The sequence below is a fragment of the Plectropomus leopardus genome, chromosome 17 (assembly GCF_008729295.1).
Source record: "Plectropomus leopardus isolate mb chromosome 17, YSFRI_Pleo_2.0, whole genome shotgun sequence".
In the NCBI taxonomy this organism is placed as follows: Eukaryota; Metazoa; Chordata; class Actinopteri; order Perciformes; family Serranidae; genus Plectropomus; species Plectropomus leopardus.
In genome coordinates, this window is record NC_056479.1 from 21,947,379 (window position 1) to 22,019,467 (window position 72,089).

Below are 72,089 nucleotides of genomic sequence, written 5' to 3' on the forward strand. Positions count from 1 at the left end.
TTGCATGTTTCACTACTATGAGCTTAAAGGAAAAGTGAACCCCCAAAAATCAAAATACATATGTTTCCTCTTACTTGGGGTACTATTAATTAGTCTTAGATCGTTTTGGTGTGAGTTGCAGAGTGTTGGAAATATCAGCTGTAAAGATGTCTGCCTTCTCTCCAATATAATGGAACTAGATCGCACCCAAAAGCTATGTTTCCTTCCAGAAACCAAGATCCAGTTCCTGTTGTAAATAGTTTAATGTAGGAACTATTACTAATATAACACTCTGCAACTCACTCCAAAACATTCTAGACTGATAAATAGAGCTACAGAAAAGAGGAAGAATACATTTTTTGATTTTTTTCAATAGAGCACTTTTGCTGGGCAAGGAAAGGCTTTTTGAAAGATAATGCTTGTTAAACAAGTTTAATGACTCACCAAAGTCCATCTTTATCAAGGACGTGCTTTAATACATGTTGTAAAGGCAGGCATTTAACTCAGTTATATATCTGGAATGTCTGGTAGGAAAAACTAGAGAGCATGCAGCATTTCAAGGCACCAGAACAATGGATCGCATTTTCTGTGGCACTTTTCAGCTAAACACTGCAAACTGCAAAGCAAATAACAGTCAGATAACATGAGCTTTGGGACTACTTCATGTTTGGTTTGCTTTCAGTCAGCAGCTCTGTCAAGTGTGCAGGAAGGACATGCAGTTACAAAATGTACATTGTTTCTGTTTGCACATCTGACCATTATGACTTGTATGTTCTTTATGCATCTTTTTGTGTGTATTTGCTTGTATCTGCACCGGTCAACATGCTAAATTCTTGCATAAGACAAAATATGTAAGGCACTACTGCTACATGGTATTTAGGAACATAAAACGCTGGGGCTATGCTGGACAAATTGAAAAAGAAAAACTGCATTTCCTGGGAGGTTTATTTGATCTCAATGCTTGTGATGCGGGCCTCGCCATCGAAGCTGATGTGAGAGTACTTCTCTGCACCCATGCGGTTGGGGAAGTGGATTGTAGAACCATCTGATAAATTCAGTATGAACTCTGCAGGGGTGAATTCAATGACGATCTAGATGGTAGGATGTGTGTGAAAGACAGAGAAAAAGAGGAAGCATAATTTCATTAATATAAGCTCAAGCATGCTGTACCATATCATTATAAGCACCTAAAAATAGTCTATCTGATGAAAAATTCATGTAGCTGTCACAGATCTCTGTAAGTCCACAAATTTGTGCTCAAATGATTTAAGTTCTCAGAGGCACAGTGATGCAAGTTTTCCAACAGAGGTCACTCACAGGCAGAAAGAGGCATGGGACATACCTTGAACTCCTCTCCCAGGTGGAAAGGGAAGACTCCCTCACGCTGCTCCTCACACCAGTTCCCTCCCTGGTAGGAGTTGCAGACCACCGTATTCTCGTCTCCATGGGCGTTAAAACGAGGGTTGAAATGCATGGTAATTTCCTCCTCGCTGGGGCCAATATTCACTGCAAAACTGTGTTGCAACAGCAGATTTGTTACATTTTAATACCAGTGCTTCGATTTAAAATGGACAAGGGGACACAAAGTGCACAAAATATTGAGACAACCTTGGCAGTTATGTAGCTGCTCTTTTCATCAGCTAACCATTAGTTTCATCACCCCCACATTACTGAGGGGAAGTTAATAGGTAGTCACTGTCTGTAAGTGATTATAGATTCCACCTCCATCCTCGTGTGTTTATAAAAAGTGGCCCTCGTGTTGAGTTTGGTCAATGCATCCCACTGGGAAAACTAAATAACTACAGAAAACAAAAGAGCCAAACACAGAAAATCATAGGTGAAAATGTGGGGGGGGGGGGGTTCCAGGGGACATGTCCCCCTCAATATTTAGAGCATGTGCACATATACACCCCCTCACTAAAGACTGTTTATAGTCTGCAATATATGTCACAAACGCCGCCCCACAATACTGTTGGATGGGTCACATCAAATACATTTTTCCCCAAGAGAGATTCTGTCATTTTAGGTAATTCTGCGTCTGTGGCCCTCGTTACCACAGTAAATATTGAGTTAATGTGCTAACTGGCTAACTAGGGTCATGGCGGTCTTCCTGTTTCCTTTTTTGAAAGCCTGTTACAGGCGACCACTGTCTGCTGCTGGTATGGAGGGGTAGCTCCTCTCATGCAGGTGCAGAACATAAGTGCTTGTTGGCCATCAGTTTGGTGTGTTCCTGCTTAACTTTTTGGTCAAGACACGGCGACGTGAGGCAATACAGCAGGGGGCTTTCATCCCTGCTAGTCCTCTGATGTCAGTTTGGTGTGTTACTACTTTAACGGTGTGTGTCCACTATATGTGACCAGATATTTACTTCCATTTGTTTAATTTTGTGTATTAGGAGCAACTGATTCACTGATCACACCAAGAAAGCCAATCAACCTGCAGCCACAAGTGACCAGCGGGGCAAGGCGGACGTGAGTTTGTGTGAATTGGTTGAGTACAGTGAGGCTGTACCATATGGCTCCAAATGACATCTTTGCCTGCGTATGATGGCAGCTGCTGTATTCGGGATATTTTGGATTTATGTGTGTACAGTGGAAATAAGTGGATATGTGTCGTCCATCCTTATATACAGTCCCTTCGATATAAAAACATGACTGTATAGAACATTTATTTTAATTAATTTAAAGACATTTCTGCCCTAACTAAATGTAGAAAATGCAAAAAAAATGATGTGTAAAAATTCCCCAGAATGCAGGAAATTAAGAGTTTGATGCTCAAAGTTTCATATATGTCCCCCCAGTATTGAAACAACACCTACACCCTTGTAGAAAAACATGTTTAATTAGCCTAAGTCACCCTCTCTTACACCTGTAATTAGTACCTACTTTGTAGCATCAGGCTTGGCGACTCCAACAATGGTCATGTGCTGCCCGACCTTGAAGGACATGTTCTTAATGATCATACCCTGTGCAGAAAAACAGAGGTGGGATACAGTGCGTTGTTGTGTGGAAATACAATGAGATTTTACTAGATGCAATTATTATTGCAGCACCAGACAAGAAACAGCACCATGAGCAGCCTCAGAGAACTCCCCAATCCTTACTTCATCCTTTAAAATTACCCAACATGTGTTTTCAATTATACTCCCATCGGCCGACTGGTCAAAGATTCCAGCTCTTTCCTGTCCTATCATTGCCAAGGCCCTTTTTTCTCTAAGCAGATTTTGGCAGAGGCTAAAAATGTTGAATAACGACAAGGGATGACTGTTGAACTGAGTAATATTTTCCTAAGTGCAATACTGGATGTCAAGTACAAGATGGAGAAAAAAAGGCTGAGCGCGGCAATCCTCAGTTCAGTTGCTACTGTACATGTGGCAAGGGAATACTGAGCTGTGCCACGATTAGGAAATTATTCTTGAGCAATCTATTATATGGCTGTGAAACACAGTTGCCGTTGTTTTACATCCTGTCAGTTTGTCAAATGATGTATCTAGGGAACTGTTAACTATCGCCAACGACAACAAGTACAAACATAGCAGCCTTTTGAGGGTTTACAATTTTTCACCATATAGTTAAACATGTGGCCCAAAGTAGAAATTTATGAGACATTGGAAACACGTGATTCTGGGCAGCCTGAAACACAAGCTGTCAGCATTTTGCAATTATGTGTCTTCTGGTCAGAAATAAAGTGACACGTCAACAGAAAATTATCAGACACAAATTAAGCTTTTATTGTCTTTTTTAGATGATCTTTTTTATCCTTTGCACTTTTTTTTAATTTAATGTATTATTATCCGTCCTGCTTTGTGGCATCTACTCTGTACTGGGACAAACCATTTATGATGATTAACAGATCCCTGTGTGTATGTGGTTCTTTGAGCTACTCATCTGGGCATACAGTCTTTGGGGTGTTGATGGGATTAGGGCAGATTGAATCAGATTTTATAGCTTGTCTTGGGTTTCCTTTGACGTCACTCAGACCTTTTGATTAGCCCATCCCACAACTCATTGTTTTATGCAGACCTTGATGTAATAGTATAAAATCTTGTTATAAATGCTGATCTTCATATAGAGGTCTACACCCTTGTTTTTAGCTTCTGTCTCCACTGCACAGTGCCTAAAACTCATCTTAACCAGCAACAGAATTGGACCTGAAAGATACAAAAATACTTAAGATTTTTATTTGACAACAAATTGCATTTTATCTGTGGTTTTCAGAGGTTGAGCTGTGCCAACTTTTCAAGGGATAGTAGCGAGAATTTTTATGTGTGAGTTTTAATGCACTGCAGCTGTTAGACAGAATCCTCGCTAATCTTAATGTTGGATAAAGTGAGGAGCGTTGAAGTGGAGGAAAAAGTGGGACTGATTAAAGACCCCAGTGGGAACGGGGTCCTTGAGAAGCCTGGAATGAAAAATGTAGTTTTATTTGCTTTTTTTTTTTTTTTTTAAAGTAATTAGGGCCATAGCTTAATTAAATTGGTTGATTAAATCAGCTGAAAGACTGAACTTTCTATTAAAAAATAGTGGAAGCTCTCTGAGGTTCCTCTCACCCCTTAAAGGCACAAAATGGTCTAATTTTTTCTAATACTTTCTTTGAAAATAGATACGTCTGTTTCAAATGCTGTAAACGTCACTGCAATCATATTTCCATGCATCCTTTAGGTTAGCAAAGACAGAGTCAATAGTTGGCACTAAAGGGCGGGAGTCAAATGATTCAGTAGAAATAATGTACCTTTTCAGGGGCAGCATTGTAAATGGTAATGGTCTTTGAGGTCTTAAAATACATGTTGTGAATTTTTTCACAATATTATCAATTTGTTCCATTCAGCTATTTTAAAAATGTCTTATCATCCCCTATGGTTGTATTTCACTTGAACTATACAACACTGCCCTCAAAATCTCCGGTGGTCCCACTCTGTTTCACCCATATCCATAAGCTGTGTCTGTATACGTATCTAACGCAGAGTGTAAATGAGCCCTTGGTCCACCCCTGCACTAGGATTTATCTCTAAATGAAGCTAAAGCTGAGCAAGTGCTTAATCTGTTGGAGCACCAACGTAAACTGGCATGTCTTTCCCCAAGACAGGGAAGTCAGGGTTCCTTGAAAAAAAAAAGGGAAAGAAAAGAAAGGGTGGGACCCACAGAGACTCCTTATGCCCAGGGCCCAGATTTTGTTGCTACACCCCTGCACACAGTCAACAAAAGGCCAGACTTCCTCACCAAAAATAACTAAAGGCAATTTATTCAGCTGATAAAGTTCAGGGTCATAATGATTAACATGGCCCGGCAGACAAACTTGCACAGGAATTGGAGTGGAATGGCAGAGTTTCCCCGATGACTTCTAGTAAATTTGTACGCCTGATGGTCTCTATAAATAGTCCTTAGACTGAAATAAATGCATATAGTGCCATGTTGCTGGTGGTTTGTTGATTCTGGCAGAACTTGGTAGGATACATCTGGAGTCCAATCCCACCCAAATTTGAAATGAAAGGGAGGGTAATGGGATAGAATGACAGGGGTATGACATTCTTTCCATGTTAGAGTCCAAATGTAAATTGTGCAAATAACTCATGGCACTGGGGCTTGAGCTTTGTGGGGCTGGGCTGATCTGGCAGTCACTCTGCATCTCTGCCATACACCACTGTCTGAAGGAATCTGGCTACTGTACTGTCTAAGAGATGCCAATTTCATTACACTTCTCACTGACAGAGTGACAAAATCCGGCTACCAACTGATCACAAATACATGAAGAAACTATTTTAATGAATTACTCCACTATAAACAACTGTCATTTTGCTGGAATTTCTACATTTCAATACAAAATTGATCCTTTACAATGTAGGTGACATTCAATGCTAAAAATACATGAAAAAGGCCTCCACAATGTACCACAGCTGACTTGTTCACTCCAAGAGGTAAACTTAAGAATTACATTCAGCATCTGTTCCAGCCTCCACATCATGACATTATTTCATTTTATCCTTTAATGTGATTTAAACCCGCTACCCCCACTTCGTTGTGCCCTTTCCAAACACAAGTTTACAACTGTAGCCAACAGAAAGCTAGAATGATACAGGGCCTTCATTGTAATCTACTCCGTTTATGAGTCCAAAGAGACCAGAATGCAATGCTGCCAGCATTTAGCTCTGGATATTGAGACTGAGAATGAATGAAATGAACAAATGTTAACAACCGTTTCTGTTCCAATTTAATAAAGCTTCTGCAGGAAGAATGTAATAACCTAAACAGCCGAGTTATTTTTTATGCATCTGCTGCAGCTGAGAAAACTTTTATTGATTAATGTGCATGCAGGCTTGCTCTGTGGTGAATATTTTAACCATAAAAGGCAATCTGAGAAACCCAGACCTCTTACAAGCAAAAGACAGTTACATTTTTGAGCTGGTTTAGTTAAACTCTGCTGTTCAGACTCATCAGAATTTCGAAGAGTGAGCTGACACTCAACCAGCTGTCAGTGCCAATTTTAAAATGTAACCTGACACTACTCGTCCACCTGCGTCACAAAATACATTAAGTAAAAGCAATACAGGAGCACAATATTGTTGGAAAAATGGTACTTACTTTCATCATCTTTGCAGATGTAGTCAGTCAAGTCCAGCCGAAAAGAAGTGGGAGTGTTGCAGGGCCTCGCCTCGCTGCACCCTGCCAGGATATATTCAATGTGGGAGGTTCCTGCAGCCTGAGTGACATTTTGAGCAACGAATACAATCAGGCCACCAGAAAAAACTAACCAATGAAGTCAAAGTGTTGTTACAGACTGTCAATAACTAATTTAATGCTTAACAAGTGGTCGCAGACATTAGTGAAGTGAGGATAATTAGTGATTTGTTGACATGAGGCTGTTACATTGTAACCTGCTGGTGTGGAGTCTGTCTGTGACAGGGGACACTGGCCTGAGTCGCAGACAAAAATAGAAATGTTTTTGTTGCCAGGGAGACAACTAAATATTTGGCACAGCCAATAGCCTTAATGCGCACTTACTGTATATAGCTTACAGTGAGATCAAGTGGCAGTATTTGAGATCAGTCTGTCTGCCGAGTAAGTGAACTGCAGTTAGGGCGAAAAGAGGGCAAAGTGAAATGTTGAAACTGAGTCAAATGCTCAGATTCTCTGACTCACAGCCAGCGATAGGCAAGACTTTCATCGGCTGACACACAGCTGACAGCTGCTGTGACTCAATGAGTATATAAGCCTCACTCTACAGTGTAATACAACTTAATGCAATTTAGATTAAAATCACGAGAAGCAACTGTCACGGATTATATATATTCTTTCTTTTTCTATACTATTATCTCATTAGTGTGGTGGGGTGATACTGACCTGAGGAAGTTCCTGGGTTAGATTTCTCTTGGGATGCAACCAGTCTTGGTTAATAATGTCCTTTATATTTTAATGTGTGCATGGTTCTGCATACATGGCCCTTTTTTGAAGATGAATAATTGAACCATTCACCTTTTATTAGAAAAATACAATGTGTTTACTGTAGATTTTTGACTTAAGTGCAGAGGAAAAAAATTGGGGAGCTTTTAGAGAGTTGTATGGTGGTAGTTTGATAGAGAAAGACTATGAATGTACCCTAAGCCTCAAAGGTTTACAGTAAAAAAAAAAGAAGAGAAAAAAGATACCTCTCTCTCTCTTGCCACTTTTGACTGCCTGTTCAAGGCAGGAATAGCATGCCTTTATGCTGCTTACATGTGTATAAAAGGTTTAAAAGATATATTGCCGAATAGAGAGATAGAGTTGTCTAGCTGTTAAGCTAGCAACCGAGGAAATAACAGAGCAAGTCTGAGGACAGCTGGCAGGATGGAACCGTGGACAAGATAGGTGTGACGTTTTGACGATATGTTATGTATTAAGCAGTTAGTGGTTGTTAGCGGCTAAGTCAAAAAAGAATAACAGCATCTGTTAATGTCTGCAAATAGGGAAAACAATGAGGTTTGGGAACGTCTAACCCTCCGAGCAGAAGACGAGATCATCTACCATAAAAGAGGGATGGCAAATGATTGTTATGCCATGTTATTGTTTAGACAGAGCTGCCAACATGTATTTGATATCTCACACTAAAGGCGGACGCTGTTGTGTTAAATGTAATGCCTCTCTTGTTTCCGTGAATCTGACATGTTATCTAAAATCACACACTGGAGTGGCATGATGCTACTGTTGTTTGGTGCTGTGTAAAATGGGAAGGCAGCATAAAGAACAGCCTTATAGTGCCATCTCTGTGTAAAAATGGTTAATCTGTGTACCCTAACCCACAGGGGTTTGTTGTTTGTTGTAAAAAAAAAAGGGGTCTCTCTCTCTCTCTCTCGCTCTCTCTCTCTCACACACACAAATCCCTGTACTTCTACCTTTGAGAGGACCCTTACTGACATGATGCACTCCCTAAGCTCCTTACCCTCACCTCAACCATCACAACTAAATGCCTGACCCTTACCCTAATCCTAACCTAAGCCTAATCCTAACCTGAACCTTAAAACCAAGTCTTAGCCCTTAAACATTCCTTTGAAGAAATAAGAAGTACACCAAAGTAAACCAAAATGTCCTCACTCTGCTGGTAAAAAGCATATTTGGTCCTCACTATAGTGCAAGTACATAAACACATACACAGATTACACAAGTGTGTTTGGTTGCAGTTGCCTTTGGTTGACCTGTATCTGCTGATTACTGAAAACACGTCTGCTTTTATATCACAGAAAAACAAGCACACACTCACAATTATACTCCAGTTTGCAAATCTGTGAAACTCAGTTCAGCTGTTCTTTCTGAACGTTCGCTGACAAACAGTGTGCGGTTGTTTATAACTGGCCGAGGAATTGGCGGTGTCCACACCACAGCTTCAGCTACACCACAACAAACACACAGATGTGGTTCTCAGCACAATACCCATCAGAAACAGTAGCCCAGCATCTTAATTTAATGGTTGAACTATGAAGGTACGCAATGTATCTGGGAAGATTTATTAAATGAGTTGTCACCAGGAGATGTAGTTGTTGCATCAGAAGTTCATGTGGCACAGAGATCTTATGCTTCTTTTGCCCCAAGACCAAGTCTTAAGACAGTCAGCAGATCTGATCACACAAAGATATCTCACATGAACAGAAGAAGAATACACACAAAGCATCTGCTTTGATGCCATAGGCGGAGATGATTCTTAATTTGAGTGTTTTTATGCAACATGAGTGTTAACTGCCCCCCCCAGTGGTCAAAGTGAGGAGCTGCAGCACCACATGAATTTGAGGCCTGTCTGATGGCTGATATTAACACTTAACAGCATTTTAAGTCCTTAGGCTGGTGGGAAGGCAATGAAAACCTTAAGATACCCTGTATCTGGATGTTTTTCATATTCTCCTCAGGTCTCCTACGTATGAAATGTATTCTTGTATAAAAAACATTTTACTGCAGAAGTGGTTAACCCTTTGAAACCTGAGCTAACTGGCTTGTGAGCTTTGTAAAGAGGGGAATGAGCAACCCAACAAGAAATGGCCTAAAATTAAGCAAGAAACTGATTACTTGTTACAAATCCCATTTACACGAGAAATGCAAAACAAAGCCACACTGAAGGTGAGATGATACACTTGAACCATATATTTCATATGAGCTCAGCTCTAACTGATCCCAAATTTGGTGGGAGAGATTAATGCACTGAGTAGATACAGTAAATACTGAAGTAAAATAGGCAGAAATTTTAATTGGGACATTCTATAAAGTAAGTACTTTTAGTTTCTATACTTTAAATACATTTTGATGCTCATACATTTGTACTTTTATCTCAATAAAATGTTCTGTGTGGGACTTTTACTAGAGTATTTCCACACACTGGTAATGCTCTTTTTAATTTAGTAAAAGATCTGTGTTCTTCCTCTGCCATTACGACTGGTCGATCAACAATGCCATCCCTATAGCCGTGTTGCAAAAAAAAACAAAAAACAAACAGATTCTTTTACAGTAGCACTTCCACATCTCAGTGAAATACCTGACAAGCCCGTATCTCCAGCCGCCATCCCCCGATCTGCTCTTTCCACACTCCTGCATGTTTACTCTGGAGGGTCATTGTTGATTGTTGTCAGAGAGATGGCCTCATTACTCACAAGGAAGTCCAGACCTTCAAAAACAAGAGACAGCTGCTATTACACAGTGACGTGTGTCAGGTTTTTACTTTTTTACTGTTATATGTAACCCCATGGTGCTGTCTGTTGAGGATATTCTTCATATCTCTCAGATGAAATGATACATGACTGTATTTATTTTTTTATTCTGTCTTCATTTATGGTTAACAAAAAGTCTAAAGAGTGATTTATTCAGCTCAACAGTGAGCAGTACTCTGCTGTATCCAGTTAACAGGTCCTGGTCCTTAATAAAGCCTAAATATTTAGGTCAAAAGTGGGATTTTCAGACAGCATTGCTCACCCCACCTTATTCAGTATGAAGGCTTTTTTTAAAAATGCTCTTTTTATTACGGGTTTCAAATTTAATTAAAACATTTAAGTCAGTTTTTGTAGTATGACCTTTAGATAGAACAAATGTATTTTCCTTTTGTGGACGTGTGGTTTAGATTTTGTTAGCCACCCATAACAGTGGACTATGGCTACTATTAAGGAAACTATTAAATGGTGCATGCTGTGGCTTTTTAAATATTTTGCTATTAGATATGTTTTGCAGGGGTGTCCGTGGAAAATCTGGTTATAATGGTGCTGATAATATTACAGTATATGTTTAAAGTACATTTTGATTTACACTGATGGTGTTACTGAAGCTGATCCTGGTTTAATATCATTGTGGCAAAAGATGTCACATGAATAATACCTAGTTACATAAATCAAGGTTTAACACAAAGTTTATCAGAAGTGGACTCAAGCTGATGAAACTGACAGAAGCCAAAGGTGAAAAAGAGACTACCACAACTGATGCAACCATGTGCAATCTGTCATGAGCAATGTAACACCATCATAATGTGTAATTTGACCCTTCCAAAAACAAACCTGATTGCTGTTGCTCATACAGATTTACATCATTGTTTAATTCGAACTTAATTTAATTAATAACAACAGGCATGCAACTTATGCATGCGATTTTAATGTAAAAAAACCCAAAACAAAACAAACTAAACTAAACAAGATTATTTGTTTTAGTAATCAATTATGTCAAGCTATATTTAACTAATAAAAGGCCAGGAGAGTTATTATTTCACATATTAAGTTTTTTTTCAGGGACAGGAAAAATATATTTAGGACTGCGTTATAATATAGAAAACTTTTGTGTTATAACTACACCAAAAGACTGTTAAGCTTATTCCTTTTTCTATTATTAGCATTTAATTTGATTGAATTTCTATTATTATTTTCAATTCAATTATTATTTTGTATTATTTATTATTACTATTTTATCAACAGTGGTACAGAAGTATTACACCCGGATTTCACCATTGCACAAACCAGTTCTGCAGCTCTGTGAGGGATGGCCCAGCTTGTAATCATATGAACAACCCCCTCACTGGTATTGGTCCGCTGCTAACATATTCACATTGACTTTCTACCATTGGTGAATAGGAGGTAAAAGGGCAGGTACACACACTCACCCACGCCTTTCTTATTAATATTTAAATTTGTGGTGGCATTTTTATTTTTAAATGGCTTGCATGTAAACAGAGAGAATATAAATAAGCAGCGCGTTACGGTAATGTTCATGAAGGAGAGGGGATATAGTTAGACTTAACGTATCTGTATTGTATCTAACGGACGTTACCGTGCAGAGCTTGCGGTGCACTGACTGGCGTGTATGCGTGTTTGGTTGCCAGCCGTCTTCACAACAATTGAGACAGCTTGAAATTTATCACTGTAAAACTGGCGTAAAAATGGCCTCATTAGCAGCAGCGCATGAGCCAGGTATAAACTCCATACCACTGGCGGATGCTTTAGTCCCCGCGAGTATATTTGCTCCGGACCGGGGAGGATGCGGAGAGGACGCCGGGGATGAGTGCTTCGATGACGGGGACATGCTCAATGGCGAGCCCGAGGACCGAGGGGTTGACTTCACCAATAAGGTAGGCCGTTGCTGTAATGGCGCTGCTAAGCTAGCTGGGAATGAATGAAACTAAAGTGCGTTATGCATGTACTATAACTATGTAATTACCAAAGATTATACGCAACTCCATACTGTTACTACAGACAAAGTTACTAAAAAATATACCAGACTGACTTTCTTGTCTCAGTGTTTTGCTGGCGTTAAATAAATTAGCTAGCTGTGGCTAACGCTAGCCCCGGCTGATGCCCGAGCGCGTCGCAAACATTACCTGCTTTATCAGTCGAAGCATATTGCACCATATGCTACCACGACATGTCTCTATCTAACCGCGTCTAGCGATACTGCTACTGTTTGAAGCAACAGAGCAACATGAAAAACTGTGTTGTCAAACTAACCACAACATTGGCTTGACATGGTGCGTTAACCCCAAAACAAACACACACAGGCTGATGAAATGCAGCGCTAATGGTTCCCCAAAAAATGTATATTAGCAATAATGAAATAAAAAAAGAATCAGGTTGCCGTCTTGTTTGAATAATTAAAAAGTTATTAGATATATAGACCTGTCAAATTACTTTTACAATGACTTACAGCTGTATTTGAGCGACAGCAATCAGGTTTGTGTCTGAAAGGGTCAAATTACACATTATAATATTATTCCCATAAACAGATGGGAATTGCACATGGTTGCATCGGGGAGGCAGTACCTTATTCACCTTTGGCTCCTGACAATTTTATGGGTTTGTGTTCACCCTCGATGAACTTGTTTGTAGTAAACTTTTAATTAACTTTTGTAGATTCAATTTATGTCACAAGGTTGGCAACTAGGGGTGGGAATCACCACAGGCCCCATTATCACCATTCTTAAATTATGATACAATCTAGTAGTATACAGGGTATGTAGTAATATATGTATTATTATATACACATACTACATTATATACTATATAGTATAAGCAAATATATATACTTGCAATATATGTATTATTGCAATCACATGTACTCGATTTATTAACCTTTTCGACTGCTGATTGTGTTCCCATAGAAAAAGGTTATCATCTGTTGTATCTAATAAGATAAAGTATTTAGTCTGTTCATCAGACTTTAGTCATTTTTATTGTAGCGAATTGTATGTAGTGGTCTAAAAAAAAATTGATTTTATTATTCTAGTAGACTACTGGAAGTTTTATTTATATAGTTTAATTTTAATTTGTATCTGTAATATTAATAATTTATGACCCCCCCCCCAAAAAAAAACAATACTTTGCATCTGTGTATCAATATGATATTGTCATGCAAAAATATCCCACTATGCTGTATCAATTTTTTCCCCACCACTAGATGCAACAGTATGAGACTTGCGGTGTAATGGTTTTACATTATCATTATTATTTACAATGACCTTTAAAGGAATGAAAACAAAAGGGTTTTTTTAGTTACAGAAACATGTTTTTTCTGTAATTAAATCTTGAAACCATTTTTTGAATGAAGGTATATGTAAAAAGTTTGCCTTTTGATAAATAACCAAAATAAAGGTGAGATTGTCTATCCAGTTGCATTTTTTTTTAAATACCGTAGACAAGCAAATGAATACAGTATGATAACTGTCAATTTTCATACCACCATATATGTAGCAACACTTTTGGAAAAATGATACCAAACCATGATAAGCTTCAGTAACACCATCAGTTTATAAATCTAAATGAAAATCTATTGAAAAACCTGAGGCCAAGACCATTTTTCAATGCTTTCTATTGGTGGCCAGAGACGAAATTGTGCAGTGCTCATTTCTGTCTGTATTCGACTGTGATGTGATTTGCATGCATGCAGCCACATCCCTACTTAAAAAAACTGGACTTTGCACTTCATGCTGCATCACCTTTTACTACAAACGCAGATTCACACCTCTCTGTACCAGAGGAGGGGAATGCACAAGTTGCTATTTATTGCAAAGGCATTAATAAGTTATATACCTGCTTAGATCTCCCGCCTTTTATTCGTTCATACCAGCAACTACTGCACTGAAACAGATTCTTTTAAACGTCCCCAGGGTGCACTCAGAGCTTGGTAAAATCATTTTCTCTTATTGTGCACCTTGCATGTGGAATGAGCTCCAAAAGGTACTTACTTCATTGAATGCTTTGAAAGGCCTTTTAAAAACTGCCCTGAAGGAAACAAGTTGCTGCTTTACAGTCTATGGTGATGATTGTGCTGCTGACGTGACTAGAACTACCTGATCATGTATCTCAATGGGATTTTTTTTCTGGCTAAATAAAGTATAAATGATATAAATAATGCAATGTAAACCTAGCTTAAAACGCCCTCACAGCTTTACTAGATAAAGTGGTGTGAGCAATGCAGATGGTTGTATTTTAGTTGAGTTAATCTTTGTCAGTCAATAGTGCTGGTGCACGTGTAACCTTGGGAGGTGTCATGGGAAAAGACAGCTGCGTTTGTGTATGAGCAGCTTTTAAACTTGCCATTCCCTCAAGCTTCACCTTCTACTGTGGTTTACATTTTTAATATAAGCATTGTCTGAACTGAGGAAAAATGTACTGAAGCGTTGCTTACTTTGAAGTCCAGTCACTGTCTACCACAAAAGCAACCACACCTTGGGCAACTGCTACCAACTTCTGAACAGTTAATGACTGTCACTGATCTCATTTTAGCTCATTGGATAAAAGATTTGCTTTGATTATATATTTATCGTAGAACAACCGTACAGCCAGGATCATAACTATAATATACAATTTCTCTTTGTTTTCTTTCCCCTGCATACACATAACCCATAGCTGGCACTTGTTAGTCCCAATGGAGAGCAGTATGACTCGTTACTTCGCCAGCTGCGGGACAGGATGGAGGAGGGATGTGGCGAGACCATCTATGTGGTTGGGATGGGCTCAGGTGAGAAAAACAAAAACACCTTTTCCCCCATTTTTCAGTCAATTTGTGACGAAGCCAGTGATTAAACCTGGAAAAATCAGAAGGTCTTCTTGGTAGCATGTGTTCTTACCTCTTGATCTTCCTCCTCCTCTCCTCGGCTGTAGATGGTGGTGACTGGGGTCTGGATGAGAAGGACATGGAGGCCTCAGTAGCCACGGTGCGCTCCATGTGTGAGCAAGTGGATGCTGACCTTATTACGCTGCGGGAGCGCAATGAGGCTGCCGGTTTGGTACGCGACTATCTGATACGCCGACGTGTTGGCGAGCTGGACTTCCTGGAGGTCAGGTGAGTGGTCAAAGATCAGAATAAAAATGTCACGGTTACAAGACAGTAATAGATTACACTCAGAGTTCCTACGACTATGATGATAGTTCTGCCTACCTTTTACAGGTTTGTTGATGTTTTATAATCATCTGTCCCTCCAGGGTTGCAGTCGTGGGTAACGTGGATGCTGGTAAGAGTACTCTGCTGGGAGTGTTAACGCACGGAGAGCTGGACAATGGCAGGGGCTTTGCCCGCCAAAAGCTCTTCAGACACAAACACGAGATGGAGAGTGGCAGGACCAGCAGTGTGGGCAACGATATCCTGGGGTTTGACCAGGAGGGACAGGTGAGGGGTAGAGAGGAGGCAGAGCAGAGATGCTTCTTAAAGACAGGGTTCTCCTAAAAGTCTGTGAATTTGAGGTAGAAAAAAAAGTCTAGTTCTCATAAAAGTTCTCAGTGTTATGACAATAATTAATCTTGATTAGTGCTGGGTCCTTAAATGGAATTGGGCCGGAAAAGTCATTCAAAAGTCCTTGAATTTGATGTTTAATAAGGCGTGGGAACCCTGGAAAGAAAAGGTGTTACAGCAGTAGAATTAGGGATGTCCTGATCGAAAGGAACGGTATCGGGGCCGATCAAAGCCGTTTTTAACTGATTGAGTTGGTGATCAGCACGAGGCCTGCTGGATCATTTGTTTACGTCCTCTGTCACACAGATGTCATAAACAAAAAGCACGATTTGTGGCAGATATTCAGGTTTCATTGAAATGCTGCTACTGATTTTCTCCATGTTCAGCTTAAGCTGCTACACCCTGTAGTGACTACACCCTGAAGAATCGGGATCGGGGGCAAGAAACTTGATCAGGACATCCCTAATTATAATTATAGTTTATGATTAAATTTGTGCCACAAACATTCTGATTAATATGTTGACAAAAACTACAGAAGCGAGGTAGGTTTACCTGTATAAGAGGTTATGGAGCAAAGGTCATGGGTGTGCAGAGGGGCATCCAGAAAAAAAGAGACGTAGATAAAGGGTGATCCCTTTACACCAGCAAATGTAGCATGTGATAGCACCATAAGTACATTTGGAGCTTTTGGAAACTGCAGCTTGCCTGTTGACCTTATTGTTAAGCAGCACATGGAGTTAGAGACTGTATGGGTGATGTGGATATAACTCAGTCCCTGTCTGTTTGCCTCTAGGTGGTGAACAAACCAGACAGTCATGGAGGAAGCCTGGACTGGACCAAAATCTGTGAGAAGTCCTCCAAGGTCATCACCTTCATAGACCTGGCTGGACATGAGAAATACCTCAAGACCACTGTGTTTGGGATGACTGGACACCTGCCTGACTTCTGCATGCTCATGGTCAGAAGAGTCCTAAAGTGTCCACAATGCGAAATAAATTATTTTTTCCCCATGTCTCTGATATTACAATATATAAAAATACACCACATATTTCTTCTCTCTCTGTCTCGACAGGTGGGCAGTAATGCAGGTATCGTAGGGATGACCAAAGAGCACCTGGGCCTGGCCTTAGCCCTGAATGTGCCTGTGTTTGTAGTGGTTACCAAGATAGACATGTGTCCATCCAACATCCTGCAAGGTCAGTCTGCTAGGGTCTCTCTACTAATTTTCTGTCTTACATCTGAAAATACAATTTAGAAGCCCAGACACACCAAACCAACATCAAAGAACAAGTGGCAACAAAGGTTGACTGTTGCATTGCTTCACATCACCTGTGTCTTTCCCTGCTCCTGTTTTTCTCAAATACTGAGCTGAACTGCTAATCAGAAGGATTTTGTGATTCAACATGCTGAAAAAAGCCAACAAAGGTCATCAGGGGTCGACCATTGCCAAAAACTAGAGCGACAGATTGAAACAGACTCTGACTGATGGCCGACTATTGCCTTGGTGTGTCAGGGCCCTCACAATTGGAGGAGCAAAGTATGTGTCAATATTTTTGTGGTCTTGCTTTGCTTCTAACAGAGACATTAAAGCTGCTCCAGAGGTTACTGAAGTCCCCCGGCTGTAGGAAGATCCCTGTCCTGGTACAGAACAAGGACGACGTCATAGTCACGGCTTCAAACTTCAGTTCAGAGAGGTACTGAGTCTGTCTCAGCCAGATTCAGAGTGAGAGAGAAAATGCTCCTTTTCTTACCTGTGTGTGTGGTATCCCCTCCAGGATGTGTCCCATCTTTCAGATCTCCAATGTGACTGGAGAGAACATGGACCTGCTCAAGATGTTTCTCAACCTGCTCTCCTCCAGGACCTCGTACAGAGACGACCAGCCCGCCGAGTTCCAGATAGACGACACCTATTCTGTGCCGGTACAGTGACGAATCACTAAATGCATTTTACTGTGAATTATTTATGTGAGAAATAACACGTTACAGGTACAAACCTTATACATACAGAACAGCACCTAAGTGCTATCTAAACCACTGGTTGTGTTCTTTTTCCGTCTCAGGGAGTGGGGACAGTAGTATCAGGAACTACTTTACGTGGACTCATACGTCTAAATGATACAATGCTGCTTGGGCCGGACCCCTTAGGCAGCTTTATCCCCATTGCCGTCAAATCAATCCACCGCAAGAGAATGCCTGTGAAGGAGGTCAGAGGTGGCCAGACTGCCTCATTTGCGCTCAAAAAGGTAGGAAGGGAAAATCTCCCACAGCAGGATCAAGGGGCAAAGATAGATACTGCATTTTTTTGGTAATCAATTAACCTTTGAAACCTGAGCAAACTGGCTTGATTTCTGTCAAATACATGGGAAGAAAGTGATTAGCAACGTAACAAGAAACGGCCCAAACACTTGCAAGAAATTAGTAAAAAAAATATCTGAAAATAAGAAAAAAAAGGAATTACTTTCTCTTGTCACTTTTTATTTATTTATTATCCAGGTGTTAAAGGGTTAACTGACAGCTGGCTCAAACTATGTACAATATGTTTTTGAGGAAGGTTCTGTATCAGTCAGTATGATCACGTTTGGTTATTTCCCTCGTTTCTTATTTCACTCCACTGATCTAATAAATCTCACGCTGAGAAATGATCTAGAGAAATGATGGTACAACAATGTTGAAAAATGAACATTTCTTTTTTTCCTCGGTCTTCTTTGCCTCTCCTATCACACAACTATTCTTTGAACAGATCAAGCGATCATCCATCAGGAAAGGCATGGTGATGGTTTCCCCAAGGTTGTGCCCACAGGCCACTTGGGAGTTTGAGGCTGAGATCCTGGTGCTGCATCATCCCACTACGATATCCCCCAGATACCAGGCCATGGGTGGGTAACAGTGACTCAAAGGTTTTAAGGAGTTGGAACAAACATGAATGCTCTTTGGGTTTCTGCAGCAGTTTGAGTGAAGATTTGTAGCCAACTTTTCAAATAACATTTAATACTTGTTTTCTGAAAGAGTGGGACACAGTGACCACAGACAAATAATGCTCCCACACTACATCTGCGTACTTCAGTGACTCACTGTTGCCTTTGAAATACACATAAACTAATTTTTCCCTTGTTTCTCTTTTTTTTGTTATCTCTATCCAATCACCTCTCTGTCCTCACTCACCACTCAGTCCACTGTGGCAGCATAAGGCAGACAGCCACCATCTTGTCTATGAACAGAGACTGCTTACGGACAGGGGACAAGGCTTCGGTCCACTTTCGCTTCATCAAAACCCCGGAGTACCTGCACTGCGACCAGAGGCTGGTGTTCAGGGAGGGACGCACCAAGGCCGTGGGCACCATCACTAAGGTAACGCAGCCTTCTGGAAGATCAAGGACATATTTTTACACAGGGATGTGACTAACATGATGAGTGATTGGGACACAGTACTGACCAAAAAGAGTTCAAAGATATTACCTGTGCCAAAATCTAAATCCCTGATTATGAAATGGAATAACAATTCACACAGGTTAGGGCAGAAAATAGCGCTTTCCCACAATAATTCATCATGTTCCATAAGATCTCAAATTGCACTGACTTCTTAACCTTGATATTTTCAGAAGGAATTTAAGAGAACGAAAAAGACAGAAAAACAATGTTTACTCATGTAAGAGAAGAAAGTTTGTAGACGGAAAAATAATTGCAATACAGGATTTAAATAACAGGCTTGGCAATACATATCAGGCTTAGATCTCTAGAATTTGCTGTCCTAATGAGCTATTTTAATCATTAGTAGCCAGTTTTTTTTAATCCTGTTGAAATTTAAACATTTGACTTATGTTATTTTCAGCTGTTGCAATCCACCAATAATATGCCATCAAATTCCAAACCTCCACAAATCAAAATGCAGTCTACAAAGAAGGCACCACTGCGAAAAGAGGACAGCACCACAGCAGCCGGTGATGACGCAGCAACGATAGCACAGTCAGCAGGCCCCAACACAACACAGCCGGTGAGACAAGTCAACAAACCATGTTTTACGAAATTCTATTTAGTGTGTCAATGATCTTCCTTTGATTTCCTCTCTGTCCTGTCACTGGTCATGTTTCCATAGACTTTTATTTTTGCATTTTCAAGTATTGCATTAAAAGAGTTGTATGGAAACAGCAAAATGTGACAAAATGTTCTTAATTGGACACAAAGGGTTTTTACACTCATTGAGGTGATTTTTGCTTTTGTGGAAAAAGAGTTAATGTGATAAATGGGTTATGGGACGCCTTTGTTGAATAGTTTTTGTAGCAAACACTGAACTTACACGACTGATCAGCTGTTTATTACAAGTTTTGCCTATACTTACCCAGATAATAAATAAAAACATGGACGCTCTGTAATCTGAAGACAGCAAAACACTTTCTAATGTACAAAATGTCAACGGCAGGGCATTGCAGCTCCACCCCTTCCACTTTTACCTTTCACAATAAAAGTCTAATTTAAATGTACTCAGGCCACCTCACTGAAGAAACTACTGGTGACAAAGGCTGACTGTTGTGTCACCTAACATTGCCTGTCTCAGCCAAAAAGTTTCACCTGAACACATTGCAGCACCACGATAACCTCTCCATACCAGAGGGCGGCAATCTGTATGAGTCATTTAAAATGGGAAACTGGAGGACTGACAGGCCAGATTCAAGATGCTAGTTAGCACATTAATAACAAAACCCTAATTTAAAAGAACATACTTGCAGAGTGCTAGCAAAAAATAACCGTAGAGCTCCATGGCTAAACACATAATTTTACCTAATTAAACAAGTTTGTTATGATCTCATGCTCTCTTGACTTAAGCTTACTTTTCTCACTTCTGTTTCTCTTCTTGTGCACTGAGCTGACCTTCCAATCAAAATAATTTCTAGAAAAATGCTTGCTGCTCTTTTCTAACTTGTAAACTGCTCTGTGTCCTCCTCCCTTTTCCTTTCTGCTTTTTCTTATCCACCACTCAATACATCCTGCTTTGATTTTATCTCATTTCATCCTAAACTTTTGTCATGCCACATCACTCCTTCACACTCTCTTCCCCCCTCCTTTTGCTTGCCTGGCTGGCCTCTTAAGGGAGAGGGAGAGGAAGACCTTCAGATAAAGGAGGGCAACAAAGAGAACAAGGTAAAATGGGTCAGTTCAAAAAAACCAAGAACAATGGAGAGCCTAAAAAGGGGAGACAGTTGAGTTCATAGCCTGGCGATCTTGATAAATTTTGAGTAAATAATGCATTCTGGTCGTGGAGGCGCCTTATCAAGTGTTTTCTTTTATCTCTCCCTCGCAGCCAAAGTCTGGAGGAGGACGGAGAAGGGGTGGCCAGAGGCACAAAGCAAAAGGCCAGAACAGCAACACCAACTCCACAGCAGCTCCCTCCTCATCAGGAGTCGGAGGCTGCTGAACTGCCCTCCTGCCCCTTGTAAACCTCCCTCTCTGCTATCACTCCACCAAGTGTCTTCATTCCACAAACCATGAAGGATATTTGGAGCAGGACACTCTCCTCAGTCTTATTACTCCTTGCCTTTCTACACGAGGTCCTATGGTTTTTATTTTTAAAGGGAACACAAAGGGTGTCCCAAACCAAACGGCATACACCCTTGATGCATTTTAACGTCAGCTGCCTTTACTATTTTGAATGGTTTGGGTGATGGAAATCAGTGTTGTTTTTGAGGTTAGCCTCACTCAGGATGATTTATTTAATTGAATCCATATTTTATGTGTCTATATAATCTACAATTCTGGCTCAATGTCAGTGGCAGGGAGGGAGGTGAAACCGAAAACAAGGGTCTGGTACCAATATGAGCAGCTATACGTGAAACTCCCCCATGCATTCCCTGTGTATTTGCAATGAAAAACAGTTCATGTACTATTTATACTGCGTTATGTAAATTAGCTGTTAGTTGTGCTCTGATTGGACTGACGCCGTTGTACAAAATGTATGCAAATCATAAATGAATGTAGCAGAAGGCACATTGTGATCTCAAACTCTACATATATTGCAAATATAAGCTTTTGCGTTTTCTTTTTTTTTTAATAATTGTCAGTTATTTATTTGGCATACATGCACAAGGTTTACTCTTGGATGTTCTTAGATTGTTCAACCTACTCTCACCTGCACTCTTAGAATCAGTAGTATCTATCATGCTTCCACTGCCATGTTATAAACCTTAGACAAATAGTGTTAGTACAAACAAATACAGCACATAATCTTGTCACTCCAATAGTTGCTCATGATTATAAGACATGCAGTACTTGCAGTGCTACTTGTAACTCTAGTACCCCATGCGTTATGGCCTGTTGCTGTTGACATGTTGTGACATTTAAAACACACTTTGCCGCTGAAAAACTGACCATTAATAAACAGGCTTTACTGAACTTTTCAACCGTGTGTCTTTTTCTATATGTGCATTTTTCTTAAATTACATATTAAACATCTTAAAGAAATACTTCACCCGCAAAATGACTGTCTGTCTATTAATTATTTACAGAATGTTGCCTTGAATTTGTAAAGAGAACTGTTTTGTTCGCATGTCTCCACAGTATGAGGAGAATCCAAAAAAGACTCCTTCTAGAATTGACGTAAACAGGGACACACCAAAACTATATCAAAACGTGTTCACAAAGTTTCACACTTTTCATTTGTCCTTCACAAATGCATTTGTGCATTTTTGCTGAAACATTACAAATCTAACCCCATGTGTACAAACAGTCTCATGCACAGAAAGTAGTGTAGTAATGTTTGTACAGATGTGTTTTAAATCTAAAGTTTTTGCAAAAATGCATGTATTCAGAAATTACTGAGGATACGACTGGATAAATGATACTGGATTATACTGCACCAGTTGTGTGAGAGTCTGTAAATGGATGTTTTGATTTAGTTTTGTTGCTAATAAAGACAATTTCCTTTTACATCAATTCATGGACAATTTTAGCCTTTTTTGGATTCTCTGTTCATAGTAAAGGCACGCAAGAAAAAAAACTCCAAAAGGTTTCACTGCAAATTCCACTTCACAGAAATAAAATTGTCAATTTGTGGGTGAAGTATTCTTAATACTATGCATTTCATTTGTTAAGACGGGGCAGGAAAACTGATGGATTTGGGAGATGTTTATAGTGTTCTTTTTCTCCAATATTCTTTAACTCATTCAAGCTTAGGAGTGTTGTGTAATCTCATCAGTTCCACGTTACAGATAGAGAGGGGCAACTATTGGCTGGATGGAGAGTAGATAGCACAATATTCTTGTGTATTTTGATTGTAATTTTTGTGACACTGGATACAATATGATTTACACAGGCAACAATATCTACAATCATGTAAACCAGGTTGATTGCATTCACTGCACATGGGGAAGTTACAGTTAACAATGTAAGTCCAAAAAGATTCATTCTCATCTGAAATTACAGGACAATTTCAAGTGTAACACCTGCAAGATCGTATTAGCTTGGATAAATAACCAATACAACAGAATCTTTGTTTTCAGCGAAGTATCCAAAAACTATATATAAAAAAAGGTATATATTTTGTAATGCGCGGGAAAATGTTTCACAATTTAAATTAGCATATCAACCTTCTCAAATCATCCCTTGCAGTCTACCATTATCAAGAATGGCCAACAGTTTGAATAAATAAACAGACAATTTCCTGTTTTCTCTGCTCGTGCAGCTTTAAGTCAGAACTAAGTCCTATGCTGAATGGCTTCAACTTGCCAGGGCACATTTAGTCACAAGCAAAAGATGTGATTATATACAAAACATTACAAATATGTAACATATATTTACTATAGATTGTAACACAAAAGTATTTATCTGCTTCATTTACATTATGTCATACAAGCGCAGACTGTTCACTACCACTGTTAAGGTAGCACACATAGCCTTAAGTCTTGTATAACAAATTGAAAAGGCTTTACTTGGCATGTGCAACATCAGTTTTTGATGAAATATTTTGTGGAATTCATGATATTGAGGTAAGTGGCATTCCTCTCCAAAAATAATTTCTAACTTTACAGCTCCATGTTTAGGAATGTTTGTTTTGGTCTTCATATTTGGGAATCTACAGGGTAATGTGGCATTTCAGTCCGCGTTAAAAGACCCAGTGTTTGTTGTTGTTTTACAGACACACACAGATGATGGAAGAGAATGGACTGTACGTCTCACTCTTGCACAAAAACACGCACTCACTTAGCTATAAAAAGCTAAACGGCCAGTGCAGTAAGTATTTAATAAATACTTACTGTTAGGACACACTGAGTGCTCCATTCCCATGGGTACAGATTATTCTGTACTACACTGTTTTATACTAGGGTGTATTTAGTTTTCACCATGTAGTGCAACCTCCTACACTGGACCAATTAACATTAAGTATGCACCTTAATGCACACATGCTTCAGCACATACAAACTGGTCGACTTTTGTCAAATGTTGAAATGTGACGTGACAGAGAGTCTGTGAAGTACTCACTCGCTGTAGCAGACAACGATGTCTAATTTATAATCGACAGTCTGTAAGAAACAGGTAAAGAGACATTAAATATACACAGATACGGGACAGGGGAGGATTCAGCCGTGTTTTGCTGTGTGTCTAGCCATCAATGTCCCAGCTGAAGAGGTGATGTTTCACCAACATGTCCTGCACTCCCTCCTTTAGTGGCCTCTGCTCCTTTTCCTGGAAAAGAAAAAGAAAAGAAAATGTGGAAAGCTTTTTATTAAAGATTATTTTTTTTTGGCTTTTGCCTTATATAGTAGGACAAGTTAAGTATGAAAGGGGAGAGAGACAGGGGATGACACACAGCAAACACGCCGGTTCTACCAGGTGAGCTACTGGGTTGCCCTAAAATGTGGAAAGCTTTTTTATTGAAACATAAAATCAACATAGCTTTCAACCGAAAGATAAAATCAACATGCACCAAAGTTGGCAGTTGAGTTATATTAAAAGTTGTGACAAAACATCAAACAGCAGTTTTAAAGAATGCACTTTGAGCCTGCTGACATCGGTGACTGAGATCTGTCCGGAGGTGAGCTACAGTTTGAAATGATAAATAAAGATCAATCATTTTAGATTGAGACTCCAGAGCAGTGAAAACTACTGAGTGGGCACGGGCAACTTCAGCAAGGTGATGCCATGACAAACTGTTTAAATCTTACCTTACACTTTATTTAGATCAAATAACAAGGTAGATACATTTTGGTGACTAGAATGAGTTGATTTGTGTGGTAGGGCAGCACAGCAGATTAGTAAGCTACCAACTACTGACTATACTGAAGCACCTACAGTCTCATATGTGACATGTTACCTAGAGGTCCCAACTAAAGAGGTGATGCTGAACCAGCACATCCATAACTTCTGCTTTCAGAATAGCGGATTTCTGAAACAGCATAAAGCCATAAAATTTTTTAAAGGTAAGACGTGCTGACGTCTGCTCCACATGGGGACGCTGTGTAATTTCCTCTACTCACCTCTTTCTTGTCAGGTAGCTCACAATCTTGGGAGAGGCTGAAGGCAAACTTTGATAGGACCCTGCAGAGACAACAACAGTTGAGCGGGCATTATTTATTGGTCAAATCAAAATTAAATAAAGCCTTTTATCATTTACAATATATCTCATGGCAAATCCAGAGAGTGTTTTTCTGGGATCAAGGTGCAAGATTAAAAAAAAAAAAAAAAAAATCACTTTAAGAACTCATTCAAGTATCCAGTATACTTCTCCAAGTCCTAGTCACATTATCTAGCCATACTGATACACACATTCCTTTTCTTTAATTTTGGTTTCAAGCACCACTTTTTAGACATTTACTGATATTTTCAACTACTGGATTATGTTTGGTAAAATAGTTGAGAAACAGTGCACCCAATGTTGACAGCCAACTACAAGAATTCAGTACCAAGTTTGTCGGTAGCTCGTTCTTTATGGCAGTTCCTGGTTTGTTTGCTCAATGTTTCAACGGTCAACCACTTTGAAACACTCTGAGATCTTAGTGTTATCTCAATCTGAAACTGAATGTAAACAGACTGTAGTTTGAAGTTTTTCTCACCTGAGCTCACACTTGATTTGTACCCATCCAGGACTGCGAAGGAAAGACCACGGATGATACCATTTTTCGACAGCAGCCATGCTGGAACACAACACCTCCAACCACAGGTGCAGCACCTGCTCACTGGTGGGGTAGACACAGAGTTAACAACCAAACAGCCTGATGGTGTGCGTGTTGACTCAGAATTTGTGAATTAGTATATTTTTAAGGGTGTGTGTGTGTGTGTGTGTGTGTGTGTGTGTGTGTGTGTGTGTGTGTGTGTGTGTGTGTGAAAACTCACTTCAGGCCGACACAGACAAGAGACCTAAACTTGACATCCATCTGAGCATGTGCGGTGTCGTGGCTCATGTTGACTGACTGCACTGCCTGGGAAAATCAGACAGAGGGCACTCATGCACTTCCTGCTAACATTTATAGACACAGAGGAGGACTCACCACACAAACACTACTTGTATTGTTGAAAGCTAGGATAAACATTTGACTGCTTATCCTCTTACTGCAGGTTAAGCCACATAAAAACATACAATTTTTTTCTTTAAAAAAAAAACCAAAACACAAATGAGTGCCTACTTACTCTGTACAGCAGCTCCTCAGGTGTTAGTACTTTTCCATCCTCATCTAACCTGGTAAATATCAGAGGAGGACAATTTTTTACTTTATAATGCTGCAGGCGGACACATTAAAAGTGGATTCCTCATTCCACTGCCAAAACACATTTCAGTTCTTGTTGACAGTCGACATCTCATTTGCTTCTGATCCCATGTTTGTTTTTTGAACCAGATGTGTTACTATCCAAACCTCTTAACACCTTCTTGCAAATGAAAATGCATCCAGGACCTTTGGATGATCCAGTCCTCAAAACACTCAGATGTGAATATAATCACAAAAAACAAACCAAAAAACATAATTACCTGTAGGTTTTACACAGCACCAGTCTGGAGTAGACAGAGTTGAAGTCCCTCTCTACCTCTCTACTGGCCGCCTGAAAGAAAACAAGGAGATAAAGATTGATGGAGTCCTAGGGGTGAATTTGACACATCTTTGTGCAATAAGGTGCCATTTAAAAACAGCTCTCTTACCTCCTCTATGAATAACCACGGATGACAAGGCCCTCCCAGTATAGATGGCTTCTTGAGACCGTGCTGAAAGATGGCCTTTAGGGCCGGACACAGTGTGCCCCTGGCCAGGTCTGTCACTGCCTCTGTCACAGAGTCATCACCTGCTAATGAGTACTGGGGACAGACACAAACGCATAACACTGTTGAGGACACTATGAATTAATAATCAGTTTACTGAAAGGGGAATGGAAAGATAAAACTGACAAATATCACATGGATTACACATTTTGAGGAGCGTCTGCGAAAATCAAGGTCAGCATAGACACTTTTTCCTTACTAACGGGATAATTAGCTGCTTTAATACCTCTTTGCTTCTTTCATCAAGAATCTCCACAAACTTCGCTGGAAACCAACCTGTTACATAGAAGCACAAAGAATGTGTGTCAAATGAGTTATGACAGACACAGAATGACAGTAATAAGTTATGGAGATTACAACAATGGGTGTAAATAAGAAAAAAATAAACCTCTAAGGCCATTGAGCTCTCCAACCCAACAGTGTTCATCTTTCTGTGAGACGATCTGAAAGAGATTTGACTTGGAGATGAGACTTGGAGGTGAGGGGGTACGCACAGTGAATGTGTGTGGTCAGAAACAAGAAACTGTTTTTTTAATGTGTCTATGTCTAAGTTATGACTTACGGTGATGATGTCATTTTTCCTGAAGCCCAGTTCATCATCATCGTGTCGCTCAAAGTCCAGTAATGCCTTTGCCCGTCTCCGTCGGTTGCGAGACACCACAAGAAAGTTTTCATGATCTCGCTGGTGGCTCTCCATGGAGTAATCAGGAGTCAGGTCCTAGAGAGTAAAAATAAAGTCAACATAGATAAAATGGAAAGAAATATCTATACTGACGGCTAAAATATGATGGTATTACAAGATTAAAATTTAGTAAAGCATTTAGTCTGAAAAGCCAGCAAATTAAGGAAGGTTGATTCACAGTCCACAAACTATACAACATGAGCTACACTTTTCCTGTGAGTGTGAACTCACAGTGCTGGAGTGACGTGGGTCCAGGCAGTGAAAATGCTCTGCTGTGCGAGCTATGGCCTCTCGCAAAGCTGCCACCAGCTCTGTCTGCTTAATGTTCTTGGATTTTAAGGCCTCTGCCTCATCTTCCCCAAACAGCAGGGAGCTCAGGGTGGACTTTCTGCGAAGGGACTGTCTCCTCACCACCTGAGAACACACACACACACACACACACACACACACACACAATAAATGAAGGAAGAGTGGACACATAGACCTAATCTGTCCAAAACACAAAATTGACATTACTCGATTAGTCTGACAAAAATAATCGATATTTCAGCACACTAACTTTTCAGAGACTACACTGACTGACCTTGTTGAGATTGGTGTTGAGTGTTGTGTTGTTTCCATTGTTGAGCTGCGCCTGCTCATTCAGGATGTAGGCTAGGTGCTTGTGCCGGTGGGCTTCCAGTGTTTCCTGGGACAGTGTCCCTGCCAGCCTCATAGCCTCCCCTAGAACTGCAGGCCCATCTCTCAGCTGGCTTGGCAAGTCCGAGAGAGTATTAAAAATCGACGCAGAGTTCTCTGATGACACGAGCTCCTCCTCCTGGGGTCGGGGAGTGAATTTCACAAGGGTTAATACTCAACATATAAAGTTCTTGTCAACAGAAGAAGAAGTAGTGGGTGGCATGGGATGGTTTGTGACTACAGTGGTGTATAATTTCTGTTGGCATCAATTGCTGTAGCAGCCCTTTGGATTCGAGCTCTGATTCTCTGCCTGAATCTGATTATTTATTTAATATTTTGAAATGAAAAAATTATGAACTTTGGCAGGAGATTTTAACAAATTGAAACAAGATATGAAAGATAATACATGTTTTAATATAAATAAATGTTCCTTTTATAATATATAAAATGTAATATAATATCGGCCCATTTTTTTAGTACAAATTTAGGTTTTTAATTGGGCTCAGGCCCAAAACTGCCATGCCCTGATGTTTTTGGGCCCAAGTAGAGCTCTTCTTTGAATAGATATAATAGCTCTACAGCAACTCAACACAAAATTAACTTTACAAGAGAGTCAAGACTCATGAATTCAGTGGTGAAGTGCAAATACCTTGATCTTGAGCATGCCCAGTGTGACCTGGAAGAGCACCAGTGAGCCCTGGTAGAAGAGCAGGTCCCAGATCCTCAGGAGCAGACGGATATCCACCACACTGGCAAATGATGTCAGGAACCAATGCAGTGTGATCAGCGACAACTCTGGAGGCATAAGAAGCCGATAATTGTTTTTATAAATTCACAGCAGAGGGAGGTTTTTGTTGAATGCCCATGTTGCCTCTCTGAGCCCACACACATTTTCTCTCTCCATTTCTCCAAATAATACCCATCTGTACCTATGTCATGCTCCTGCAGGAGACGGTCGAGAGCTGGCAGGAACTGAACAATGAGCTGGCGGAGAACCCTCTGGTCCGTTTGGACGCCCAGCAGAGTGGAGGAGAAGTAGGATGGAGGAAGGAGGTCTTCGATCAGGGCACACATCATCCATAGCACATCCTCCTCCTCAAGAAAGAGCAGCAGACAGGAAACCACCTACAGGGATCAAGATAAGTGTGGGGAAAGGGAAAGGGAGACAGTGAAGATAGAACGGTTAGAAGAAAGACAAGAGAACGAATTGTGTAACTGAAATCAGCTGGCTGGCGTAATGTAGCTGTTTGTTGTGACATCAGGTACTGATGTGTGAGCTCTCACCATGCCAGTGCCCTGACAGTATCCAATGTCTGGGTAAAGCCAGGCCAGGCCTCTCAGCACACGTCTCAGCCTCGGCACTCCGACACTGGTCAGACTACTGAAACACGCGTTGGTTGGCATGGTCCGTAACAGGTCCTTCTCTATCTGAGGGACAGAGGTTAACAACGGATTACAAAACACAGCAGGAGTGGTTGGAAAACAGGTGGAGAAAAAACAAGACCTCACCTTCACCTTTGTTAAAGTGTGCACCTGTAATCTAAGACCTAATCTGGAAGCTGTTTTATTTCAATTAACTGTGACTTAAACTTGATTAAGCCCCCACCTTCTCATCTATCTGTGTCTTAATGAGGAAATAAATGACTAAAAATGATATGCATCAGTATTACCTTCATGTGATAACACTCCAGAACAACTCAGCTTGCATCTACATTCTTACAAAATCTTATTGTGCAGTTGACTGCGCAATAGGTGTGAATGCAACACAGGAAATGTTGACTGCACTGTGGCACAATATGCATTCCCCTCTACAGGTCTACAGCAGATCAACAGCTGATTCATTCATGTGTTTTCGTGGTTGTAGAGAATTTATAGTATCAAAATGCAAGAGTTTGTAAATAAAGATTCTAGTTGTGTCCAGTTACTAATGAATAAATCAATTATTGAGACATGTTCTCAAGAAATACTGTGCTTGGTTGGAATTAGGGCTGCCCCCTGAAAGTCAGAAATTTGAATCATCAGTCGGAGACCCTTAGTCGACTGAGATTGCTTCAAGTTGAACAGTTGTCCTTTTTTTGTGCTAGTCAGTGTGCTGCGCAGTTTGCTTCTAGGGACATTTTGGTCCCCAGACTTTGCTGTGAAGTGAACGCTCTTGACTTTCAGGCTGTGCTTTGTTATGAGCAGCTGCAGATGAGGAAGACACTCTGCACCTTGGGCTCCGAGATAACATATTCTTCCTTCCTCTGCCTAAAAGTGCTGATTTTACGACTCCCAGCAAGTTAATACAACAGTCTCCAGCTTTTGCTTTACATCTAGCGTTGGCGAATCGTCTAATATTCTATTGAATGGTCAGATCTAAGTTGACTGACATAATTCTGATCTGGGTACAGCCCGAGTTGGACTCTGCGATGGGACTGAGTTTGGTTATGTAAACAGAAGATAGAGATTTTACCTGTTTAGACGTGCTGGTGTCATCATTGGAACTGTTCTTAATGATTTCTCTGTAGGAGATCTCAGAGGTCCTTTTCTTCTGCAGCGCTCCAGCCAGACGCATCCATAGCTGACAAACAAATCATCTTTAAAGCACTGGTTGTTGACTTTGGAGACAACTAATAAATGTAAATACTCAAAAGCAACTGTTGCATTCTTGTGACAACAAATTTAACTTTTCACTTATTTGTTCTAAATCAAACATCAACTGGCCAACATGAGCCATATTTTAGTCCAATGTGTACCACTTCTAATCAACTGCACAAAATGTTCTCCCATGCTGAGCAAGTCCGCTCACCTGTGGCCTCATGCTGTGAGGTATGCCACCGAGCACCAGGGAGCGCAGACGCTCGGAGCGTGGGAGGACGGGATCGATGAGCTCCCAGGTCAGGTCGCCCACCGTGTGGTTGTGGGTGAACTCCAGGTGGGCTTGCCAGCGTAATCGCTGCTGGGGGTCTTCACGCTGTGGTGAGCCTTCAGTGCCCAGCCAGGACCTGGGCTTCCCATCGTCTGATTGACAAGACAGTGATATACCAGCATTAGTCGTGTTTGTATGGGCTTTTTTGTAAACAAAATATTAACACAAGTAAACTAAATTCCAACACTACAACTGATGTGCTAGAAAATGATAAATATATTCCCAATCTAACCAAGCATGAAAGGGACATGGAAGAAAAGCGGAAGTTGTCGAGTGAAGGGTAACGTGTCTGTACTACAGACAAGTGGTAAAATAACAAAGCCAAAAATAGAACTCGCTTAATGGGAGACACACACACTGTGTTCCAGTTGACTGTTATGTGCATGTTAACTATTAAGTAAAATAACCAACACAAATTATATTAGCAATAAGCAGAAAACAAACTGCTCCCAAATAACAAATTGTGATTATTTAAGCACAAAGAAAACAGCCTTCTGAACCAACAAACTGAAGAAAAAAGTAATGTTTGAAGAGGTACAAAACATTTTTCTTGCCTCAGGCAACAAAGAACATTCGCGGTCATAACTCCGAGATCACATGCACTCAGTCTGTGTACATAATGTAGCTACTGTACTCAAAATATGATGATTCTCGTTCATGTCATTCGGTAATTTTACCAGTGCAGAAAAAAAGCTTATAAATGTGAGTGAACACATTACCTTCAGTGTCAACTCTAAAGCCAAATTCATCGTATTGGAGTTCAGGCTGTTCTGAGGACTCCTTCTGTAGAGACAAACACAAAACATGCTTTTCATTTGTACAGGAAATATACCTGTAAAAGACGTGGCTGAAAACAGCCACAGCTGAGCATCTTAAACACCAGTTAACACAACTGATCAAACGTCAGTGTCACATGAAGACAAGGCTCCTGAGGCATTTTTGTCATAATATTCTGTCACTCCGTGCAGATGAGTCATCATAGCATATCCTGTTTTCTGCTCTATTTCCAAAATACTTCTCACTCTCTATTTAATGTCACAAACACTTAAGGTTTGCACATAAACAACACATAAATTCACATCCTTACTTGATGGCACTTGGCCAGAATGTCCTGGGGCCACATGCTCGGGGTGAGAGCAGAGAACGGCCCACCAGGGGCTGGAGTGTAGGTACCTAAAACGGAGAGATTCATTAATTTGAAAAACTGGTACTTAAACAGAAAACATTACACATATCATATGAGAGTTTTTACCACAAGGGATATCATAATATTTCCGATGTAAAGAATACGGTAGTATTTCAGCCAAACAAGGTCAGAGTGTAGTGGCGATATCAATGAGACTTTTTGATAATCAGAAAAAAAGGTTGAGAAACCCTCCTAAAATTGACATCTGTTACGTAAAAATAATATAAATCTTCACCTGACATTTTGTCGGTAGTAGAGTGAATGGCTTCTATACACAAACACTGCAGTCACTCAGGAAAAAGGAGGTCAGCAGATAGTACCCACTCTGTAAAATTGACAAACACAGGAAAAAAAGAGGTTAGTGGTTCAAACTCATCATTTATTTCAAGTTATTACAGTGCATCTTCTCTAAACCTACCCCTCTGCCGTAAACATCATTGCTGCTCTTCAAAATATGTGCAAGTACCTTGATGAGTCAAACTATCCTGTAACGAGGCAATGTTTCCTCTTCAAGCATTACTAATGGAAGAGACTCAGAGGTCCAACACAATTACAGTAAGTGAGAGAGGACGAGATGCAGAGAGAGAAAGAAGGAAATTCTCGTGTCTTTCCTCGTGGCCATATGACTGCTGTACTAACCACAGGCTAATTACTTTATTTAACTCTCTGTGTTGCTGCCCTATTTTTATGCTATGTAGGTCCTGGGGCAAAATTGACAGACGTTCTGTGAGAATACTTTTTCATGTAGTAAACAACTTTTTCTTTTTCTTGTTTTTATGAGAATGTCACCCTTTTTTCTGTTTGAAAGGTCTTATATATCACAACTGTGGTAATTTGCTTAGTTTACAGCTCCTGTCCTGCAAAGGCTATATAGGTGGGCAACGTATGCGTGTTGTTCTACTGGCTAGTTCATAATTAGATAATCATGAACATATGTAGGCAGGAAGATTTTTTGTGTTTTTGCAGGGCTCTCTATACAACAGCATGCCTCTATTCTTATGTTTTTGTCACATGTTAAAAAAAAAAACCCTTTAGAAAACAACTTTTCTTGTTAGATAAACACAATGGAAAAGTGTCTCTTCACAATATCAATGACTCATTTCAGACAATAATACAGTGAAATTAATCAAAACAGCAAATAGGTAAATACTGAAGAGATCTAACAAAGTAGGAAATAATGACTATTTACAGCACTGCCGAGCCAATCACATTCATCTCTTGGATTGGCGACAATAAAGCGCTGGCTACCGTACAGCCAGGGCCCCGGAAAATTTGGTTGTGGTTATGCAAAACATAAAACAGATTATCTTCCCAATTGCAGTCAGCCAGCGAACACTTGAACAATGTCTAGAAATGGATCACTTAAGATTAAATGTACATTATTTTTTGGAAAAGTTTTCTTCAGTCTGCAAAAGTTCAGCTGGTATGCCACAGAAAAAGCATTTTAACATGACAATTAAATGGAAAATAAAGTTTCCCTGGATTTTTCTTTTCATTCACAAAACAAGCATTACAGTTTTCCTTTGGTGACATAATATGCAGTTGAAAAAAAGGTAATAAATCATACTATATATTATCACAATACGCAGCACATCACAAAACCTTTAGAATCAAAATGATATTGTACTGATAGTAAATATTGTAATAATATCTTACTGTGGGGCCTCTGGTGATTCCCACTCCTACTGGCCAACAGGCTGTTATACAACTGAATCACCATTTCATAAAAATGAAGCCTCATGAACATGTGCTGCATATGAACCCAAATAAAAATTGAAAGTCTGAGCCAAAGACTGCAGATCCAAAATACCCACAACAAATATGCTGCTGTTCAAATATGTTTTAGGCACACAGAAAAATCGCAAATCCCGATTATTGGATTCACTTCCAATTATTTGCACAAGAGCCAGAGTGTCACTTTCGCCATAGAGTAAGGGGAGGGAAATTTGGATGCTACCTTGGTCTTGACATCCTGCTATCACAGTCACATTGAGTATCCTGAAGGGACACTATTTGAAATATGAGTGCTGATAAACCACACACAACCATACAGACACAGACACACCAGCACAACAACCGTAACCTGCAAAAGAGGCTCACCAGCATGCAAACACCCTGCCAAAATGATTCATTCCAGCAGCGGGCTTGCAGCATCTGAAGAGGGATTTAGGACTTAAGAGAGATGAGAAATCAATTTGAGGTTTGGAGGATGGCCAAGTACTTTCAGGCTAGCTCTGTGCGTAGCTCAGGGGAGTACTGGGATTTTGGAGCGACTCCCTTACAAGAACACAAACAGTTTAATCACCTGCCAAGAAAACCAACACGACTGAGCCCCTCCTGCAAACTGTTGCACACCGACAACCTAACTGCAAAATTCTGCTGCAGATGGAAGTGAAAGTTAGACCTGAAATGATCAGTTGATTAGTCAATTAGTTAATCAACATTGCTATAATCAGCAGCTATTTTTAATGGTCAAATAATCGTTTAAATCAAATAAAAATGTGAACAAAGACTTGTTTTTGGCAATAATATAAAATAATTATTGTAAAGAATTATGGCAAATCCTAAAATTGAAAACAACTACACTGTTTACAATCTAATGGCAAGTAGCTGATTGTGGGTATCAGCTGTTACTGTGGTTGAGGTTAACCGAGCGTAAACAGAATCACCCAACAACAACTTTAATGTAAAGAACAGAGGCCAACAAAAATCGATAGCAAACACACCACAGACAAGTCATACCGGGTACATCAAGGCATACAGAGGAAAATAAACTACAGCACATTCCTATTTTATTATTTATTTATTTATTTATTTATTTTTAACATTTTTTAGAATTACATGTTGGTTTTTTAAAAAAATATTATTTTCCATGTCTAATTTTACCAATATGGTTCAATCTCAGCATTTTCAGAGTTTTTATTTAGCCATCACACATGATCCAATAAATCCAAAAACCCTAAATATACAGTCTATGTATTGAGTGGTGACTGAAAAGGCTCAGGCAGAAGGAAAAGTGTATACTGCATATGCCTACCCTGCATTCTTATCAGTTTAAACTACCCTTTTAAAAATATACTGCAGATTGTAAAATCACCTGTCTCAGTAAATTCTGAGGCATACTTTTAATAAGAATTTGCAGGTTACTAAGCAAAACTGTTTCTGTAAAATAAAACCATCTGATGTATTATTATCCTCACTATGAAATTCCACTATTAGTATAGCCTCAAAAGTCCAGTATCAGTTGGGCTCTAGTAAAAAAAAACAACAAAAAAACAACCCCCCAAAAAACCAAACTTATATACTATAAATCCAAATGTGTGCATTATTTTAAACATATGCATATGAATAAACTCCCATATCAAGGTCTATGTATATATATGCTGCATAAATACGGTAATTTTTTTGAGAAAATCAACTGGGAAAGTGTTAATGGATTTAAAAAATGACAAGACAGGATTTTCTGAGGTGCATTATCACATTGACTCAAAAGTCCAACATTGTGATAAAACAGTTCTGCTCATTCATTTACAACATACCCAACAAATACAAGCAGAGATACTGGAGAGACGGCAACCATAATATACTCCCAGAAACAACATTAAGAAACCAACCATCATTTTAGGTGACTTAGCTGAATATACAATAGGATGTTTTTCGATCTTACTCAGCATACAAGATCTTTTCTATTGTTGAGGTGCGGCTCACCAGTGTTTGCACACACCGGTTAACACCCTGCTCCAAGCAAAGCAAAGAGAAACATCCTGCTGTGTGTGTGTGTGTGTGTGTGTGTGTGCGTGCGCATGCACACACAGCAAATTTATTTTTTTTTACATAACAAGAGTACATTTTTATTTACTGTGATAACTGACTTTGTATTGCTCTGTTAAGCCCATTGACACCCCCCTTTCCTTCCCAAACACCTCCTCCAGTTGTTCCTCACAGTCACCACAACAATGGTGACTCATGTTCCCCTCTCGAGAATACGCCCACCTCCATGGCCATGTATGTCACAGTATTACAGGACCGGCGGCTCGTGCCTCACCAAGTTCGCTTTTGCAGAATTATGATAGACAGTCCTTTGTACTCTTTGGCAGACTGTGTCTTTCCGTCTGTCTCTCTGTCATTCACACGTCACATCTATCACTTCACACTCTCAGTTACACACAGAGGCATGTGCTACCATGGTGAACAGGAATGTGGCTTCCTCAAGAGCAAGGAAATAACAAGGTATTGGAAAACAACTCCAAATCCTCTGCTTTCCAGGAAGCACAGAGGTAGGAGCAAAGCACTGCTGCAGGACATTTGTAATTTATCCTCCATCTGCAAATATCAGGATATATTCTTTTCTGGTCTTTTAATATTTCTTGTTTTTAAGGTTCACCTATAGCATACATTTATGTATTTTTTTAGTCTTCCCTTGTTGTAACTTCTTTTTGTGTTTTATATTGCTTGTTTTGGAGTTGCATATTTTGATTTTTTTACATTTTGTTCTATGCTGTCTGTCTGTAACTTAAAAAAAAAGAAAATATTTTTATCCCAAAAGGTTTTTTTTTTTTTAAGTTAAAAAAAGGTTAAATATAACAATATAAATAAAAAAAGGAAAACTATTCTGCAGGCGAAATAACTCACATATCCTAATTAATCTACTTAACTGCTGAGCTGTCCAACTTACAAAACCACAGCTTTAATGATTACAAGACATTAATTTCATTAAGCAACAAGTAACTCATCTGAATTTGGTATTTGTGGTTTAACATTGAACATAGCACACGTCAGAGTGTAACGCACACATGGTTTTAATGTCTACTGTAACATCTGTATGCTGAAAAGCTTACGTTTTGCACGGTTTTTCATTCGACCCACATTTGGCAAAAGGTAAAAATAAAAAATACATATAGCAAAAAAGGGGGAAAAATGTGCAATGAAAGTATTCAACATACTTGTATGCAAAGTGTGCATGCATTATGTCACCATACTACAAAAACTACAAAAACAGCTGAATCGACGTTACGTCAAACCCCAGCTGACGTCAAATGCAGTCAAAAGACTCTTAAATGAGCACTACTTTAAATAGCATTTTTCAATGGCAACACATTTGGCCGACAACATTTGCACGTATTTCAAAATCCTGCTGCACAAAAACGTGCCGTACAAACATGAGATCTGCCAACGAATTGATAAAACTCCTTCTCAGAGACCAACGTAATGTATTCACTGAGTTGTCAGCTGTTAACGTTAGCCAAACATGCTACCTTTCGCTTTAAGCTAACAGTTACATACAACGGTGGATAGCAGCCTGTTAGCATAACTTACCGTGACATTATTCTACTGAAAGCAAACGGTTAAGGTTTATGTCGGACGTGTCTTCCGTCGTTGGTAAGAGGAAAACGCCATATGCTATGCTATGCCATCATACGTCTCGTATTTGTGATTTCACTGCGTTGTGCACCTGCTAGCGACGTGTAGCTCCGACGTATCCTTACACCCTTTAAGGATTTCCCTGACCATCCTGACAAGTAGTTCCACATCCCGGAACTACACGTCTCACCGAAAATATCCTTCCGCGGAGGAACAGATGACGTAGGCACACGACGTTTGTTTGCTCCATTCATTCATTAGTTTCCTTCCTCGTCCTCTGCTCTGAGCTCATTCACTCCTGCAAAAACACCAGCCTGTCACCAGAGGAGGAACACGTATTCAGATCATTTACTTATGTAAAAGTACTGATACCACACTGTGAAAATACTATGTTACAAGAAAAAGTCCTGCATTAAAAAATGTTAGGTGAGTAACAGTAAGTATAATCAGAAAAATGTACTTACATAATTAAAAGTAAAAGTAGCCTACCCATTGCAGAGGAATCTTAGAAAAAAGGAAGAAAATATCAATTTAAAAAAAAAATCCCCAAAACTCAGTTATTTTTAGAAAAAATAGAAAAGGCTTAAATGTTTTTAATGTTTTAATTGGCAATTGTTGGCGATTCATTTTCTGTGAATTGACTGATTGATCAGCTAATCATTGCCACTGTTGTATTAACTGTCAATTAAATTATTTTTATTATTATTAATAATAATAAAATCAGTGATTAAATTCATAACAAAACAACTTTTTTCTTATTTTTATGCAAAAGTCTTAATATTTAAAAGTAAAGCTGTCAGATAAATGTAATGAAGTAAAATGTACAATACTTCCCTCTGAAATGTAGTGAAGTATAATGTGGCATGAAAAGAAAATACTGAAGTAATGTACAATGTACTTAAGTATAGTACTTGAGTAAAAATGCATTGTCATCACACAGGTTTTTACAGATTCTGGCTATGATAAACAGTACAGTGTGATTTTGGACAATTTTAAAGAAAACATGCCTCTCAAACCCACCAGAGGGTATTTATGATAAATAAAAAATACAAGCATTTAAAGTTGAATGCGCAGACTCTAAATAAAAAAGCAAAAAAAAGCACGTCCCTCTCCAGTGATTAAAATACCAAAACATGCTGCTCCTGTTTTGCCCCACCCCTCATAAATAACGAATAGTCCATTATGATCAATAATATTTCCTGGAAAGGTTTTTAATATATATATACATAAGTGCTATACAAACAAATTTATTATTATCATTATTATTATTATTATTAATATTGATAATAACAATAACAAAAATAATAATAAGGACTATACTAGTTCTAATAAATTTTCTTTATTTCCTTACCCCTTAGTCTGTGCACATCCAACTCCCATATTAAATAACTAAATAAAACAGGAAAATATTTTGGTTTTGGATAAATGACAGAAGTTGGAATAGCAGATTGTAACATAATTGACACTTGAGTCAAGATAATGAAGACCAGCTTTCGCTTCTTTAATTATTTTAAGACCAGCCTTGAATTTCACCTTAATTTCAGGGTTTCACTGATGAAAGATGTTAAAATATAATGATTTTACATGATTACTCCACAAGATGTCTCTAGTGCAATAAAGCTTTTTCACTCTGGCACATTCATTATATAGCTCAACCATTGGAAGTAAAACCTAACAGCATATTGAATGCTCCCTTTGTAGCAGCCCCCACAAGCCTCCATCTTCCACCTCCACACAACCCTCAAACACACACCTAAGATAAGATATTTTAATTGAAGTCTGGTGTGCTTCTGCAGTCCAAACTGACCTGAGGGGACAGCACCCTGTGTTATCTCACTTAGCTAGTGGACGTCAGGCTAAATGGGTATTAGAACCAAGTCATCAGCTATTCTCCGACATATGAGATGATTCATGCGTGACAGGAGCTGGCACTTTGATGCTGGAGCTGCAAATTTTGCACAGTGACGGAGTGCATTTTAATTTGTTCTTAAAAAAAAAAAACCCAAGTGAGAGTGTGTGTGTCAGTGTGCGTGCACCTGAAAACACATGTTGCAGAGCTCCTTACTGAGGATTCAATAATCCTTTATGATGCAAATCACTTTTCTCACTCTGTTTAACCCTTTGAAACCTGGATCAACATCACTTTTCTTGTTTCTCAAAACCATATGGGGGTAAAAAAGGCAATTAGCCACAAAATGTCTTGTAAATTACAATTAATTAGCTGAGGGAAAAATGTCCAGAGAACTATATTTAGAATGATCATAATTAGATATTTATAATTATTTAACAGAGTCATTTTAATTTTTAAGCATTTTTTTCTGGTGATTTCTTCTTTTTTTTTATTAACTTAACCTTTTTTTTAAAAGGTAATTATCTTGTTCTTTTTCCTAATTTCTTGCAAATTTTTGGGGTTATCCCTTCTAAAGATGCTCATTGTCCTCTTCCAATGATTTTATAAGGCATTGGGCTAAGGTTTTAAAGTGTTAAACCTATTATACTTACGCAACAGTTCTTCCCTTAGTTCCTGCAGCCTTCTTTAGCCTTACTCTGCCTCTTTTGCCACTGACACAAAGACATATAGTGACAAGTTAGTATGTCCTTTGCCTAAAATCTCTTTTGCCTTGCATACCCTTCCCTCAATCTCTTTCCTTCTGCCTCTGCCCTGTGACACATCAGCATGACGCCCCTCTGTTCTCTCTCTTGCATTGCTTGCATGCTCAGTTTGCTGCACCATGCCAGAGTGAGTCACATCATTAAAAATGCTGCAGCCTAAAGCTGACCTTGCCCACAGCTTGCTGGCCAAATAGCCCCAACAGTGTGTTCACCCTACATGTCACAGTGACGTGGGTGTGGTTCAGCCCCTTTTTTTCGCCTTTTTTTTTTTTTCATCTGTCTGGCTGTCTTCATCAGTTTTGATAGAATGATGGGCAGTGTCAAGCATGCCCTGTATCTTACACTGCGGTTGCTATGACGTCAGATAGAGGCTGAGGGGAGGCGGAGGGAGATGCCAGGGGAGGAATGAGGAGACAGACAGAGATCGAGAAACAAAGAGGAAGGTGGGAAAGGAGAGGGAGGGAAGAGAAATAAAGCTGCGATAAGGCTGAGCAAAAATATATAGGAAAATGAGCAAGAGATTTAACTATGAATGTGTGTGTGTGGCTGAAGCACAAGAAAATTAAGGGCAAGGTGAAGAATAAAGAGAGAGCAGTGGAAAACAGAGTGGAAAAGTAGAGGGAAGAGAGAAAACGTGGGCTGAGAGGCATTTTTCTGGTATATTGTTCCTATGAAGCAAGACAAACCTTCGGCTCACAGCCTTGGTGTGTATGTGGGTGTAGTCAGCTCAAAAGCTCACACGCACGCAGACACAAGCGCACATGCACAAGTGCTATTGACATGTTCATTGGATTAGATGAAAGGGATTATTGATCCAGATGAATCAGCCGCTTACCATCACATAGATGAGAGAAGAGAGGAACAAAAGGGGACCACTTGTTCACACTGAGTCAATTTGCTGCAGTCTTGCAGTTTTCTGTCAGGACAGAAGATAGCGCTGTTGCATAGCATCAGTCAGAATACAATTAACCCTCTAGTAGGCCATACTGGAGTAGATATTGTAAATGCAAATACCCATATGTGCGCATGCGTGCAAGCATGCATCGATGCATAAACGATGTAAACGAGCTTGTGTGCCCGCATGTTTCAGAACTGTTCATGCGTTTTTATTTATGTGTATGCATGCATACACATTTGTCTTCACTATGTCATAATGTATGTGCTATGTTTTTGCAGCAATGAAATCACAATAGGACGTGCCTCCTGTGAGCCTCCAATCAAATTTTCACGTGGGCACAATTTGAGCTAAATTGAAATCATTCAGCCAAACATGATTAAGTCTGCACGTCTCCGGTGTCATACAGAGATGCATAGGGGGAACCCCTTGAGCAACACATAGGTTTATGTAACCTGCATAATGTGGCCTCTGCCTTTGGGATCATTTATGCATATCAGGCCAGGATAGACTGAGCCAAGCTGGGTCTCTCGGGCTGGATCATGGGGCTTTCACGCAGCTGTCCCCCCCCCCCAGTCTCTGAGGATCTCTCCTGTGATGAGGAGGATTGAAGGTAAAGGGCAGGGGCTCTGAGGCTACGCATTGCAACGGCAAGTGATTTCTCTTGGGTGCTGTGATGGGAGTGGCTGCTCTTTATATTTATGATTCTGTGTTCAATCCATACTGTGTGTGGGGCAGAAGAAAAGGAGGGCAAACATGTTTACCTGCCAGTCTGACAAAATGGGATGAAGAAAAATATATTTAAATACTATGTTTCTTACTTCTGGTTCATGGGAAGGGCAAAGAGGAAAGGAAAGAGGGAAACAAGAATGATGGGGTGTCTCATGAGTATCATGACATCTTTAATGCACTTGTATACAAATCCTACATTCTCTCTGTCTAAGCCTGTTTTATCATTTTCTGAGGTCAAGTCATTTGGGAAATGATACACTGAGCATGCAAACACATCCACACACTCCGGGGCTTGATGTGATGTAAAAGAGGTGAGTGTGATGACGATGGCGAAGGTCAAGAAGGACCAACATAGTGAACGCTGAAATGAAGGAGAGGATCGAAGCAGAGGAGCATGGATTTACAATGTGAGGTAGAAAATGCAGAGGCAAAGAGGAGGAGATAGTATTCATAAAGCCACAGCAGAATTTGTGGATGCTATTTTCACTGCAGCAAATAAAAGAGCTGCATTAATGCATCACTGCAATAAAACGTTTGTATTTCTGCTGTAACAAGAAACCTCAAACACAAGGCTATTGCCATAAAAGGAAATCTGTATTCTGCAATATAGGCTAAAAGCAGAACTACAATGTGGTATCTATCACAGAAATCACTTGTTTGCAATTTGTACAACTTTGAAGTTATATAACCAGTGCTTGTGACCAACAACGTCCTCTGCACTTAAAGGACTAGTGCTTAGGATTCATCAAATTTTGTGGCATCTAGTGGAGAGGATTACATACCAGCTGAAACTTTTCTATGTATCAAACATAATTTCCCACTTAGGATTTCTTTCTTTGATTGGGCGTTTTTTTATCATGAGCCAAATTACCTGCCAGTCAAACACAAATGAACCAGGTGATTTAAACTGGTAAAAACACTGAATTATGCAGTTTGATGTTACAAATCAGGGTTTCTCCTAACCTATTTGGCTCTTCAGAGATAGGCTGATAGCCAGGCGCCTTCTAACATCTGTCACCATTTTTCTCTCATAACTTAAGATCCAGATGTTCAGGAGGTTTATACCAGGAGCCGAATTATCCAAAGCAGTCTCTTCCTCGCCAAAGGAAATGAACCAGGTGATTAAAACAGGTAAAAAAACACTAAGTAAAGCTGTTTCAAGTTAAAAAATCAGTGTTTATCTGGCCTTGTTCAGTTCATCAGAGATGGGCCGCTAGCCCGGCACCTGCTAATGTGTGCTCACCTTTTTTGCAGATGTTCAAGAGGATTTTAACAGGAGCTGAAGTATTGCAGAGGTTTCCTCCCCTCCAAAACAAACGGTGCAACATGGCGTTCTCCGTGGACAAGGACCTGCTCTGTATGTAGACAGAAAGTTCTCATTTAAAGGTTATGGATATACAGTTAATGTTATTTTCAGGTGATCATACACTAAAAACAACACACTTTTTATATATATATTCTGCCAGTATATGCCCCTGAATCCTTTACACTGGACCTTTAAATATTTCTCTGTTATTTAGTACTAATGTTTGCATAGCAATTATGTCTCTTCATTCTGTCAATCTACTGCGGCCCTTTGTTGGGTGGGAGGCCAGTCATTATTTGTCTTAGTGATAGACACAGATGGATGGATGTTATGGCTTCATAAATCCCTCTAACCTCGTCCCTCCCTTCTTGTATTTATGACTGTTGATGTAATGCTTGTTAACCCCTGAACCTCTGCCCAGTGTCTGCGTGTACGTGTTCGTGCCTGTTCAGATTAACTCTGACTGAGATGTCTAAAAATAGTGAGGATCACAATCCATCATAAAGTAGCAGATTAGTATTTCAATCTATGTCATTTTACAGTGGGCTGATACTCCAGTCGAGTCAAACATGAGTGAGAACTAGGAATATGTAGACATAAAGTGCCATAACCTTTTTACGGCTTTTCACTGTGTAATATTTTTTAATGAATGTAAGCAATCATTGTCTACGAAACCCCATAATGCAGCCCCAATCTCACACTTTAAGAATCACTGTTCCTCAATACTTGTGAATTATGTCTTGTTGTGGCTGAGCTTGCAGCTGTTTGTGTCTTGCATTTTGATGCATTCCTGCTGCTCATGTAGTGGTGAAATGAGAATGTAATAAGAATTCACATTTCACATTTCATAGGAGTGTTATGGGCTGAACTGGTTTTATGGCATACCTCCCCGCCAGTTGCAGCTGATTTGGGGTGGTGTAAACCAGGAATCTCGCAGAGGACAATATTGTATATTGGCTTTAGGGATTTGTCTTGCACGTGCCCCACAATTATTACCGTGTGATATTGGCATCTTGGGAAACTTTTGTCTTATAGGATAGGTCATCAAATTTCCATTTTCTCTGCAGACTTCATATTCAGCTACGCATTAAATACAGTGGGTTTATGTGACAGCGTGCTCCACTATTGCTCATTTCGTAAACTGCTGAGTTTCTGCTCTACGGTTTACGCTCCTTCTACACTCAGCCACACTGAATAAGAATAGATTTTTAGTAAAAAACTGTTTACCAGCTATGCTTTAGTTGCTAAATTTCTGCTGTGTAGCAGCATGTCTGCTTTTATATCAGGTGGAGCACTGGGTTTAAATTTTATCCACTGATTCACTGGATGGTGTAGTGCAGTCTGAGCTGTGTAGCATGGCAAAAGGTACACAGAGGCTGTTATTATGAGTTCAACCTAAGCTTTGTGCTGAGGTTGGTGGTCGCTTGTGGAAAACTACAAAACATCAGGTTTGGTTCACTTTCTTGTCTTTTCTTTTCAGTCTTGCAAACATAATTCAGACACAAATGCAAAAGAAAACATTGTTTGGAAACATTTTTGTTGAAAAACCTTGATTTAGTTCCTGGGTCTTCAACAAAACACTAAATCACAGTGTGCCACCTATCGATAACTGTGAGGTGAACTTGTGTGTATGAGTTATGTACTATTAAAACATATTGGCCAACTGGCTGTAATATTATTGCTTTTTAACTTTTCAGGCAAGAGACTGCCAACACATTCACATCCCAATTTGTACAATATCGCTGCTTAGTCAGTTCATGTCTGCATTTGACATGCTAGGTATCTGCTGTTGACATTTTGAGACAGCATGTCAATTTAAGCCTGTTAAATGCATTGTGTCTGACAGCCCACATTCGTTTTCACAGTAAAATTCAGTTTCTTCTTGTTAGATGCATAAAGTCTTTTCAAAACAAGCTTACAACATTGGTAAAACACCCTGTATTTCCGTTTACTTCCCTGTGCAACACAAGCAAGTGGTTACTTTTGACAAAACAAAAAAAAACAAAAAACAAAAAACAAAATGGCTTGGCTCAACATTCATAAAGGAAGCAAACAGTGGGCTCTCAGTTGAACGTCTGGGATTTGTTGGACCTATCCACTGACCTACAGGGAGTTTTCAGTTCCTTATATTACAACATTAACGTTTTAAACACTTTCCCCGCCACCCGGTGGCGTGTCCCACTCTGACAGGTACCCTCTGTTAATGTTTTAAATTGATGCCTGTCATGACACTGCAAAAGGTGGCTTTTGACGCTGGTGTCTGATGTTGAAATCACAAATTAATGATGATGACTAATGACTTGGGAATGAAAACGGGCAGCTGACATATTGTCCACCTCAGAAAGCACTGGCGAAAGTGCAGAGGGGCAGACTAACACCCTTATTCTTCCTATAACTGCGCTTGACATTGCAGCTACAAGCAAGCCCAAACAAGAGAAAACCACAAAAATTTAGAGAATAATCTCAACTGCAACTAACTTTCATAAAATATATGTAGTTGGGGGTCCCTGCTCCATCTCTCAGCTGAGGGGGCTTCGGCCTGAAAAAAGGTTTTGAACTGAAACAACAAGAAGCTGAAAAAGATGTGCACGCTAATTACATCACTTACTGAGACACATTGAAATGGCCCTCACTGTATTTTCTCTTTATCTCCCCCATTTGTCTCTGTTAAAGAAAGGAAAAAAGGAAGCAAGAGTAACAGACTCAGGGGACAGCAAAGGTCTCCGGGAAAAAATAAGGGTGGAATAGAGAGCATGACTTATGTCTCCACATCTCTGTGTGTGTATGTGTGTATGCTTGCACATCTCTGTGGTTTATGTTTGTCACTAAGTGCTGGCTAAGAGGATAAAAGAGCAGTGTGCCCTTGATCCATATGCTGACTTATATCACAGTTATAATAATGAGTACACATGGGCTCTTCGGCTTTGACAATAAATTCACTTTGTAAAGAGGTTGATGCAAAGCACTGATGGGTAAAAAGCGGGGCGATCATGAAAATGTGAAAGAAAGACTATCAGTCAATTAAGTTGTTATGTGTTAAATTGCTAAATGCATATCTTTGTGTGTGTGGTAATGCAGCTGTAAACAACAGAAGGGCTTTTATCATAGTCGTCTTGCTGCTGGTGTCACAATGAAAATAATTTACATGCAGGTTTTCGGTTGGTGTCAGTTATGAATATTATATACTGTAAATAGAAGAGTATACTAATACTAGATACTGTAATATACATAAAAACTATGCTGCTATATATGCTGTACACACAAACACCTCTCCCTCTTTTTCCTTTTGTAATCTACATTTTATAATATCTTTTTCTGTTCACTGCTCAACCATTTTTTCTCTGTAGCACACTCTGTCAGGGATAATCACTGTGTCAGTCTGCCTAATCTACCTGATCCCCTTTGAGATGGCTCTGAATGATGTCTGATGTTGCCAATGGTTGCATCAAACAAAAATAATATTTACGGAATTGAGAATAGTAACAACCTGATTATGACATTCATGCATAAAAAAAACAAGATAATTCCATGTTTTCCAGGATATCCGCAAACTTTGACTACTAATTTAATTTATATACATGCGATGCTGTGAGGTGACTTGAGGGAGCAATTCACTAACAACCACGAATATTAGTTTCTTCCATTAGCATCTGCATGCTCAGTGCACACAATACTCATGCTTTCACTTGATATATTAATTTGTCTTCAAACTTTCTTTTCTATATCTTTTAGGAATGTAGTCAAACCTTTGAAACCTAAGAAAGTTGGCGTCCAAAACATGGGAAGAATGGTCTGAAAATTAGCAAGAAATTAGTAAATGTAGAAGAAAAATACTTTAAAATTAGTGAAAAGAAAGAAAGAAAGAAAGAAAGAAAGAAAGGAATAAATAATTAAATGAACTGCAAAAAAATGCTTAAAAATATAATCATTTTGTTTTATTACTTTTCTTCCTTTAAAAAAAATAATTTTTTAAATCTGCTAACTTCTTAATTTGTGGGACATCTCTCTCATTAAGATGCCCCCTTTTCAGATGTTTTTGAAAAAAAAATTAGGGCAATGTGCTTCATAGGGTTCATAGGTTTAACTACTTCTAAAAGCAGTAGAAGAAAAGTGATGTTGTTCCAGGTTTCTGAGGGTTAAACTGTGACATAATCCAGAAAATGCAGAAAATGTTGTACAGTCCACAGCTAAATATATATATATATGTTTAGAAAAGTTCTGACAGGGACAATAATATCCCATTTCAATGACATTGTCACCCACCCAATCTACCTCATCCTCTTACCACTAATTAACAGATAATGATAAATGATTGAAATCTAAATGCTCTTACTTTTTGCAATAGTTACTGTAGAGTCTAATAGAGATCTTTTGGTCTGCTGGTGCAGATAAAATCAGCAACAGGAGGAGCACTCAGTGATGGTAATCACTGATAATAGGAATGAATGGGGTCCCTGTAGCCCTGATACACATCGGCTGATAGAGACAGTGCTGTTTACTTTCTGTCAACACTAGCTGCTGATAAATGCTGCTGGCTCCTTGTGTGTGTATTTCAAAAAATGAAAGAAAGAGTGTGTGTTGAAGAAAGGAAATGCACATGGATGTTTTGAGTGTGTGTCAGGGGATCAGGGAAACCTCATTTCTTTGTTCCTATATGCATTTATGTCTATGAATAAGAGGTCATGGTCATGCATATGTGTTAGTGGGAGTATAGGAGCAAGGTTCACAACCTCCGGTGAAAAGGACACTTAACCTTTCTTTTCTTGCTCCTGGCTATCAGATCACACAAAACACCAGGAATCCAAGCTACAAAGCACAAACAGCAGCTCACACATCACAGCCATGTGTTCTGCAAATAAAACACGAACAGCTTGAAGAAACAATGCTAACATCATCAAAAAGAAACAAAGGGACTCTATAATCGTGCTATAAGATTTGGTTAAAAGACTGGGTGCAATCTAGATGCAACTACCACCTAAAATGCTTCCTCTGAGACTTCATTAAAACCTGTTTTGCGTAAACGCAGCCTGGTGGGTACGAGCTAATGCCTCCATGTATTGAAAAAAAACAAAAACAACCCTCCATAAGTAGTTAAAAACATACAACCATCCACAAAAACACAGATAAAAACACAGAATTAAATACCTGGATTTAGGGCCACACAGAAATATTTACTGACAAGTTCGTACAAATATGTGCAAACATATGTATGCTCGAGGGCACGCTCATGAATATGTGCATAGCTGCACATGTGGCCTTGCAAACTCCCCTCTCAGTACACACACTAAATCCAAAAATGCATGGTATCAGAAAGAAGTCTTTCTTTCCATATCTTCTTGTTTTTTAACTGTAATGCACATTATGTGATAATTATTCTCTAAATTAATAAGGAGTGGAAAAATAGTTGCACAAATGGATATTTCTGCTGAAATAGCTATTCCATTTCCTGAGTCAACACTTTGTTTTGGCACATTCAACCGTGATGTAGCTTCCAGTCTTGGATACGTCTGTAACAGCCGGGCTCATCAGAATCTTGGGATTCACATTTGCCAATTTTTCTTGGTAGATTTGTTCAACTGGTCAAAGTGAGTGGGGGGATCTATGAGCAGATTTCTTCAATTCACATGCACATCACAGGAAGACGACGAGGCATGAGAAGGTTGAGATTGAGCAGGAAGGGGCTATTCTATTCTATTCAATTCTATATAAAATAATACTCAAACATTCATCATGTATTCATGACATTATGCAATTCCTAAAATCACAAAACGTAACATAAAGAAATACCTTTTTCAGTGGCATCAATTCAACTCTGTGGTTGGCTACATCTTCATCATTCTTCTTCAGCTTCTCACAAGACAACCCTTTCTGTGTGTGTGTGTGTGTGTGTGTGTGTGTGTGTGTGTGTCCATTTGTATATGTGCATGTGTGTGAAAGAGACATGGCAATGAGCTTTAAGCAAATGGTTTATTTATCGCTGTGAAATGGCCCTACAAGCTCTGCAGTTCTCCATCAGTGTCTCACTGAGTGGTTGTAAATTACATAATATCAACACAAAGTTCAGACAGCACAATCAAACCCTCCTTTAAAAGGTGGTTATGGTGTGACATTATGTCTTAATACATGCATAATTGTTTGTGTATATGTTTATGTGATAATGATGGATGTAATGTCGTTATTTGTTTACCCTGTGCAGGAGAGCCAAGATCTGAAGTGTCTTAAGGAAAATGCATGCACAGAAGGAAGATTACCAAATTGTAATCTCCGTTCTAATTGGCACAGGTGGAGCCCTCTACCTGGCTCTGTGGGTAATATTCTCCTCCAATCATGAGCATGCATTTGCCTACTAAAATGTGCATTAATGTAGCAATCCAATCAGGACGCGCCTCCTGAATACCCGTGGACCCACTATATTAAAGTCAGATAAAAAAATCTACATCAAGTAACTTTATTTATTTGTTATATACACTTCATTAGTGTTAAAATATTAGTGCATATACAACATATACAGTAATCGGAGAACTACAAACATCATTTAACAGCACAAAGTGCTGAGTGCAGCCTAAAATAATTTAAGATGTCCACCTTAAAAACGCTTTAAAATGTCCATAAAAAAATAATAAATATGAGTAAAGCTAGCTCAAGCATTAAGTAGTTTGGTATAAGGCAGCACACGATGCTGACCACCATCCTACACTCTCTTCAGTGAATGATGTCAGAGCAACAGAGCCCGTAGGTATAGGGCTCCACATGTGCTAACAGAACCAGGGTTACTGTATAGTAACCTTGTTTTTTCCCCCACAAGTTCTGCCCATGTCTGGACTTTATGGGTACCGTGGATAGGGTCAGATGACATTGAGACATAACATTGTCTCAGCCACAGTGAGTCTGACTGGCTAAAGGTTAATCACCGCAGCCCACCTACATGTTTAGAGGTCGCAGCAGCTGAGGAGTAGGGGGGCCCTGCTAGCCCAGATAGTATGCAACCAAAATAAGAATAGCAATGTAAAAAGTTAAAACACCGTTCCTGCTGGAGTTAAACTGCTTTTTAGATTAACACTTCTTTCCATTGGCCACCTCAAATCAAGAAGAGTGACAAGTCACTGCTCAGAGATTTTCTCTCCACTGAGAAAGCAGGTTTGCACATGCTCTTTGCTAACTAATGAATGCTGAAGGGTTTTATTTATTCATGCACCAGATGCGACTTGCCTCTTATGAATATGATTAAGTGCATATTGCTGTGCACATGTCTGTAAGGCCTGTCCTGTGTACCACTGAGTAGACTACATGCTGGTCATCAGCTTAATAAAGCAAGTTTGTATAAGCTAAATTTATTTTAAAATCTCTCTCAGCATCAAAGTTTGTCATGAGCTTCATGAGCATTAGATTTTTTTATTTTCACTGCTTCCTCAGTTGGTGAACTCTCTGCCCTCGTGCTTTGCACATCAAGTCACTGAGGCCGCCTGAAATAGCTTTCCACAACCTGCATCACATGCGGTGAATATGATTAGTTTACCTACACTAGAGCTTACAGTGGTCGCTAGTGCTCATGTAGTGAATGTAATCACTGCAAAGCATTTTCTCTTGAAACAGTCACCTCTGATTTTGCCGTTATATTCAATTTAAAGCACTGACGGGGTGCTGATTTGATTTTGGAAACAAAAATCTACAGTGCAATGTAAAGTGTAGGAATGTTTTTGTCCCACTGATACTAAAATATGGACAAAAAATGCACTCTTTTGATCTGGTGAAATATGGTTTTAGTGTTCTGACTTCGCAGTCAGTGATAGACAAGGCTGTAGCTCTGCTTTTCGAGCAGTGCTTTTTTTCATGGCAGTATGTGCTACCTGGGTTTGATGAAATATTTAAGGTACTCCTTTCACCTCATTCAGCCTCGAAGTCTCAGCACAGGAAATCAAATATTGAAAGTCTGTGTTTTAATAAATAAGTTCAGCATGCTGCACACACGTTACACACACGGAGACACAGGTGCAGCCAAGCATGCAGGACTACACATCTTCAGACAAAAACGCACCCAATCTCTCCAACACTCACAAGATAAAGAGGATATAAAATGCTTTTGAGGTACTCGTGTTTCTCTCAGCAGACAGAATATCCCATGGCCAATTCTTTGACTGTGAAGAATTTGATCAAAAAGCGGTCAACTTAAAGTCTTGCACGGCTCTGATTACATTTGTGGCTCAGCATGTTGCCGAGTTATCCCCTTCCTCCTAAGCATGGTACAAACATGGAGCCTACAGGGATTAGAAAATCAGGGGGATACAACTCCTCTTCTTCTTTCTTCTGATATGTGCTGACATGTGTATGTCTACACTGTATGTGTGAGTATGTGTGTAAAAGAAAGAGAAAGCACTGTACTGTATGTGTATCATATGCAGTCACAGCACTGGGAAGACACACTCTCGGCACTGATGTACATTAAACAGATATGTGACATGACTGCAGCTGACACTGGGCAGTAAAGACGGGACACATATTCAGTTTTGCAGTGAAGTATATACAGTGATGCGATTCCTGCAGACATTTTAAGTCTAAACTGTTCTGATTACCAGCAGTTCAGCCTCTTGTTTGTAGCCAGTTCAAGGCTGTTGGATATTTGAATATTTTGTCCTCTTCATGAACCTCCCTGAAAAATCTCATGACATTGTTAGTTACTGTTGAAGGGAGATTTATGGATTTTTCAGTGTGTACTCCTCCTCTCATGTATCCGTGTAACCATATTTGCGTTTATACACATTAGGGACGGTTTATTATTTATGAGGGGGACAGGGGTGGTGCAAAATGGGGGAGGCATGCCAAATATTTTTTTAAGCACTGGGGAGGGACTTTTTATTTTGGCTTAGTTGTCTGACATACAACTTTGAATGGCTGTATATGCTTATATTTTAAATACTGTCTGGACCGTAAAGCTAGCAGGTTTCAAAGTCATATTTTCTTCAAAGTGCCATAATTAAGCCTTCATCATAGCAAGAAACAGCAAAAACAGAAATAATTTGATGATTTCCGACAATCCTGCAACACATCATATGTGACAAAATGCAAATCTACGTTTGAAGTTGAAACATTTCATGAAAATCACTGTACGATATATGTCACATTTAAAATGTTGCCAAAAATAAATCCTGCAAGAGGAGGGACATGCAACTTTAAATAGCTGTATTTCGAAATTATTTTAAATACCCTTCTAACCTAAAATCCCATTGGTTTGAAAGACATATTTTCTTTAAAAATCACCAGTTATACCATAGCAAGAAAAAAAACAAAAACAAACAAACAGACGGTTCACACACACTTGTTTGATAATGCACGTTGTAGGGAGGATTTGCATTTTGTTTAAGAAAGAAGCGGTTTGTTTTAGTGAAAACTACCACTCCGTCATTGCTATTGTCTCATGCCGATCGCTCTAATATCTCCAATAGTTGGGTCTTGCATTTTCTGCCAGTCATTCAGGGAGGCCCAAAAAAAAAATGCAAGACCCAACTATTGGAGATATTAGAGCGATCGGCATGAGACAATAGCAATGACGGTATATATATATAATTCCGGGAGGTCAAGATTAAAAAAATACAAAAACAAAAAACAAAAAATGAGCCGCACCCCAGCCACCCACCTCCTTAGATGTGAAATTCATCCCCCAAAATCCCCCTCTTACATACAGTTGCTTATCTATTCCTTTGCACTCCTCCTCTTCTTGTTTTTCTTCTCCCTGCAGCTTCCAGACATACACACACACGCGCGCCACACACACACACAATTATTCACTCATAAATTCACCCCACCACTCTTCCTCCTCTGTCACAACCCCTACTGTTTGTTGTCGGTAGCATTATGGTGTAGTGTCTTAGTGATGCGATACAATGTGATGCAGCGCGTCTTAGTGACGTATCTGTTGTGCCAGTGTGTCTGTTCTGTTGTGTCCACTGTAAATGTTCACCTGTTGCACTGTGCATCGCCAATAAATAAAAAATTCATACCTACGCCGTGCAGTTCTATGTGTTTCTCAGTGTGTGTACCGATCAATATTTCAGGAAGCTGATGGCATAGTTGCCACTGTTCTCTCTGACACCAAGATCTCTTGTAATGCATCTAATGTTTTTTTCCTAACATTTCTTCACTGATGCCAATAGTGTCTCTCACATGCTCTCAGATTCAAGTGTCACTCTGTCTGCCTCTCTTCTCCCTCCCAGTCATTCGTCCGTGCCCGCTGCCCTCCATCCCTTCTCTTTCTGTCTCTCCAGTCATCCGTGCCTTTCTCCCTCATTTTTCTCAATCTCTGCTCATCCCTCCATTCACCTCTTTCCCCCCTGCTCACCAGCTCCGTCTGCCCACTTTCTGTCCTCGTTTTCTCCACCTGATAACAAGCAGGGTAGTGCAATGCTACGCTTCGCTGGCTCCCCTCTCTGCTGCACACGGAAAATGTGAATGGTGTACAGAGACAACCAGGAGCCACGCGCACACTCACTCACACACACACACACACACACACACACACACACACACACACACACACACACACACACACACACACACACACACACACACACACACACACACACACACTCCACTGCACAGACACACAGGTAGATAAAACACACATGGTCATGAATGCAATGCAAACACACACACGCACACAGATGCACACACGCAGCATAGAAATGTGTGATTTATCTATTTTCACCATGAGTCATCACCCTGGTGAGAGGCTAGTTCCCGCTATGAAGTAATGAAATTTAAGGCTGTCTTTCACCAGCTAGCTTCACTTTCAATCCGAGTGCTGAAGTAGCAAGACATGGATATGAATAATGCCATAATTCATGCCCCGAACATTAATTTTTCTGGCTTGCCAGCTCGAGAGCCTGTGAAATGTTTTGCATAGATCAAGCCTGCTCCGTTGCCCTTGTGGTACTCTAATAAAGTTATATGTATACTTTACAAAGATGCAAAAGGAGTTTACAGTGATTTGACGTGTGAAAGACAACAAAAAAGAATTCCAAAGTCTGATTAGTATTCTGTAGAAACATTTCTTTAAATGAAAAATGTGGGGACAGCTGGGATTGGCTCCAGCCCCCCCGCGACCCTTACGAGGTCAAGCAGTTATGGAAAATGAATGAATGAATGAATGAAAAATGTGGGGATGAAGTTTAATTCACATACTATTTTCTCAACTTTAAAGAATGATTTAGAAACAATACATGAGCCGGGCTGGAAACTAATAAAGCATCCGAGCAAGGGTAGGATGAAAAATAATAGTGCGTTTTTTATTCTCCTATAAAAATGTATTGGTGACAGTTACAATACAGATGATACAACTGATTCATTGAGATAGTATCTCCAAGTCTGCTCTCTTGTAACTCATCATTATCTACTATATAGTCCTTGAATCGGAGTTATTCAGGAACAAGGCGCCCCAGTGACTCACCCGCTAGAGCGTGTGGCACATGTAGGGGGTGGTTTCTAGCAGGGGTTTGGATTCGATACCAACCCATGACACTTTGTTGCATTCCAGCTCTATCTTCTTTCATATGTGTCTCTACTGTCAAATAAAGGCAGAAAAAGACTAAACAAAATCTTTAAAAATGATTCATGAGTGGCTTATTTGCAATCACAAGACCATTAAGACACACCAAATTTAGATGGAGGGCAGGAAATGATAAATCCATTTACTGAGTGAACTGGAAATACAGAAAAGTAACTACATACTGTAAAAGGGCTGGATGAACCTGATGGCAGGAGGTATTGTCAGAAAATTGAAATTCATGTTGTATGCAATCCATTAAGGATGAGCAAGTGCATAATTATCTGTATCTGTATCTGTTCAACCAACTCAGTTATCTGTATTCTTATCTGAACCGAGGAAAATTTAAACCTGAAGCGAGTGTGACTCAAATTGGAAAAGGGTGGGGCCTTATCTGAAGTTATTTTAAATGTGAAATTAATCAGATGTTGCTATATTGTTTATTTTTTTTAGAAAACTAATAACAGAGCAGACTCAGTTAATTCTCTGCAGGGGGTATAAATTTCAGGACAAAACAAGTCATGCTGCCACAAAAACAGATTGGTGGCCAGCAGGGGCAGCGAAGGCTGAATATTAGTTGGCAAGGTAGCCTCTCCTGACAGCCTCACCTTTCTGAAAATATCTGAAACTGTGGACAACTAACCCCAACCCAGGTCTGTGCAAATGCTGCAGATTTTTTTAATTCAAGTGACAAACACTTCCATTGCATTTTTTAAAAAAATTTCACCCCTTAGTCATAGATAAACCAAAAATAGTGATAGGTGGTGGAGACCTGACTTGCAGAAAAAAAGTTTGCTTTCATTTCATGAGCAAAATCATTGATTCACTGACTCAAATACTTTGTATTTTGCCAATTACTGCCAGCAAATTATAGCCAGTGAATAGATTGTGGCTCTTACAGTAAAGGGGAAATTGTGACTGGTGACATGAAAGGTAAAAAAAAACCCCAAAACAATAGGCTGATTAGCAACAGGAGTCCTGCAACCTCAGTTCATCACAGTACCAACTGCCGTTACCTTGAAGTTTATATGCCCGGGAAGAAGGGAGTTATAGGCAGTGCAGATGACTAATTAAAAACATATTAATCATAAGTCTGGCTTAATTTATGACTAATTATTCTGCCGCCTTCAAAAGGAATCACAGTGATGAAAACCAGAGGAGATAAACATGGTCAGAATATAAATTTTTGACAAATGTAACCTCATTAAGGGGGTTAAACAGCCCAATATTGTTACTTTATGACTACATGTAAACAGCATTTCTTTGGGCATTAAGTTTGGGATTGCGTATAAAAATTGATTTTGCTGGATTGTTTAATAGAGAGTATTTGCTCAAACAATAGCCAAACATCCTGGCTATATTATATATGTATGTTAGTATAAGTTCAGTGGATGAATAAGAATCGGAAGATGCCTTTGGCAGTATGGCGGTGTTAAGAGTGCAGGCTTTCAACTGCCCAGATGGTTCATGACCACATGGCAGCAAACATCCGCTTTGCTTAAGTGTCATTGAGCTCACTCTGAACCTTGACCTCCCTATGGAAGCGAAGCAATGAAGAAAATGTCCCTACAGGGATTCAACCAATGACACTGTGAAACAAACAAGAAAAAAACAAGAGGCTGAGATGTAGTCAGTGCACAAACGTCTCACACTAATATATTTCACCAATATACAAAAAGGTCCTTGTATAAAATACGGCTGTCTAAGGCCCATTTCACACAGCACACATCAGCAGTGGGTGACGGTAGCCTTGATGAACTGCCGCGTGTTTCATACTTGGGGTGTTCACACATGCAGTGTTGTTACAACATTGCTGCTGTGTCCCTGCCTGCTGCTATGAGTACTGTATTTCCACATTAATAAGCACAAATTCCACTCATTTATGGAGTTGTACAAGCTTCTGCATTGCCGGCAACACTGTCCTGCAAATATCTCAACATAAAATTCCTTGTATCAACAACTGATGGGATTCTGTCCACTGAGATATTGTCAGAGGGCTTTTATTTTGAAATGGAAGCAGAGAAGTTTGAGTAAAATACACTGCTTTGTATTTCCTCATCTCTGTGACAGAGAGAGACTTTTAAACTTCAATAAATGAGTCAATATAATCATCAAAACACCACTTTCACTGTCTATTTCTGCTGACAAACATGCGACACATAAATATGTCATCCAGTATCCCTTTGAAAAGGTCTGACTGCATATTAATTGTGCATATTTTTGCACCAAGGTTGGAGACAGGAGAGGAACAGCTCTCTCTACAGTTAGTTAGTATGACAAAAAGGCGCAAACGCAACAATGCACAGTTAAGCGATGAGTCAAGAGATGGAGAATAAAAACAAAGCAGGAGAATTTATGTAAGTGTGCAAAAAGGAGCAGGGCAGAGGAGGGAAGGAGCAAAGAAGAACAAAGCAAAGAGAATGAGGGAGCAGCAGTGATAAGAGGATGAGGAGAGAAGAGGAGGAGACTCCTCTGGGGTGTAATTAAGGCTCAGAATCCTGTTCGCCATTGACCGCTAGAACTTTAGAGAGATGAGGGGAGAGATGTGCAAGTGGAGATGCAATGAGCGTGGATAAAACACAAGGGAGGGGGAGTCCCTGAGCGAAAGTTAAAAAAAAAAAATAGGTAAACAAAGAAAAAAGGGAGCATGCAAAATAAGAGGATGACAGCGGAATTAAAGAAAATGCTAACTACAGTGGAAAGAAGTAACATGGGAGTGTGTTTAATAGATCACAGATAGAGTACAAAGGATAGAGGTGGTGGGAAAAATTCATAAAAACCGAAAGAAGGCCTTATGGACCTTGCAGGAGACAACAAAGACACTACAATGAATGGCCGTGGATGTATGAAGGGGTCCATAGAGAATGTAAAAGGTCCAAAATTTTGTGTTATGCCCCTGATTGTTGTCATAACATGTTTTTACTTTGAGCTGAAGATAAAATAACATATTAAATAGCCTTTACCTTTTGAGTATTTAGGCTGCTTTAAATTCCACAAGTAACCAAGTCATAAAATAGTGCCGCTTGTCAATGGTTTTGGCGTAAGAGCGTGACGCTAAAGGGCACCTTTTGCATGCACTTCGATTGCTGCTGGAAGGCGTCAGGTGAAAACATGGCTGGACAGAACCTGTCGTGGTGTTATTATATGCTTGGCGTACGCTTGCTTGTGGATGCCAAAGGTGGCTTTTGGCGTCACAGTGTGTAGTGCTATTTGAAGAGTTTGGAATGAGAACGGGTTGAACCATCCGTGCAGGCATGTGTGTTTGTTGACTTTATGGCGTTGGTTGCCATGTGTGCTTGTTGCCTTCACATAACCACATGAAGCGTAATCCCACCATGTGCATCATGGAAAGTAAAGAGTAGACGCAGAAGGATACCTAAAATGTGACACTTCGATGCAGACGTCCACTGACAAAGCTGCACTATGTGACAACTTGGGATGAGAACATGGGACATGACAGTGTCTGATTAGAGAAAACTTTAGTTAACCAATATTTGTCTCAGTCTAGGACAGCCCTTGTAGACAAAGTGAGCGAGACAGACATTGGTGTGTCTTTGCTCGTGGCACTGAGCTGTCATGAGGCTCTGTGACGGCTGTAATCTCTGCCATTCTGTCTCATTATCATCATTCTGTACATCCACCCAGTAAAGTAGTAAAATCCATTCAATATTAACACAGTGTCATTAAACACTGCCATTAGAAATTGTAAAGATTATTTTGTTAAAAGAGATCAAATTGACTTAGAGTGTCAACATCAAGATGAGGACACTTTGCTGAGTAGCTGAGTGACGGCTGAGAGGAAGAGTGTTTAATACATTTGTGTCAGCGTACGAAATTATAGAGGCACCAAGAGAACTGCATCTGGTAATGTGTTGTGACAAACATTTGGCTCCTGCATTTTTAATTTTTTAATCAGTAAGTCTTTCATATGGTGGAGATAAAGCAGAAGCGTTGTACTGTTGTACTTTTATCTTAGCTTTCCTACAATTTATTTATTTTTTAGGAATGAGATGCTTTCATCTAACCATGGGGATTAAAAGAACAATTTTGATCTATTTTTTAAACAGGGTGTAACACAGGTTGAGGCAGGCTTCACAATACTTAATTCATCAGAGTAATGTGTACCAAATTTGGAATTAAGTTGAATCAAAATATGTCAGTGATATGATTTGAAGTGCTTGGTTATGGTGTTGATCCAGCTGTTTCAAGAAAATACTTTCATATGTGTGGCTTTTTATGGCAGCCCATTTCTGCCAGTGTAATTATTATAATAATGATTTAGTATCTAAAGCATAATCTCTTAGTATCTCAAAATTTTGACCTTAATATTTCAAAATAATGACACCAGGTTCCTCTCTCAACACGATGAATACCAACACTTAGTCAGTGGCCCGTCGGCATCAGACACTGATGCAGAGAGGTATCCTTGTGGCACATGTTGACACTCTGAGCAACAATTTTGGTACGAGTCAGTAAGTCTGCATGGGGTGGGTGGGAAAGGAGGTAAATGGGTCATACAACTCAAGACTTTCACCCAGGAACCTGCTGTTTGTGTCCTGTGTGAAACCAAAACAATCATGTAGTGTGCTAGCATGTGTAACATACTATGCTAGTGACGTATATCACATCACATCACATGTCACTATACGCTAAGTTATCTTAGAAACACATTTACTTATTTTAAGTCAAACCATTTTTGTAAAAAAAAAAAAAAACATTGGTATTTGATGAGTTGAGAGTGATAATGTGTTGAATAACGAGCAGGGCTGTACCGGTCTCAGAATTAAGTCAGTTGAATCAGATTTGGCTGTTCAATATGAATATTTGACGATTCAGTTTTATTCCATATGTTTTAAAGTTTAAATAGGTGCAGCAGGATGTTCAGCGTGACAGCTGTTGACACTTATCAAGCAAAAGCCAGAGACTGTGTTGTATTAACTGTGAGTTTTAAATTCACCACTCCTAAGCAGAACAGAGAAGATAATGTTATCTCAGAGGCGCAGGTGCAGAGTGTCTTCCTCATCTGTGCTGCTGCATCACACATGCGGCTACTTGTAACAAACATTAGCGTGAAACTTGAAAGTCAAGAGCACTCAAACAATACTAAGTCATTATTTTGAAAAGATTCTCATTATTTTGGCAAAGTTTCTCATTAGAATGACTTACAGGACCTTTTTTTTTTTTTTTACATAACAAGGGTCAACATGGGCTTCCATAGCATTTCATTTCAGTAGCACTATGTTCAAACGAATTACATTAATTTCAGCTTTACCCTGTCACTGTCTATAAGTGCAAGAACACAAACATGGACATAAAGTGTATATAATTATTTCATTTTAAAAGCCTCCTGTATTTATGGATGTTTTGGTTCATGAGGCCTACAGAGATTTCTTCCACCCATATTTATCTTCTAACACAGAGACCAGCTAGGAAACTTTCATACCAGCTGGTTTCAGACTAACAGTAAGTCAATATGTAAAGTTTCAGTGTTTGAGGCGGGGGATGATCTGCATAACACAACGTAACAGATTTACAAAATGCCATGCCTTTGAATCTGGCATGTCTTTGAAAGAGTTTCTCTTGGGATTTCCTGGCTCCCACAGGACAGCGGAGGAAAAGCCTAGAGAATACCTAACATGCAAAACTGATCCTATTACAGTTGACATGAGTGACACACACAACTGACAGCTTAGGCTCAACAAACACTGTTAATTGTTTCATCTGACATGAAGCCACAGAGGGACATACATCAGGATACAGATGACTGATGAAAACACCTATTAACTCAATATTCCGACTTTTATTCCCAGCCATCAAAGAAACCTGAAATTATGTCTGATTGTGGAGCACTTTTCACTCAACATCGAGACCATAACTGAGAATGACAATTCAGCTCCAGTTCAGCAAGACGAATTGAAGCATGAAGACTATTTGAAAAAGTCACCGTAATTGACGCTGACAGTCGTAGGATGACTGTGCGTTGGGTGCTGTTTCCTTTCCGAAAGGAGATTTGGTGCTGTGAGCGGTTGACTGCATGGGCTCGCCGCTGATGCCGAGCTCCCTCGGGTGCGGTGGTGAGTCAGGTTCCCTGTCGCAATGCATTCGCTACAACACAGACATGCTCTGGGGAGTCCATGACTGATCTTTCTGGCCTGCAGTGCGCTCTTTGTGTGTATGCGTGAGGGAGATAGAGACAGTGCACATGGCATGTGTCCTGCAAAACCATGAACTACAAGAAAGACTTTAGAGCCCCTTGTTGATGTCAAATACCTTGACCCAGTGGGCACATGGCAGACACTCATCATAAGTGAAGGATAGTGTATGACTTTGGACAAACAGTGTGACAGTTTGCTTTTGCTTGCAGTTTGCAAAGCTGAAATTATGTTAAATGCCCATCATCTACAAGCATTATTTGCTGCATGCTGGTTAATTTTACAATGCACATGCTAGTGTCTGCAGATTTTCTGTGTACCGGCTCATATGCATAAAAGAGTTGCCACATCGATGACAATGATTGACGAATTACAGTGTCCTCTGACTGCCAAGGACATGACACAGTTGGTGATGGATGCAGCTTTGCATTTCAAGTAGATCACTTGTCTAGTTATAGACACAAAAGAATCAGAATGACATGCCAGACAATTCAGAGATGCCAGAGATTGAAAAATGAACTATTTAATTCATCATTCATTTTCCATAACTGCTTATCTTGAATGGGGTTGCTGGGGGCTGTAGCCTATCCCAGCTGACATTGGGCGAGAGGCAGGTACACCCTGGACAGGTCGACAGACTGTCGCAGGGCTGACACATAGAGATAATCATCTACGCTCACATTCAAAGAGTCACCAATTAACCTAACCATCATGTCTCTGGACTGTGGGAGGAAGACAGAGAAGCTGCAAAAAACATATACTGACATGGGGAGAACGTGCAAACTCCGCACAGAACCCCCCAATAGTGGTAGATCATTCTCTGCAGTTTGGGAAACTTAAAGAAATGGTTCGGACAGTTTGAATTTGGATTGTATGAGGTACTCCACTTTTAATGACATGTTCTTTGAGGAAATAAATATAATTTTCTGTATGGAAAAAAATGTTCACAGCAGAGATTTGTACGTCCAAATACGGGCAAATCTGTCTTCTAGAAACTATGTTTGCAATGTACTAAATTGCTTTCTTAAATTACATTGTTGTGGCAACATTATCGCTCCCTGGTGCTCAGAGACACTTCTTTTGGGTAACAAATCAGTATATTCATGTATTGTGCAGGATCCAAAAAGCAGTGGTTGGGAAAATGGCTGGCGTACAAATTGCAGGGCCTTGACACCAGAGCTTTGGGTTTACATCCAGACTCCTGCCCCAGGTTTAGGCAACAAAATCACTCTGGTTAAGGTTTGGGAGAGATTGTGACTTTGGATTAATGTTAATTAAATAAAAGAAAAAAAAGAAAAGATAAATGAATAAAAAGTAATGCTGGAGGCAATAATAAAAACAAATAAACCGATCCCTTATAGTAATCCATTTCTTAGACACTAACTGTATTCAGAATGCCATCAATTTAACCTGTAAGAGTAAAGAAATACAGTTACACATAAGTTGTATTTTAAATGTGTTACGCCGTCACTTGTACTCCATTACTCCCCAACCCTAACTACATTGTCAGTGAACATTTTGCTGATGTGCTCAGTATCACCATCTTTGCTACTTGCTAGATATGTAAATGAGCAACATTTTCTCATTATATCAATAGCAAATGTAACTAGCTCTGCATTATGTTTTCTCAAAATAAAATTGCAGTTTCAAATTAGTTGTCGCTTATATAAACATATGGGCTGGAAAAGAAGGTCATAATTCTGGTTCTAAAGCTAATCACTACACTACAGAAGCTTCACTTGATATTTATTATATGTTCATATTTGATACTGTAACTATTTTAAAGATGGAGGAAAAAAATTACGTTAGTATAGTAGCACAAGAGAGCCGTCTCTTGTGCTACTATTCTCACAATGTGCAAGGATGAACTGAAGTACTTGGATCAGTACTTTGCATTGATCCACTTAATGAAGTACTCTGGTAGACTGGCTTTGAAAAATGACAATCAGTGCATCTTAAAGTGACTCTCTGACTGGAGTTAATTAATTCTGCATGATAGAAATACATCATTGGATTGTAGATGCAGTTGTTGGATTTATTCTTTAGTTTTGTAATATTGCCTTAGCATTGTTACAGCCTTGAGAGTTGTAGCTCAGAACTTTATTGTTCTGCATCCTGCATTTTTTTTCAATCTTTTTCTCCTGCAGTCTTGTCATTCTTGACACTTAGATGAGTGATGTGCACTGCATGAGTTTAAATGAACCTGCTTCATCCTTGAATGTTGTTTTCATGCTTGCCATCATAGACTGCAAGATTGTGTAAAGTTACTTTTTCAAAAAATGTAGCATCTTCGTGTCACTTTAGTTGAAAAAAAAATGAAGATTCTTTGAATGCCACTCTTACATCCTCATATTCCTTCCACTCTAGCTTGTACCTGTCATATTGGTGACAGTTTGGGTCCCAGGAGTCTGTTGTCAGCTCCTCCTGTCACATGTAATATAACACTAGCAACAAGCATCTGGTCTGGTCCACCAGTCAGAAATACTGCACTCTATTAATTTGAGAATCAATCCTGACTTTGCTGACATCTTATACCTTCAAGATGGTCACAGTGAAAATGTGAACTATTCCCATGCCACTGCTTGATCTTTGAAAAACATATCGCTAAGTCGTGACCTGCCTCCTTGGCTGCTCTCCAGCCAACTCCATCCGGCCCTCAGGCCCTTTTAAACTTTCGAACATGGTGGATGACTTCCATGTATGTAAAAAAAAATAGTTAACATCAGTGAGTTAGCGATGCAGTGACTGAGTTGCTGTTTCAGTCCATTACATTTGCCCTGAATTAATTAAAGGAACTCTATGAGCTATCCAGAGCATTAATATAGCAGCAAGCAATACGTAAAGAGGTAGTGGAATAATGGTATCCTATGAACAGTATTAAATCTCTGTGTGTTATCGTGAGCTCTGAACAGCCCACCAGTCACAGGCCCAGGGGCCAAAAGTGTCAGAGGCTCCTTGGCTTCACCTGCACAGTGTCACTCAAATGAACACATACTGACCAGGAGGTGACTCAAATGACCACGAAAAGACCACAAAATGCAAAAGAACAGCAAAGACACACAAAATAGCTACAAAAATGGCAAAACAACTGCAAAGTGACACAAAATGCCCAAAAAGGGCAAAAGAATGACCTAAATAAGACATAAAAAGGCCACAGAGAGATGCAAAAGCACAGCAAAGGGACAAAAGTAACTACAAAACTAGCAAAACAACCACAAAGCAGCACAACATGTCTAAAAAGGGCAAAAAATGACCTAAATAAGACACAAAATGACCACAAAGAGATGTAAAACCACCACAGAGTTTGTGTGTCTCGCTCTGTAGGAGAGCTCGTGGGGCCTTTTGTATATCTGTGCCCAGGTCCTTATTGTCTCATAATCCACCCATGTGCTTTGTATTTAGAATTTCTCTTTTCTTTGTTGTGGTATAGGCAGCCTGACTAATCCCTGCTGCACTGCACTCATACGCACTGATATTTGGATGGTGTCATAGCAGAAAAGTAGGCCCAGTCTTCTGGCTCGCCCACAGTTAACAATGTTAGCTCTGTCAGCACTGTCCCTGTCATTGTTAGTACTGTTAGCTGCGAGCCCCTAGCTCAGCCAGCTCCATGTTGAGAGCCATGTTCAGCTCGCAATTTGGAGGTGGCTGAGCCAGCGGCTAGCAGCTAATGGAATAATCACTGTCTCAGTAAGGTATTCCTGTCTTTATATAATTAATATTTCCATAAATCACAATGTGGCAGGGGTTATATATAAAAATATCCTCTGAATCGACAGCTCCTCTCTGCTTCATAGAGCTTTATTGTGGGTTTCAGCTCATTGTGTAACTGACTGATGCACTACTTCACTGTTTTCGTTCACTTTCACGGCTCTAATAACATCATTTTTGGCCACAGCAAGCAGCAGTTTTCAGTGAAAAAGCTCACCCACTCTCCAGCTCAGCCCCACAACAGATAGACTCAGTTAACAACATGCTGGTGAACATAGTGGAGCATTTAGCAGCTAAAGATACTGATATTTCCACAAGACCTGATAGGGACCAAAAGAGAGCTAAAAGAGAGTGAACACTGGACCTACATTCGCACACACGACTTTAAATGAATGATAATGTTGCTCTGTAACTGCTGGATGTGGACATCAACAACTGTTCGCTATACCACATTAAAACACGATGATATGTCAGTGTTATATTCACAACTTGTTTCCACGCCCTCCAAGTGGCAAAAAAAACACGAAAATAACAATTCAGTGTAACACTTTGGCATTAGATCTTTTTCATTTCTGATGTTGGATTTTCATCCAAATGGAATTTACCTAATTTGAGGGGATTATCACTTGTCACAGGTATGCTCCTGTATATTCATGACCACATGAAGAAAACAAAACACCAGCGTTCTCATATATTCCCTTCATGCTCTCCAACCTCTGCCCTCTTCTTATGAAAGTAGAGAAACCAGTCAAGTGGTAAATTGTCTCTCAAGAAATGCCTATCTTAAGATAAGGGACGGAGCACAGGGGTGATGGAGATAAGAGGGGAGAAGGAATTACACAAGGGAGTTAACATTCAACAGCTAGATAACCTCCATGTCCCTTTCATGTCTCCTCTATCCCCACAAATCCCAGCTTACATTTCTTATTCTCTTTCTTGATATTGTATCCCCCCTTCTTTAAACCAGCTTATTGATCCAACTAGATAAATCAATTTGGACAAAAAAAAACAAAGAAAAACAAAAAAGGACAATATTTGCTAGACTATCATTGGCTATGTTGATTCTTTCTTTTGTCTTTGTCTTTTTTGTCTCTATGAGTAAAGCTGAATTAAGACCTGCACAGTTGTACAGAAGATAGGTGGGGTAATGTAATTATAATAAAAATCATTTAAATGATTTAAAAGCCATAGAAATTGTCTGTGTCAGCACTTGTTACTGTGCCAGTAAGGACTGTCATCTTTCATCTTCCTGTAAATGTGTAGTAAAACTTTCCTCAGATAATAACTGTCCTGTGCAAATTAAAATCAACAGTGATTTAATGTGTTAATGAAGCATTCCTTGTCTTGTCATTGACTTGCTTACTATTTTATTTCCTGCCTAAAATTAAAGGGACAGTTCACCCAAAAATCAAAAATACATATTTTCTTCCTTACCTGTAGTGCTGTTTGTCAAACTTGTTTTAGTGTGAGTTGCTGAGTGTCTGAGATATTGACCATCGAGATATTTGCCTTTTTCAATATAATGGAACGAAATGGCACTCAGCTTGTGGTCCTAAAACTGCTCAAAAAACATTTGAAAAACTTAACAGCAATATCTCCAGTACTCTGCAACTCACATAAAAACAATTTAGATTGATAAATAGCACTACAGGAAAGATATGCATTTTTAATTTTGGAGTATCTTGAGTAAGTATCTCTCTAAGTGGGCATATAGTATGGTAAATATAATGTCAGACAAATATGTTCACCTTTTGTTATTTTATAGTTTGCCCTACATACATGATACCTATAACCACATGTAGAACATTGTAGTTATGTACATTCACTGACCTTCACCGTCAGTCTTTTCAGGTGATGACTACATCTGCACGTCTCTGTGTGTGTGTGTGTGTGTGTGTGTGTGTGTGTGTGAGCACGCATGGGTGACTTTATTCATGCTTTTGTGTGTTATTGATCCAGAACGAAATAAAAACACTTTTATCCCACTCTTACGCATAAGCTTCATTTTCTCTAGAGGTCAAGTCAAACACACAAATCACTTGATGCGTAAAGAGATTCAATATCACACATTTACTGTGTTTAGGTGAATGACATCACTCTACACACAAAGGCTTCCTTTTACACCGTTTTCATTGACTACTTGTAGTTTGTGTCTCTCAGAGGTCGCCCACAATCTTTCATCTAAGTTGCAGGAAATGCAACGACAGTGGAAGAGCCATATATCTGTGTGAGTACGCGTGTGTTTGCAAACCCAGGGGTGCACATGTGATTCCATCTAATTACAGTGCAAGAGAGCTGAAACCTTTACAATGCCCGTTCAACAGTGTAAATTATCATAATCATGTTTTTCTGAGTAGTCTGACTTTTTTTCTCCCCCCCACTCTGCCCTCTCTTTCATCCTCTTGCTCACTCTCTTTCCCTCTCTTCCTCTATTGGTGTTTTTGCAGCAGAGAGGTAATTACAGTCTGCACACACACACAAGTGTGCACACACACACACACACACACACTCACACACTGGAGGCCTTGCATGGAGAAATAGAGCACATTAAAAATTTATGTGGGCACTCTGAGAGGTTATTCCTCCCTGAAATTTTAATGTCTCTTCCCTGGTAGAACCTCGAGAACATTATATACATATATACATATAGCCTTAGGCCAGGAAAGGGTGAAAGGTGGTTTACGAACGTGGGACTTTTTTTCATCTAATCTGTTACTGGCCAAGTATGTCACCATAACTATAGTTGGCAGTGATGAGTAATCTTTGCAACAACAGTTTGAAACATTTTCACAGAGGGTCTCACAGCAAAGTTGGAAAAGTGAAAAGTCATCTAATTTCAAAGTCCATCTGTATTTTGAGGTAACACCCATTAACTTATCTATTAACTTGATTTTCTAAGGGTTCAAAATGTCCTCAAACAGAACTTTTAAATCAAAGTAATTGGCTTTAAAGAAGAGGAGGTATTTCATTTTATGAAAACCCCAGGAAGTAATTTATAAACCATATTCCCCACGGAGTTTGGTTAGTCATAATGAGCATCTCAATGAAGTATTAAGAAAATTTAATAGGAAACTCTAACAGTTTAATAAGAAAAAATACAAATAAACGAGATATGGCGCCATTCATTGCCAAACTGAATGATTTAATTCAATGCAACATGCAAGAATGCCGCTCCACCTTTTTGGCTCTTTTCTGATTAATCTTTCCCATTCAAGCTACATTTTAAGAATGAAAAGGCAAGAAAAGGATTAAAGGAATACTTTATCTCCCCCTTTTTTCTGCCAAGCTCTTTCAGAAATCCTGAAAAATAACACAAATTGCAGTTAAAATTTTTATGGCAACCTAAAGGAATACATCAGCCCCCAGATGTTCAAGTGGATATCAGTTACTCGCCCCATATTATGTTGAATTTTGGAGGAAAACTTCATTTTTCTTGCATGCCTCCATGATTTATGAAGATCAGAAAACTGAGAAGATTCGTGATAAATTGAAGTCGAACTATATCAAAACATACATTTGGATTAAACTGCATGACTTGTATGAGAGTGTATAAACATGTTTAAATGTGGAATCCTATGGCTTTCAAGAATTTTCTGTTTGGGGATTCTTTGTTTATTGTGAGGCAATGCAAGAAAAAACAGCAAACAAATTCAACATAAAACAGGGTGAGTATTTGATACACAAATGATCATTTCGGGGATGAAGTATTTCTTTAAGTTGACATAAAAATTTAAACTGCTGTTATTTTTCAGGATTCTGAAAGACTGTGGCAGAAAAATAGTGTATTTTTTTAAACACCTTCATGTCCCACTAAGAGGACAGCAAGGTCTACGGCCATGACAGCCTGTCAGCTGGGGTCCATGGCGTGATGAGCTCCAAGTGGAGCATGCCAGGCCTGGCGGTGAGCTGATGGTGCACAGCCTTCTGGGAAGGTCGGTTCATCAGGCAGGGGGAGAGAGGTAAAGGTTAGTCACGATGCAACAGGGAACAGTTGCAGTAGGACAGAGAGGTTTGCAAATATAGAGGGCTGCATAAAATACAAAATCCTAGACAGTTATTAATGAAAAGTCAAGAAGAAATGATGTAGTAGGGACCAATTAATGAATGAGTGAGTATTTGAACTTTTATAATAAATATACGGCAGATAATTTGAAATCAGGTCAGTGCAAGATACTTGTCAGATCTCCTGACCCAATACAAACCTCAACTGATTCTGGATTACTGGCTGTTCCCAGAGTCAAAACTCTACATGCTGAAGGTGCTTTTAGCCTCTACGCTGCTCAAATGTGGAACAAATTGACCTGAGACACAACTGACCGCTTTCAAATCCATGCTAAAGCTCTACCTGTTAACCATAGCTTTTAATCTGTTTTCTGTAAGATCAAATTTATTTGTTTTATTGGTTTTTTTTGTACGTCTTTGTTTGTTCTATTTTTTTTATAGTTTTTTTCCCCTCCACATTCTTTTGCTTGCTTGCTTTTATTGTTTTTATTGTTTGTTTCTTGTGCTTTTAACCGTGTAATCTCTGAAGCACTTTATGCTGCCTTTGGGTATGAAATGTGCTATAAAAAAATTGACTTGCCTTGCTGCTGGTTCTACAGTAAGAATAGTTAGATATAAGATGATGATAGTAAGATATCCATAAATCTGCAAAATAGTTATTGTTAATGTTGACTTTTAGTGCTAACTTGATTTAATTAAAACTTTTTTAAACTTTTTTTTGCCATGACACATCATTAAATTGTCATTCTTAAAGTTAACAAGAAAAAATCCTCACTTAACAGAGGTTTGACTTGGTTACATGAATGAAGTCAGACTTGAGTCACAAATTTGGTGATAGACTTGATTTGACAAAAATCAAAAGAGACCTGAGACCATGAATCAATTTATTTCCCAAATCAACTAATATAAAGACTTTTTCATCCCCAATCAATCGACACTTAATTCCCCAGATGATCCACTTTGTTTGAAGTAATCTGAAAGCATGTAGTCATGCTGCAGAAGACAACCATGAAGAGCTAATATTACTATGTGATTTTGTGTGAGTACAAAAGCAACATGGTGGTCATCAAAAAATGTATCGCAATATACAAAACATACAGGTCAAAGATCACGCTTTTTTTCCAAATTACATTCATAATTACTTAGTATAAAGTGTAGACTGGGGCAACTACTTGGGACTTGAAACTTAACTGTGACTTGCAACAATGATTTGGTCACACCTCTTTTATTTAATTCTAATTAGACTGTTTACCAAATTACCATTTTGTATCTTTCTCATGTTAAGGAGTGAATTTTACTAAAATGACAAGTGTTGTTAATTCACATAAATATTACACAGATAGATCGTAACTGGCTATCAGGTAAGCCTTTTTATTGTCAACTTTATGTAATGGCTGTAATTGGTGTTATTCCAGTTTTTTTTTTTTTTAAAGAGTGTGGCACTGGCTGCAGAACGTTTGTTTTGTGAGTCACTGAACTTAATACAGTGTTGTGCTACAACCTATTATCCACATAGTGAGTTGGGAAAGATTCCAGCAGTGTGGAGCCAAAGACAGACGGAGAGGAAAATATTTGTTCTCAGATTTATCTGTGTTAATGTAGACATGGCCTGTTGGCAGCACAGCTCAGTCAAGCGCTTATAATATGTGATTGTGATTGCAAAACACGCACACTCAACTACACACCAAAACAACCAGGAGAGACAATAAATTGGCTGTACAAAATAAAATTATCCATCCATGCACACAATACCCACACTACCAACAGAGACCTTTAAAAACCTTCAATTCTTAACACGTCGTAAAATTAATCTTTCAGCACAGCCACCGTATACTGCAGCCATACACATCCTTGGTCGGTTACATGCATTGGTATTCCACAGTGGCATTAAAATGACTAAAGTAGCCTACAGAATTGAAATCAACAGTCCACAGCCAATTTCTCCCTGCATGTCACATGTACATTATCACACTCAGTGATTCTGGAGGGATTTCACTCCCAATTTGTGTCCTGTGGGCGTATGCAATAAACTGTGGATATCTCCCACATCCATATACAATAAGTCACGCTGACACATAAACAAATTGGACATAAACTTTCAGAAAATTTAAGCATACACATTTCACATATGCTTAGGCTTCACACGCACATATGCAAAACAACACAGATGCACTGCACAGACCTAAACAAGGAAAAACACATACTACCACACACACCTAAACACACACACAATGATAATCTACAGCCCTTAGCCGGAGGATGTTGCAGAGAGAGATAACCCATGTGGGATTAATGGTATCGGCTAGAAAACACCAAATGAGCTCAGAGGATGTGGCAGCAGTGGTCTGTTGTGAGTGTATTAGTTTACTTGACTGCATGTATAAAAAATGCATGAAAGAAAATGATGAAAAAAGTAAAAAAGGAAAATCCAATAAAGGCGAAATCATAAAAGTTAAGTACAGCCTGTGAAAGTGAAGGGAAAACTCTCAAATATTTGGGTACTGATTTTAATGCAAATCATCACTCGAATTATCATACAAAAACCTTTCTCTCGGAGCGTTTCTGTTAAAACACTCTGAACGGCCCTGAGCGGACTTGCTCAAAAAGAGTTCTTCAAGAGAGATTTGGAAGCACAATTACACACATGTAACACAGAACTTATGTGAATTTACATGAGGGGATATTTTGTGATATTTGGATTTTATAAAACTTTAAAATGAAAAAAAAAATGCTTAAGTGTCTGGTTTATTTAAAACTTATTTGGGATGTTACTGATGTCAGAAGGATTATGCTTGGCTGTGAATCCCTGCAGGGTCAGAGGTGAAGTGTGTTTCAGTGAATGTGTATTTATAGAAGAAAGTCACTGACTGATGACAATGATTCTGTTTTTAACACTGGCAGGTTGATGGCAGATAGAGAGCAGATGTTCTATATTCGGAGAATCTGAATGCATCATCTTCTTGTCATTGTTTATGTGTGTCTTGATTTGTTTCAACAAGGAAATGATCAAAAACAGTAAAAGTGTTTCAGAGACAAACTAAAATAAGACTGATCACAAGTTGACAAAGTTAGTTTAGGAGTTTTACCATAATGTTGAGCAATGATATGGGTGTCTCACTGCAGTGCAAAGAGACCAATACGCATGTTGTCTTTGAAATGTTTAATGCACAGAAACTCAGTAATGCTATCTTTGATCTTCACATTATGCAATTGCAGGAATCTACTTAATTCATCCTCGCAGTTATCATAATTACATAATATCAGCGGGTCTTAGGTTAAAGGGGCCTTTTATCCAAATGATTTATTTTTTAAAAAGAAACATTACATGCTCAGAGTCCAGAGTCCTGTCCCAAACCAGCAGTACGAAGACCAATACTACACCCTTGTGTTGTGTGGACATTAATATTCTCATCTTTTGCAGAAATTGGGTTTGCTGTCAACATCTTAGGTCTAAATGTTGTT

General features: G+C 39.4%; 3 protein-coding genes across 4 annotated transcripts; 1 reads left to right on the forward strand and 2 right to left on the reverse strand.

Annotated features, from left to right (window-relative positions):
* Window positions 1–434: 434 nt before the first annotated feature.
* Window positions 435–6,662, reverse strand: lgals2a (lectin, galactoside-binding, soluble, 2a). Its single transcript, XM_042504964.1, has 4 exons — window positions 6,558–6,662; window positions 2,865–2,944; window positions 1,322–1,493; window positions 435–1,070 (listed from the first exon to the last, which is right to left on the reverse strand). The coding sequence occupies exons 1-4, from the start codon at window positions 6,564–6,566 to the stop codon at window positions 924–926; spliced, it is 408 nt and encodes a 135-aa protein (XP_042360898.1). The 5' UTR covers window positions 6,567–6,662; the 3' UTR covers window positions 435–923.
* Window positions 6,663–11,617: 4,955 nt separating this feature from the next.
* Window positions 11,618–22,016, forward strand: gtpbp1 (GTP binding protein 1). 2 transcript variants are annotated; one of them, XM_042504274.1, is made up of 14 exons: window positions 11,618–12,036; window positions 14,810–14,921; window positions 15,065–15,245; window positions 15,386–15,569; window positions 16,426–16,590; window positions 16,705–16,828; window positions 17,212–17,326; window positions 17,408–17,552; window positions 17,693–17,875; window positions 18,373–18,508; window positions 18,802–18,980; window positions 19,462–19,623; window positions 20,718–20,768; window positions 20,929–22,016. In XM_042504274.1, the coding sequence occupies exons 1-14, from the start codon at window positions 11,848–11,850 to the stop codon at window positions 21,040–21,042; spliced, it is 2,040 nt and encodes a 679-aa protein (XP_042360208.1). In that variant the 5' UTR covers window positions 11,618–11,847; the 3' UTR covers window positions 21,043–22,016. The 2 variants fall into 2 exon arrangements, with proteins under 2 accessions (XP_042360208.1, XP_042360209.1); XM_042504275.1 differs by lacking the exon at window positions 20,718–20,768 and having other exon boundaries at window positions 11,619–12,036.
* On the reverse strand, window positions 21,956–37,819 carry sgsm3 (small G protein signaling modulator 3). Its single transcript, XM_042504273.1, has 21 exons — window positions 37,639–37,819; window positions 32,558–32,647; window positions 32,224–32,309; window positions 31,856–31,919; window positions 31,017–31,228; window positions 30,681–30,788; window positions 29,513–29,656; window positions 29,158–29,353; window positions 28,878–29,023; window positions 28,134–28,367; window positions 27,782–27,964; window positions 27,431–27,586; window positions 27,257–27,311; window positions 27,095–27,144; window positions 26,752–26,904; window positions 26,584–26,654; window positions 26,247–26,295; window positions 25,953–26,038; window positions 25,673–25,795; window positions 25,097–25,157; window positions 21,956–24,305 (listed from the first exon to the last, which is right to left on the reverse strand). Exons 2-21 carry the CDS (start codon window positions 32,562–32,564, stop codon window positions 24,222–24,224), a joined length of 2,268 nt encoding a protein of 755 aa, XP_042360207.1. The 5' UTR covers window positions 32,565–32,647; window positions 37,639–37,819; the 3' UTR covers window positions 21,956–24,221.
* Window positions 37,820–72,089: the final 34,270 nt, after the last annotated feature.

Coding starts and splice junctions, on each gene's coding strand:
- sgsm3 (XM_042504273.1), bottom strand. Junction 29,354..29,512: donor ACTGTCAGGGCACTGGCATG/GTGAGAGCTCAC, acceptor TGATCCCTGTAG/GTGGTTTCCTGTCTGCTGCT. Junction 27,587..27,781: donor ACCCACGTCACTCCAGCACT/GTGAGTTCACAC, acceptor TTTACTCTCTAG/GACCTGACTCCTGATTACTC.
- gtpbp1 (XM_042504274.1), top strand. CDS start 11,848: ATGGCCTCATTAGCAGCAGCGCATGAGCCAGGTATAAACTCCATACCA. Junction 12,037..14,809: donor GGGTTGACTTCACCAATAAG/GTAGGCCGTTGC, acceptor CATAACCCATAG/CTGGCACTTGTTAGTCCCAA. Junction 14,922..15,064: donor TGTGGTTGGGATGGGCTCAG/GTGAGAAAAACA, acceptor CCTCGGCTGTAG/ATGGTGGTGACTGGGGTCTG.
- lgals2a (XM_042504964.1), bottom strand. Junction 1,494..2,864: donor GCCAAGCCTGATGCTACAAA/GTAGGTACTAAT, acceptor GTTGCAACACAG/TTTTGCAGTGAATATTGGCC. Junction 1,071..1,321: donor ACCTGGGAGAGGAGTTCAAG/GTATGTCCCATG, acceptor CCTACCATCTAG/ATCGTCATTGAATTCACCCC.